Here is a 59,435-nt window from a genome sequence, read left to right on the forward strand (position 1 = left end):
ATTATAATTTTATAGCTTGGTAAGAAAATAAATATTAAGATTACAAATTTTTTCTGCTGCGGAGATCGGAACCCTATTCTATCATTGGCTGAAAATTGCCATAGTGCTACGTTCGTCATTATTAGTATAGAGAACCAAAGGATCAATATCACTTATACTACCATATGGTAGGAGTTGGCTTGGTCAATTATTCTGATCAGAAAAAACAAAGTTGTATGCAGGAATCCTATTGATAGATTTCTCATTAAAGCCAAGTGCTTCTAAACGGAAAGAGTTTTCTTTCGGGGGAACTTCTTTCAATCCAGTTTGGAAGAAATCTTTTTCCTTTTAGAAGCTTCTATATCTTAGTGCATGAGTTGTTAGGTAACTCAACATTAGTACAACATAACGAAATTATCTTTTCAATCTTCAAAACGCCTGAACCAGTCGCTTATGGTTCTGGAAAGCACTTTAGTCTCATTCAATGAAAGAGTTTTAAGCCCCTGAGCAATCGCATCAGCTGGAGTATACACATAACCGACTTCCCACTTTGGTTCCTGATCAGGGCCAAAATTAAAAAAAGAAGATTATAAGTAAAAAGGCAACGATAGATTAAAAAATTTACAAGGAAAGCTTTTCATCAAGAGAGAAAACATGGTGCAAATTCAGGGAATTGATGGATCAAATGATGTAATCAGAAAGTTATTCAAGTATAGATATGCAGAATGCTGTTAGATTGTTCAAGTATTGGAGTAACATGTACAGAAACAAGGACCAACTGTGAAATTTGAGAGACTCTAATAACTGCAAGTAATAGTGCAGAAATTTAAGGCAACTTGGACCTTTGTTGAACTGCTTGTGTTGAGACTTCATTATAATTCTGCTCTCTCTCAGAATGTGTTGCTTGAAAGAGCTTGTTTGGGAATGGTACTTGACAAAAATAAAAAATGAAAAACAATTGCGCACCAGTATATACCAAAAGGTTTGAAAAATTAGAATTTGCCCTTCTCTTCATGTTCATTTAGCTTGCCGAAGGTTTCAGACTTTGCAAATGAATAAAGCATCACTCAAAAATATGGATTCTTACAAAAAAATGCAAACACTTTAAAGAAGCAAGGACATTTTGTTTTCTTCAAAATTATACCTGTATGCATGGTGTGATATGGTTACCGCTCAATTGGACCTTTTCTAGTGTCCCACCAATGACGTCCACACGAGTCTTCAATGTCTCTTCAAGAAGATCCGTCTCGTCAATTGTGTCAGAGTTGAACTTCACCTAAAACACAATAATATATAAACCAGGGCAGAAGTTTACATCTATATGACATCAATTTCATCAAACTTCCAGAATAGAAGTGCACCATTCATACCAATAGGGTGTGTTGGACATTGTATGAGCTCTTAAAACAATCACGATTTTCAGATGGTGTCGGCTTGAACTCTGATGTCCCTTGAGTAACCTAACAGAACCATTCTACATTTTCAGATAGACTTAACAGAACTATGCTACAATTTTAAAACAGTGTAAATTACATTAAAGAAGCATCGAGAAAGAAAAATACAAACCCCCTCCCCTCAAGAAAAAGACCCACTACTCATGCCCATCAATTGCTTTCCAAACGCATGAATTGCCTATGATTACCTACGGATCAAATCTTGTGTGGACCTTATTGAAATTAAGATATAGGTTATGCGCATGTGGGACTGTGGGAGCCTCATCAACTGTTTCCGTTGTTGAGTTCCAGACAGGTTACCAAGGGAAGTACAGAAAGCGAAACCGCAGATTCATAATTGACTGCTTAGTGTGTTCTCTTAGAAGTATAAAAAAAAATATCGAAGTACCTGATTTAGCACTGATGGCAACTGATCAACAAAGTTGGTCATTGAAATTAGGGATTCCTGATCACCCTCTGCCATCATTGCTCCAGCCACATCAAGTAGCATCTTCCATGCATCTCCTAGACATAGGTAGTGGAAATGAATGAGCATTAGAGATAGATAATCATCACACACACACACAAATATAGCCCATATATGATACCAATGGATTTGAATGATAATAATACCAATTAGTGAATATATATCCAAGAAATGAGTAATGTCTTAGGCATCAATAACGAGTGCAGTATGACCTGAAGCCAGACTTTAGCAAAGGGGAAAGTAAGATGTAACACTCTTTAAGTTACCATATGTGAAATCCAAATACAAAAAGGGTGAAAACTAAGCGAGTTCAATGCCCACCTGAGGCACTCCTAGCCACTGAATAAACTGGAGATGCTTCTATAACTGGCATCATCTGACGAACTAGAGGACCCAACTGCAGGATAGCATTACAAACTTTTAGTGCAGAGAATTAATTAGACAAAACTAACTTGTTTTGTGGAAGTGGTTTTTCTCAAATAGAAATACCAATCCCAGACAATTACTATTTTTGCAAACAAAAACAAAAAATAAAAACCTTCTTGGTTTGGTTGGATCATGTAATATGGACTACAAAGAAATTATGGTATTTTTTTTTTTAAATAAAAAATAAATTAATTAATTAAAGGCATTCTTTTAGTTGGATCATGTATGTTAAGTAAATGGAATTTATTTGAATGATATTATATGTAAATAAGTACATAGAACAATATTTCTGAGAGCTGATGGCCTCAATATCAATTAGGTAATTGCTGGGTTCAAATTGTAATTACTAAAACTCACCCCCAGCTCTTCTGCATACCCAACCATCTAGAACACACCTGAAACACTTACCTTAGAGTTGCATACCTGGGTGGGGCTAAGAGAAACATGGCAGATCTAGGACTCTGACAAGCTGATCTGATTTTGATTTCTAGCTGAAGTGAGTAGCAGTTTCATTGTTCTGTTCATCTTATGATGAATTCCTTTGTTTGCAATCCTAAGTTTCACTAATGAATCATGCTATGTCTCGTTTCTATAGAGCTCTGGTGTTCCAAGGCATATTTTTCTATCAAGTCTCATGATGTATCAAACTACAAGTGCTTAGTACAGGTTCCTTTTCACGGCTGCAAACTTTACTGAGACCCTTGTTTCAGTTTAGCACTGACTGTGTTTTTGACGCCTTACGTAAGAGACTAACATGTTCATCTGGACTCATTAGTCAATTCTAATTGTAAATTATGATTTCAGCTTTAATCGCTAAGTTTATTCTGATATTGATGATTATCTCCATGTTTTATACCCTAGCTGAGTCCTAAATTTCTGGTTCATGTCTTTTTGGAACAATTCACCCTCAATGCATACGTAAGCTTTTTAGAGATGGGTTATAGTATTTTTGAGACACTAGGTTGTTCTAAACCTGAATTACATTGAGTTCTTTTGGCTCATTCCTAATTATTTGCATACATGTTTGTTGTTCTTGATCCTTTAAGTTTCCTAGTACTCACTTCCTGTTAATTAAGCACAATATTTCAGAATTGACCTCAATCTACCAAGCAGATTTGTTAACTTCTTTTTCCCTAGCTTTGGACCAATATTTGCTAACACACCTTACTTGCGTTGACAAAGAAAAGTTAGTAGAACTTCCTGAGCTCCATGATTGCTACTCTAAATGCAATCCATATGTTAGATTCCCTTATCTGATCTTTCGAACTTAAGCATCTAGGAAAATTGATTTGTTTCATTTGAATTACTCAATGAAACTTCTGACCCCATTTGTGATAGCCTCATCTTAACTTATGGTGCAGATTTGTTTGGACCTTTGGCCAATGGCATATTTGGACCGACTAGAAATTGAGTACGAATTCAGATGAACATGTTACAAGCATAAAGGGACCCGCCACAGCTTGAGACTAATCATCCCAGAGTCTCAGATCGTGACATAACCCCAATAATAACTTGTAAATATGCCATGACTGGATCCCGGGAGCTCTTAAATGACTGTAATTGCTCTGAGTCACATTAAAGACCAAAATGAAGCATTCTTCATTTTTAGAGACTCTAGTGAGATCTAAGGGCCAACATATAAGTGGGGAAAAGTTCTTTCCACTAGACCACGTCCAAAATAAGAAAATTGCTTGATTATATCAGCGAGTCATTGGTACGTTAACAACCAGTGCAGCATTATCATTTCTTAATTCAACTCCTCTAAGATATGAAACCAATCCACATTTCCCTAATGGAGGAGCCTAAAATCTACTGAAAGCTACCAAGTATAGTATGACTCTTGGGCACAGCTTTAATCACTCCCGTGCTGTACATTGAAAGTTCGAACTTATTCCTACCATGACATATCTTCGGTGCAGGAAAGTTCTTTTAAGGAAAGAATGCTTAAAATTATTCCCACCAGGAAGCAGGTGTGCAAGACATGTACCTAAAAATCAGCCCTGGTGTGACAGATTTTTTGAGTTTAGACCTTATTTTCTTGGTGAAAAAAGGCCAAGGACACCACAAATTAAGATATTGGAAAATGAAGCACTATGTATAGTGAAACAAGGCAGAACATAAGTTACCTGCTCAAAGTAAGGCACTGCCTCTGTTGCTGGCCTGTTGTTGAATGAGATTACGGCATTAGCCTTCCACAAGAGACAATATCCTTTGTCACACACTCCACAGATTGCTTGAGTTATACATTAAACTAAATGAAACTTCATTATAATCTGCATACATTCCACTCGGACAAACAAAAAACGTGTATAATAATAATCTATTTCTTAAAGTAAACCCATTTCAATCTCCCTCCACTCAAAAAATAAAAACAAAAATGGAATAGAAAAGCAAGGAAAAACCAAACCTTTGGTATCATGTCGGAGAAATTGCTTCCCATGAGTAATTGGAGAAGCGCGCCATTGCTAAAAAGATGTGGGTGCACGAGTTTAGCACAAATTAACATCAGTGAAGCATATATATACGAAGAAATTAACACACCTATGGCCGACAGAGAAAAGGGGAAGATCAACGAGCTGGGCAGATGTTAAATTGGCATGGGGCAATCCAGAGGAGACGATTGAACGGAAGCAGGTATTGAACCTCTCGTAAACCTGCGCAGCAGCCTGTGAATGTTCAAAAGTCACATTGTAAGGCACTGAAACAACAACAAACCCTTCATCCGCCAATCGCTCCATTAGGTACCCGTAGGTGACTTCAGGGACCGCTCCAATGAACGCACCGCCCAAGAATTCGATGATGGCGCGTGGCTTCACACCCTTGGGCGGAGCAATTACCAAACAGGAATCCTGCCTCCTGTAAGTGAATCTGAAGCTGCTGCCTCGCTCTCCAGAGACATGGCTGCTCGAAACCATCCTTGTCGCCGGAGAGAAGGGCCTCCCCGCCGCAGTGAATCCATTTCCCGACGCAGCCGGAGAGTATTTAAATCTATAATAATATCTACTCACGTTCTTCGAGGGGATGCTTCGGTATTTGATGCTCAAGACGGAGGAGGAGGAGGAGCAGCAGCTAGCCAATTCCATTTTCTGGAATAGAATAGTAATAGTACCACTATCCCGCTCACTACCACTCCGCCACTTGCTATTTCACAATTTCTAAAATTCCGGGGGTTATATATATATATATTTTTTTTAATGGAGGAAAACGTGAAAACCAACGTAGGGGAAGGGTTGCGCCACGATTTCCGGTTTCCAGTCACGTACGTGTCAAGAATATATTGGGCCGGCCCATTCCTGCCAAAAAATTGGGTGTTTGTGTCAAGACTATATTGGGTTGGGTCACTTATTGGGCCCATTTTTCTTTACTTTAAATTTGTAGGATTCTTCTAGTTGAATTTAAGTATATTGTTGGGCTGCCTTTTTTTGTGTTTTTTTAATCAAATAAGGAAAGGATTACGAGGATTAAAACACTGAACATGAGTGGGCTTCCAAACAAAAGACCCCAAAAAAAAAAAAAAAAAAAAAAAAATTTACAGCGCAAAAAATACAAGCAAAAAGTAGGAAATGAGTGATAAAATAACACGGTACTCTCAATAAGGGCCGAAAAAAATGGTTAGGGGTATAACCCTCGAAATATCCTTCGACCCTACCTAAGTAAGCTCTTGCAAGCTAAGAGCAACAACTATCGAAAGGAGGTTGCTGGAGAAAAATCATTGTAAAATCGTCAGGATCTGAAAAGAAAAGATCACTCTAGAATTCGGTATAAGAACCCAAGTAACAAAAAGTCACGAAAACATAAAAGCAACCAAAAATATATATATATATACAAAAGTCAGCACCTTTGGAGGACGATGGGGGCAAAGGAAGGTGACACGTGGATGTTAGGAGGTGAAAAGGCCCATGGCAACGGGAAGCTGGAACTGGTATGTGGTGGAGTGGCGCGTTAGAAGTTGGGCATGTTAGAGGAAAGAAGATTGAGCTTTAAAGAAATTCAATTTGAGAACCTTGACAAAACTGGCTACTGATGCGGAGGAGGAGGAGATCAACACAGTGGTGAAGCCTTGACGCTAAGGTTACGATTTTGGGTAGGATAAGTTGTACAAGATAATGGATAAAGCCTCTTAAAAGGTGAAAAAAATTAGAGAGTCCTCTAACCAGGCCGCCAACAAAAGAAAAAAGCTTTATAAAAAGAGGAGGAAGACATCCCTTCCCTCTTCCCGGGCAGAGAGACTAGTGGCAGCTATATTAGGAAGGCAGCGAGAAGGTAAAAAGAGATGAGGACAGCATAAAGGATGGTGTATTTTTTGTGTTTTTATTTGCTATAATCCTTCACCTTTCCTTTTCCTTGTAAAAAAAAAAAAAAAATCATGGCGATTTTTTATTTATTTTTTAAATAAATGCTGGGATATGTATTGTACTTTTGTATTATTTTTTTATTTGAATATAATACTTACCTTATAAAAAAAATTCGAGAATATGACAGCACCATCAATGATTGCAACTATTTGTGTTTATTTATTTGGCATATCTCACATGCCGTTATTACTACAAGTCGTTGTGCATCCTTCTTCATAGACAGCCAACAGAAGCCCATGAATGAAAAATTAGAATCATGGAACTCGATGAAAAGGGCTAGCTCGACTGCCAAATAATGCGCACCTCGACGATAATAAAGAATGTCATCAATGTTAGAAGTGTAATTGAACGTGCAATTCTTTCATTCATAAAACTATGCTACAGGGCCCTTAAAAGGGGATAACTCACGCCTTATAAAATAAAAGTTATTAATTCAAATTCTCGTCTTTATATGGACATAAAATAAAAAAATAAAAATAATTGCTCTGGGAGATACTTTAGGAGAGTGCTAGGGAGCCCGAGAATTTTTCCGAAAATTCTCTCCCGCCTAACGTGAAAAATGTGGGTGGCAGACATGAAGAAATTTTTTTTTTTTTTTTTTTTTCTTCTGAAGTGCTTTCCACGTCAAGCGGGAGAGAATTTTCAGGAAAATTCTCGGGCTCCCTAGAACTCCCCGATACGCTAAGCTTTTTGATCTGAGAAAATTTGGAATAGGGTTTCCAAATTGCAAATATATCCTTGTAGTACACCGATCAAGGCTGTTTGGATAGGCACAAGGCCTTATGTAACCTCACTTGTCTCCAATGCCTTTTTTTCTTAAAGGAGGTCGTGTGTGGTGTAGTAATGACGCATATTTAGTTTATGATGTCTTGCATCTCAGTAGGAGGTTCAGTGTGTCACCCTATCCCTTTTGTGTTTGTTAGAAGAGTTAGGGTTTGAGTCATTAGGGTTTTGGGGATATTTTAGTCTCTATGGTATTTCCCTAATCCTATATAATAGGATGCTTGTATTAGGTTAACATAAGTTGAATAATATAATAGCCTCCGTCTTTTGTGTCTAAACCGTTCATACAAACTATAACAGTGTTTAACACAAAAGGCAAAAAGTTTTCCCTTGATTTCCAGTGACAGCATCTGAAGAGATATACAGGCTGAGCCAAAAGCGAGTTTCATGGTAAGTTTCTTCCAATTACACAAAATAGGATAACGTCAGCTGATGAAAAATGAGTGTAAAGAGTAACATTACTCATTTTAAAAGAAAAAACCATATGCAATTTGAATGCAATTAACATCAGCCCAACAAAAGCACCACCATTATCATCTAAAAAATGACCCAACACCTGTCTTGGGAAGTCAATTCAACAGCTACCCTAGTAGCCTGCTGACTCCAGCACAACAAAGGAAGTCAATTCAATTTTTGCGCAGCTTCTAAGTGCTCAATAATCAACAAAGTCACATCTAGAAGTACAATAATCACACGTAATAGGTTACGAGGTCGACATGAATGAATCTTGTTTAAACATACATGTATTCACCACCACGAATAGCATTTGCAGCACCTTTCCTCTCTTCTTCAGCCTCCTTTTCCCGCTCCTTCCAGCTCTCATAGGCATGATCATCAGTTTGCAACTCATGGCGACAAATTGGACAAGAATTGTGCTCATCCTGCCACAACCAAAATAGAACTAAGTTGAACGGAGAGTCTATCTCATCTATTAATTATTCGTTCCATAGCCCTAAGTAATAGTTGATGACAAACAATTTTGAACAAATTTAGTGAAAGTAGAAACAACTATGAGTTTCCCAAAAATTCCTAGCAATCAGGTAAAGGTATATTACCAGCCATGGCTTTAGACAGGGAGGGTGGAACGTGTGCGTGCAGGGCAACTCTTGCATCTTGTCGCTAACAACCAAGTTCTCCCTGCATATTGCACACTGTACATCTTTTCCAAGCTTAGCCAAGATTTCCTCATCAAGAGTAATGACTGGAAGCTTTGCAACAACTTCCTTACTGGCAGGTGGCACTCTTCGGGGTACGGCATCATTTTCCGGGATCTTAACAACAGAGACATTGAAGAGAATTTTTTATATTAACTACTTACTACGGCACAAAATAATCTCTTTTTAACCAATATATCAACAGCTTAGCACACCATTCACATAAGGAGCCAAGAGAAAAAGCTTGTTATTTGTATCAATCAACTTGAAATTATATTTTTCGAGCAGCAGACTCTTTATAAGCCATATTTCCTTTTCTATATCTTTTCTGATGAGAAAAAGGACTGCAACAATAGATGCAACAAATTATAAAATTTGATGATAAATGCTACATGCACTTTCAAGTGCACACTCTTTGACATGATAATGAAATTACCATTGAATTTTGTATGGATCACCATTGGATTTTGGATTCAATGATGATTTTCACTGTTGTATTAGGGAGTATGCACTTGACAGTGTACGTAACATTTCTCAAATTTTTATATATGGGTTTCTTTTTCTACCTATATTTCCTGCAGAGGAAATACAAAAAGAGGAACATACAACAAGCATAAGAAGAGGGATTTGCAGAAGTACCAGAGGCAAAACATCATCTAGGCTGGTTATGAGCTCATGAAGTAGACTGACAGCATTTTCTGACGTGTTATTGTCTTCAGCTAGACCTTGAGAAGATTCGGCTTCAAAAAGTGTAGCAGCGGTACTCAAGAGGTTAGAGTGCACAAGCCACTGAGGCTGCGGTGGCTCTGGATCCACGGTGAGATGCCCCTCAAAAAGATATCCTAAATCAACACAAAAGGAAATCAAGCGAAACTTGCTTTAAAATGCCGATGATTTTGAAAAGTATATAGCAGGAATTGGAAAAGTTAGGCTCAAATCCATTTGGAATTGCGATTTCAAAACTTGCAATTTTAAAATGTGCCATTGAAAATATGATTTTTAGAAATTCAGTTAAGCATTTGGTAAAATCACAATTTAATATTTAATGTTTAAAATCGTGCATTTTAAAAAACATACCCGTGATTTAAAAACCAAAATTTTCTACATTTTTAAATTGCAAATTTTTAAAAACGCTATCCCAAACGATACATTTTCTACACTTTGGTTTAAAAAATCGTTCTTTTGGTATGCAAAATCGCAATCGAAATGAATGAAAAAGGGGATAATCTTGGGACCTCCATTGGATGTGTATGATGTGGATTCTGAAGGACTATGTAGTTGGCGCAAGTGTTCCCTAGCCTGCAGAATGCAAGCCTTCAAGTGCTCCTTCTCAGAAGCATCAGAAACAAGTTGTTCGGCCTGCTCAAAAAGCCCCAATCCGGCGAGCCAGAAACCGGGTGCCGTGTACCTCGTCTTCAAAATAGTTGCAACCCGGCATATAACAGAGTAGAACTGCCACCACCACCACCAAAATTTGGGTTAATTTCCACGCCATTTTGTATCAAAATCCAGTACGTAATGCATCTAAAATACTGAGAAATGCAGCTGATTAATCTGATGTTTCGTTTTTCAATTCGTTATGATTCAATCTCGTAATTAAAACCATTCATTATATGAGATTCAATTAACGAATATATATATATATATATATATATATATATATATATATATATATATATATATCAAACAAATATGGAACAAAAAGCAATCAATCAATCTCAACTAAATAAAATTAAAATTTGAACAAAACAAATGGAATTATAAATCAATAAACAAGAGAAAGAGGTACCGATTTACGGAGAGAGGGCGAGGCAGAGGGATAAATCTCTCGGAGCAGGTATTTGAGGGAAAAGACAGCATCCTCGAACTGTTGCTTCTTCCCAAGCTGTTTCTGCAATTCCTCCAATTCTTGTTTCACGCATTCCTCCACACGGGCCATTTTCTTTTCTTTTCTTTTCTTTTCTTTCCTTTGGGCTTCTCCTCTCTCTTGGCTTCGCTTGTTATATGATTGATTTTCTTGCCGAGGAGGTTACCCACACGGCACACCGAACTTGGAAGATATTACAGGTATTCACAATTGGTAAAGGCCTGTTACACGCGTTTTAAATGGTGAACATTCTTTGTCGTTTATAGTATTTAGTCGTCGTTTGGCGAAAAGCTGGTTGAAACATTTGTCCACGTTGTCGTCAATGGTCTTTTTTTTTAAAAAAAAAAAAAAAAAAAAAAAAAAAAAAAAAAAAAGATAAGCAAAGATACAACAACCAAACAAAGGTTTCAAGTAAGAATGCAATTAGAAAAATTAGGTTAAAGCGGCTCTTTTGGCTATAAGTTGTGAGTGCGTAACACTCGGCTGATCAACACTGAAATATAGTTAACATCTTAAGGATATTTAAGACTAATAATAAAGTTGCCAGAGTTTGAACCTACAACACAATTAGAGAAATGATCCATAATGGCAACATCAAAATTTAGTTTGATGACTTTTGAAGAATGGGTGACTAGTGAAGAGTTTTAACACGTGTTCATAAGTGGTGGAAATGACCGTCCTGACTATTTGGAGGGGCATCATGGCAAAAATTAATATTATTATAAACAACCTTATACCTAATGTGTCAAATGATAACAAGAGCAGTGGAGGCAAAGAATTGGAAATGGTGGAGGAAATCAAGGGTGATTTTAAGAAAGGAGGAAGGATAAATGATATTCTTGATCAAGCCAACAATTGTCAAACCCTCAAGTTTTAGAGAGTCCAATGGCCAAGGAGAGAGTCACCAAAGGAACCTAGTCAAATGGCAGGGTGGGGAAGGTACTCATAAGTGAAGGACACATTTGTTTCCACATTAACAACTTTAGAGCATGTTAGGGATTGCGTTTGAAGAGCCTAAAAGTACTTTTAACACTCAAAAAGTTTATTTGAAGAAAAAAATAATCTTTTGATAAAAAAAATTAAAAATGCTTTTAAGGGTCCAAAAAGCCTAAAAATGGTTAAAACACACTTCTGATAAAAACTTAAAAATGAAACTTTTGCCCAAAAGCTTTTTTTGACTTAAAAATTATATTGTTCAAACGCAATCACAAACAAACTCTTAATCTTTGGGGGATATTCAACTAAGAACGAAAAAAGGATTGTAAGGGCCTTTTTGAATTTGGGCACGAGTTGTCAATGGGTCAAGGAGTCAAGCCCAACACTCAGTGGCTAATGGCCATCTCCCTGTTTTTTATCTTTCGGTATTGTTTTGGGTCATTTGGTTAAGCTATTCGAACACTTGGTTTTCTCCATGTTCTTTTTGTATGGACAATTTTTTTTATTTATGTTTTCAAATAATGGTTATTTCTTTTTCTCTAAAACTCCTATCCCTTTCTGTTAAGATAACCTTGCCTTGTATAAGGGGCCTAACCCCTTGTTCAGCAAAGGTTCAAAGGAAACAAATTATGTTACCTCCCATTTTTGGGCAATGGTCTATGTAAAAGGGTAGGTGGAGAAAAGACGGGTTGCCCAAAAGTAATAACACTTATGGGCTAGTCTTTCTTCCTAAAATGTGTATCATCCCCGACGGGTACCTGGACATATCTGTCATTAATACTAAACACGAGTAAGAATTTACCCATAAACCCAATAATCAAATTTGTAGGAAGATATTAGATTCTTAATCAGACGGCCAATATTAGGAGACTTCCTTGATCAGCCTTATCACTAGAAGCCTTATTAAAGATTAAGTAGGAGTAAGAATTATCTTTGTCATGCTATTATCTCATTATGGTTTCTGTTATCTTATTTTATATTGTAAATCTATTTAAAGATTAAGTTTAGACTAATAAAGTTATGCATCAAATTATAAACCAGAATCATCTGAAACCCTACTATTAAATCATTTTTTGCTCTACCTTCTTGTTGAAATTACCCAAAATAAGAGGATCCATTAGCCCTTTCTGGTTTCTGCAAATACACCTGTTTTGTTTCTATCGTTTTATTTTGAGAAATGTTATTTTTTCGTCTCCCATTTATCTCTTTTTCACCTTCGGATCTGTATGGTGAATTTGAAAAAGAGATGGATGAGAGACGAAAGAATAGCAGGTCTCTTTTATTTCGGGGATTTTCACTGAAAGCAAGTAAATTAATCAAGAACCTGCTGATAAACTGGTACATCACTGAATTTATCAATAATATCTCAGGCTAAATAGTAGTACAGAAACAAAGCACCAATAAAGGAAATCTTATCCCAATATGTCATCAAAATAATCTGGCTGATTTCCATGATCAATCAAATCAAATAAATTTAATAAAAATGATTCTAAACACATGTTACAGAAAACAAAAAATGGAAATTAAAAGATGGCATTCCTCAATCCACACACCAAATCATTTTGTTCTCATACAGAAGCCTCAATCCTGGGCTCAAATGAGAAGGCAGACATGAATTCTATGGCTTCACCATTCATACAACATTTGGGCAATTCAACCCATTCATTAGTGACCAAATCACAAAGAACATAACTAAATAGCTCGCCGGAGTTTGAGCAAATCAATATCCGGTGACCGGCCCCAACACAGTTTATATCCACCTTCTTGCCAAACCACTCATGTGACATTGCTGGAGGCATTGCTGCAATCTGCTGCCATGACCGAATCTCCTCATCATACCTCCACACCCTGAGGCTTGCACTTTCAAGAAATTCTGATAGCAGAACAACTAGCATTTCCCCTCCACATTCTACCATATCAATGGAGTACTCAGAATATACAGGCAATAACCCGGGGTACTCAAAGAAGCGCTTCTGGGTCAGATTGCAAACGACAACCTTCCCTGAGGAGCTAAGGAAGTAGACAGTCTCCTCACCATTGTTATTAGTAATAACTGATGAGTATTGCTTAGATGGGCTTCTCTGCATGTTAGTTGCCACAACATTTCCAGCCTTATTAAGGAAATACACAGCATTGTCATCATTTAAGTCGAATCCCAGAGAATCGTCAACCTTTCGGCTTAATGCAATCTCCTCCTCCCAGCAACCAATGCTTGAGTTATAGACAATACAGGAGAGTTTTGGAAGTTCACCAGAGATTAACATAAGCTTATAAGAGCTGGGGTATTCTGAAGATGTGTTCATCACAATGGCATGAAGAGTTTGATTTCGTTGGGTTGGATCCAGTGGAGGGAGTTCTCTGCAAGATCCTGTCACAAGATTACATATAATGAAGTTACCGGTTACATTGCGGAAACAGACCAAGCCGCCAGAGGTTGCAACTGGCATGGAATTGTGGTTGGAGTGTTTCTTGAGGAGAGGTGGATGATGAAGTTTCTTCCAACTTCTATCAGCAGAGTCAAAGATTATTGACTGGTTGATATGGGGATTGACCATAAAAAACCATGGATCACGTGAAGGAACATGAGAGCAGGCTAGCTTGAAACCTGCAGAAGCTGCAACTGATTTCCATCTTTTGCACACTGAATTAAGGCGGAAAAATGTGGATGTTGGAAGCCATGAAAGGAGCCTTTCAAGAACGTCTTGATTGAGATCATCCATAGAGAAGCTCAAAATACCATCTTCCTCTTGTGACTTTCTCTTCCCAGTAATTCTTGAAGACTTGCAATCACCATACTCCATTGAATAGAAAGTTGTGAAAAATAAACTGCAACAATAAAAGGGGTGATGGTGTTACTAGTAAATTATTGGCTGAAAACCTCAAAAAGTAAACGAAGGCTATGGAATGAAATCAGCTATAATATATCAGACGAATGTGACAATCCACAGATTAACACATGCATATAAGAGTCACTTAACAAAGATACAGAAGAGTTACTCTCAGTTATCTTTGTTAAATTACCTCTTGTCTCAAAAGCGATAAGAATTGATGAATTTAGTCATTTAATTTATCTTCTTTCCCAATTTTCTCCTCTCTATCTCTGATACTTATGTGATTAAACGAAACAATTCACATGGGAAAAAAAATAGGGAAAAGAAGAAAGAAAAAATAACAATGTAGTGGGTAATGACCAAGAAGTTCTGTCTCCTGATTCTGTCTGAGGACAGTTGGAGAGAAGTAAAAGCAACCAAAGCCACAGGTTGATAGAGGTGAATGGGAAATAGGGCACAACAAGACAGGTAAATTATTCAAGACAGAGATGAAATTTTTTGTCTTGGAGAAAAGCACAGTACAGAGGGACAATAAATGAAATTTTTGTATTTGAGAGGATGAAATTAATGGGTTGAGGGCAATTGAATAGCAGCATCTCCACCCACCCCCATAAATGAATCTTGACATTGTAGCAACACTCTGGTCCTCCAAAATCAGAGAAAAAAAAAATGAAAAAATAATCGAAATATAATATCTAGGAGTAAATACAGCTAAAAGAATGTCGGGTTAGAAATAAATAAATAAAACAAAAGATTGATGAATCCAGCAAAAAAGTCACATTTACACAAACACAAAGCCAACACAAATATCCAAGAAAGGGAAAAACATTAAGTCGTCGGAGTGCCCAGAAAATAAAAATCACAAAACACAAACTGAAGAAGAAGAAGAAGAAGAAGAAGAAGAAGAAGATACCTGCTACGGCAACTGCAACTGCTAAGTGAATGGAAAGAAGAGGGAGAGTGAAAACAGATAAGAGGTTGGGTGGATCTTTGGGGTTTTTAAAGAAGCCCCAAAAAAAACAAAAGGGTAAAAGAGAAAGCGAGGCAAGGAGTAGGGAGGAAGAGAGGTAGGAAGTTTCCTGGGAAGGGCTTTTTGGTGGCGTTGGAGCGGCTTTCGTTGACACCACACAAAGATTACACGGCGCCACACGTGGGGGAACAATTCTACAAGAGACAACGGAAGTTGACTAATGTTTGATGTTTCTGCTTTGGTTTTGGTTTTGGCTTTGGATTCGGGATTAAAGTCCCGGGAAACACACAAATCTCGACATGAGAGAAAGAGAAAGTGCATGGTTTGTTGGGTATCTTTTCTTTTGTTTATTGTTCAAAGGGCAACGGTATCGTTTCATTATACGTTTGTTTTTTTGACATGTCAAAGGGTAGTTGTCGTTTGGTGGGTGTGGGTTGCTGACATTTTCAAAGCAAAAGTTAGCCTTCTGCGGCTTTTTTTGCATCCTCGTTGAGGAATCTCTCTGCCTCTGCGGCTCTCTTTTGTGGTCCGCAGTGTCTGTAAAATAATAAAAGTCAAAACGGCCTGGTTCTTGACTCAGAAGCCAACCATTTTAATATGAAAAAAAAATAATAAGATAAAATCAATAAGCCAAAGGGAAAAGCCATTAATTAAGAAGGATGCTCACTCGCTCACTCATGGCCCGATGCATAGATCTCGATGCCATACAAACCCAATAAGTCAAATTAAAGCCACTTTTGGGATGCACAGGGGATGATGGTTTATACCAATCACCTGTCTAACTAAATTGTTAGCAATTAGTTGGTTGCCTTCACTTCAGTTCTTGTGTATTCGAGCCCTTTTTTTTTAACTATTTTTTAAGTCTAATGAGGAAAAAGGATAAAGTATTAGCTTAGAAACTTGTTGAAAGGCCGAAAGCATAATACTAACCCAATGACTTTTTCTTTTTCTTTTTTTCCTCTCTAGATACAACTAGGGACGGGAAGGGGACCAAGATGGGTCATTCTCGCTCTTAATTCTTACCAATAAAAATAAATAAAAAAGAGGAAGAGAAGTGAGAATGCTTCCATAACAATTATGAGAAGCAGCTCATTTGACTAATAACCCAATAACTTATTTAATACTTAGGTCGTGCATGAGTCGAATTGATCAAAAATATTAGTGCTATAACCATGCTAATAAACCCTTGTTTGTAAAAAAAATTATAAATAAATAAAAAATCAAGGTTTGAATGGTAATGCCACATCAACAAGGGGGGAGGAAAGGGGGTAAGAGTGTAATATATAGTATTTCTCTATCTAAAAAAGAATTGATCCAAGTCACTTATCTTATAATAAGAAATGTTTAAAAACCTCACTTATACTAATTCAAGAAAAACCGATTAACACCGACTTATCGTTAAAGTGGAATAAAATAAAAGTGGGATAAAAGTGTGGTGGATAACCTTACCCTTTATAATTGTAGAAAATCGAGCCAAGTAGTAAGTAGTTCAGTTTGAAGCCGAATACTTGGAAACTACATCAAAAGTTTTCAGCCCATTTATGGAAGCTTAGTTAAAGCTTGTAACCTCCAAACTCCCACAACGGGGAGATTTGAGAGATAACATAAATGGATCACAGAAAGCTATCAACAAGTATTAATCACTTGAGACTAAGTATAGGGCAATGAGATTTTAACCAAAAGTCCACTAATATATTTAAGATTATCCAGTGTCTCTTATGTGATGAAGTAAAGAATTGACACCACCACCTCCACTTGAGGCTTGAGCCTATTGAGAGCAAATTAAATTTTAGCAGCATGGCATTTCCAAAATGCCTCCCAAGAGTTTGATACACGAATAGCAAAACGTTTATCTTTTTTATTTGGAAAATAAATAAATAAAAACTAGTCTCAGCACAGGCTCTATTGTACACAAACCAAACTTCTAATGAAACCTACAATGCAGAATGGTGTTGTATAACAAGATCTTTCAGCAACTGATTTCCTTTTTTATATTTCTCTCGTGGTGTTTTCTCTTCCTTGCTTGAGCGTTTTTCAGCAAGTCCAAGACGAACATCTCTTGAGTACTGGCTTCATCTGCTTGTCCTCTTCCAGGGAAATCATTCCCAGGTGTGATGGATCCTCTAGCAACATCTTTGCCACCAAATATCCTGCAATTGACCACGTCTGGTACTTTCTTGCCTGCTTCCCAATAAACCTCCCAAGTTTTCCATCATAATATTCTGGCCAGCTATCCTTGAGCAGACGGCTCTCAGCAAGCTCAATTGCTCGTCTTGCAATTTGCGGTCGTCCCGTTTTAATGCAAGCAGCTGTTAGCAGCCATAAAAGCACTGCATGCGAGATAAAGATTAAAAAAAATTGTAATAATAATGCCAAAGAAAAGATGGGTTAAGAACATCGAACACAGATTTGAAAAGAATCAAGTCAGATAACTGCATATATGATGCTTCTTGTTTCAACAGTTCAATTATAAATATGAAAAGAATAGCGTCAATAATTCCTTTATGCCAAAATAACTGATGTGCAGATTTGGAGTAGGTGGGGGAGAAGCAAAGAACTTGGCCTCTTAAAGCAATGTAACTATATGCATTGTGCTTTTATGTTTAGCTAACAAAATAAAAACACACAAATACATGTGAATTACGCTCAACAAAATGAGCAACTCCTAATATCACTCCTTATGTCAAATACATTATATTCAATGAATGGTAGCAACGTTGTGTGAGGCACGTTTCGGAGTGTGCGTGTTTTGAAGTGTGCCTCTCAAGGCAAGGCATCCTCAAAACATCTTGAAGGTTAAGAACAAAGCAGTGTCCCAGGCAGCATAAGCCTTCAACCACTAGACATTTCAAAATGCACGCTTCAAATTCTTCACTCAAACTCAAGAGTCGAAAGTGGGAAAACTAGATTACAGAAGATAAATTTAAAAGCATTGATTCCCTTCGCTCACTCTAGAATTTTTTTGATAAAAAGTTATCAAATTGTATAAAGAGAGAAAGGGCGTTACTCAAGTACACAGAAAGTATTCAAGAGAAACACCTAACCAAAAGAAAACGAAAGATCAAGAAAATCAGGAAAATTAAAAATATGTAAACTTGTATATCTTAAGGAACAATCCTGTTGTGACCGAAGAACCTGAGTGCTCAGAACCAGTGACTTCGGAATGGGTTCTGCCGAAAGCAATGGGTTTTTGTCATCAAGTGGGATTATCATGTTAAGGGTTTGAAGGGGAGCTTTTGGCATTGTTCACAGCCACTGAAGCAGGTCGGTATCAGAGGGAGTTGGCTTCCAATTCCAAATCAGTCAGTAGGTAAGAGAGAATTCAAAAGTTTGGCTTCCTCTATTAACAATGATTTTAAGGGTGAAAGTCCCCACTGTGGTAGAGCTAAGTTTCGGTTTTTTATGAAGCGTAAAATTCTTTCTTGAAATGTGAGGGGGTTGAATGAGGGAGATAAGTGCCTAAGGGTCCGCAATTTACTCACAAGATTGGAAGATGGATGTGGTCTGTTTTCAAGAAACTAAGTTGGAGCATTTATCTTGCATTCATGTGTGGAGTTTGTGGGATTGTCAAGAGTTTTGAAGGTGTTTAGTTCCATCACCGTCCTCTCGCAATCTTCGAAACTTCGGACATTTCTTTCTCTCCAGATACACCACAGTGGAATCATCTTCCACCCTTCTGCACTCTAAAAGCTGTCAAATTGTCCTCTCCGACTTGCATAGAGATCTACTACCTGACAAGACATATAACCCACTCTAACCCATAAAGACCAAGTACAGTATTCAATAAGGCCCTAACAACCTCACAGTGAAGTAAAAGGTGATCTACAGTTTCCCCCAATTTTCTTACATATGCAACACCAATCTACAACTAAGAGATCCCGCTTCTTTAAATTATCCAAAGAGAGGATCTTCTCTAAAGCGGCCAACCAGGTGAAGAAAGCCATTCTCAAATGAACCTTATTCTACCAAATACTCCTCTAGGAAAAGGGGGCACAGTTATGGGGAATAAGGGCATAATAAAATGATTTGACCTCAAACAACCCTCTCTTGGAAGGGGTCTTAAAAACCTTGTCTTCCACACCCCATCTCAGCCTAAAGGAATACAACAAATTGAAGAATGAGAAGAAGGAATCCACCTCCCAATCATGAGCCACTCTGATAAAACTAACACTCCACTGATGAGCGTCACTAGAAAGTTGTAAATGATCTGCCACAAAAGCATCCTTGAAGCAGGCTATATCAAATAACTATGGATAAACTACCTTAAGGGCCTGGTTCCACACCAAACATCATGCCAAAATCTAATCCTAGAACCATCCCCCATCGAAAACCTAGTGAATCTAGAAAACACCCCCCAGCCTCTCTCTCAAAAGCATAGCACAATAACCACTTCCCCAAGAGGACACGATTAAACAAAAGTAAATTTTGGACCCCCAACCCCCCTCAAGACTCAAAGAACAAACTATGTCCCAACCTACTAGATGAAATTTCAACTCTTCATTAATACCACCCCATAAGAAATCCCGCAAAAGCTTATCCATGCAACTAGGGATGCCTGAAGGGAGTAGAAAAAGTGACAAGTAGGCAAATTAGATAGTGTGATCTTAACCAATGTAATCCTGCCACCCTGAGACAAGTACAACCGCTTCTAGCTAGCAAATGACGCTCAATCTTCTCAATAATGGCAACCCAAATGGATTTTTCCCTACAAGAAGCTCCCAAAGGAAGACTAGATACTTCAAAGGCAAGGAAGACACCATGCAACCCAAGAAGCGCGCCAAATCTTCTACATTATTAACATTACCAACAAAGTCTAGCTCCAATTTAGCCAAGTAAATTTTCAAACCTGAAATTGCCTCAAAACATAAAAATAAGTAGCATAAATGCCGAAGGTGATTAGAGTTTACCCTGCAGAAAATCAAAGTGCCATCTGCAAAATAGAAAATGGGAAATGTTAAGCCCATCACCACCCCTAGACCCCACAGAAAAGCTAGATAAAAGATCCTCATTCATTGTAGGGGTGATCATTTTACTTGGCGCCTCCACAACTATGACAAACAACAAAGGTAACAAAGGATCTCCTTGTCTCAAGTCAAGAGAACTACTGAAAAAAGGGGACAGAAAGCCATTCAGAAAAGCATGCTGAAGAAATACAGTGATCTATCCAATTACACCATCCCTCCCAAAAACCACACATCCTCAATATATACAACAAAAAATTTCAGTTGATACAATCGTAAGCTTTTTCAATATCCAATTTGCATAGCACCCTTAGCTCCTCAGATTTGATCCTGCTATGAAGACATTCATTAATAATGTGAACGGAGTCTAGAATTTTTCTTCCCCTTATGAATGCATTTTAAGATTCTGAAATAATTTTCTCCAAAACAATTTTCAACCTTTTGGCAACAATTTTATAAATTCCACCCACTAGACTAATAAGTCGAAAAATCCCTAATATCAATACCCGTCTTTTTCGGAATGAGAGCTATGAAGGTTGCATCAACTTCTTTCAAACTTGCCTCTAGCATGGAAATCATGAAAAACCTTCATTATATCTTCTCTTAAAACTTTTCCATGCATGCAAAATCTAGTTAGTTTGCTGGGGACAATGCAAAAAATGCATTGTGCATTGCTGTTAGTCTTTTGGGTCAGATTGGTAGAGGTGCAGAAGCCGGTAAGTCAACATGTGACATGCCTTCTGGAGGGAAGTTCGAATCTATTCGGGCTGGGCTGGTATTGGGCCAGTTGGAAGATGGTTCGGGTGTTAACTCAATCTTAAGGGTTTCTAAAACCCAAAATGTAGACAACAAGGCTGGCAGCCCTCCAAGAAATCCAATGCAGCTTGGGCCACCCATGAGGCCTATTGCTGAAGAATCTTATGTAGGGAAATCAACAAGGCCACCTTGTCTTTAGGGTATTCGGTCTCTTGTATACTTTTCGTGTACATGAGCTTTGCCCTTTTCTTTCAATAATATTATTATTATTCATCAAAAAAAAAAAAAAAAAACAACTCAACAAGGCCAACTGAGGTACATGAAACCAGCAACAAGAAGAGGCCCCCACATGCAGAAACTGACTACAACTCTGCAAATGCTCCCAAGGTAGCTGGAACCAGCTATGCCAATGCCCTCACAAGACCACACCCCAGCTGATGAGAGAACTGTCAACCCACCAGGTAACTCAACTGCCCCTCTTATGGAATTATAGTATGCAAAACCGCTTAGAGAAGATGGAAGAATTAAGGTTAACCTGCCTAAGGAATTGGCGGAGGAGGGATATGGGGAATGGCTGTTCACCCACGTTGGATACTTTATAGGGCAGATATGGGGCATGGCAGTTCACCCTTGTCAGATACTTTATAGGGCAAAGGCTTCCATTTCCGGCAGCGAACTCAATTGCTCATAGGATTTGGGATAAGGCTGGCCTAATAGATGTTCTATCTTCAAACAGGGTTTTTATTTTTTTGATAAGTAATAGTCACGTTTTATTAATCTTCAGACAGCAGGTTTTCTTCTTCAAATTTGAGGATTTTTATCACATGTCTTCAGTATTGGATCAAGCCCCATGGCATATGGCTAAAAGGCCACTAGTGTTGCAATACTGACAGCTGACTTTAACTTTGTTAAAAGATGAGTTAAAGAGAGTTCTCCCTATGGGTTAAAATCCATCAAATTCCCTCAAGTATTGGATGCTGGAGGATCTGAGCTATGCTGCGAATGTAGTACGTAAACCTCTGTATGTGGACAAATTCACAGTTACAAAGAAACGTATTACCCATGTAAGGATTTATGTGGAGGTTGACACAGCCAGGTGCACCAACTGTAGAGTGTTTGGCCGCTCAGCCTCTTGTAGCAAAATGAGTATGTCTCCACAAGGAAGTTATGTGAATGACAGGGGAAAGCCAGCTATAACAGAGCAAGAAATGAAAAAGAAGGCTTTAACGACCAAAGTTTGGGTTGAGGTTCAAAGGCCAAGTAAAGGAAAGCATCAGAAGGCATGCATGCTGCCTAATCAGAAGTAAAGAAGAAAATGTGTGTAGTGATTTTAGTCATGCAGAGGAGAGATTCCTTAACTTGAAATCTTGAATTCAATAGCTAAAACTTGGCGATCAGAATTCTAAATTCTTTTTCAGGACCAGGAAGCACCGTCCCCAATAGGAGTAAAATTGTTGCGGTGAATCGTGAGGATGGCATGAAATTTAACAACCCCCTTGAGGTTAAAGAAGAGATCATCAGTTTTTTCAAAAATCTGCTTAGCCCAAGTGCTTTCAAAAGTCAGATGGATCACAGTATTTTTAGGAAGGCAAATTCCCAAAACTATATCCCCAAATCAATGTAAAGAACTTAGGAAAGAGGTAACCAATGAAGAGGGTTAAGCCAGTGCTACTTGTTTTCCAAAGAAAGTTGTATACTGGATCAAGGAGTATATCACAACCACCCATTTTCTATTAGTGTTAATGGCAAGTTGAACAGATCCTTTCCGGCTGATAGGAGCCTCCGCCAAGGACATCCCATGTCTCCATACCTTTTCGTGTTGATTATGGAAGTTATTTATGCCTTGTGAACAACATGATCGAGGATGGGAATTTAAAATTTAATTTGAAGTGTGACAAAGAGCGTAATGCCCATTTGTGCATTGCGGATGACCTGCTAATATTTTGCAAAGGTGAGCTAAATTGGATCACTAGAGTGATAGGTTGCCTCAAGCAATTTAAGGAGCTAGCAGATCTCATGCTGAATCTGGATAAGAGTAACATCTTCACCAGCATAGTTCCTATAGGCATAAAAGAACAGCTTCTTAGTATCCTAGAATACAATCAAATATCTAGGGGCTCCTCTCCTCCCTTCCATACACAGCTTTGGACTTTTTTTTCTATTCACGAAGCTTCGGATTGATTGTATCTGTCTAACTACCACCGGTGACTACGCCTTCAATTTCTTAATCTACAACAAAGAATATGCTCATAGAAGAGTATACTAGCACATTCTATAGTATGGTACTTCCTGCAATTATGCATGGGATGGAGATGTTATGATTGCAACGTAATGGAAGGATTTGAAACCAGAAATAGATTCTGGTTTAGCCACTTCCCAATTGAACACGACAGGGGATGCAATACAGGACGCTACCAAATGGAAGAAGAATTGCAAGGGAGTTATCATTTAAAGCAACTTTCAAGTCATTTACAAAAAGAAAAATCTTTTCTTGACTTCACTCAAGAAAAGGTCCATAGAAAAGCTTGGGAATGGCTCTAATTTTTCTGCAAATAAACCATCTCGTCCATCTAGTTCTTCCATTGTACAAAGTAACACAATGGAACCCAGTTGTATGCCTGTATCCTTGAAACATAATTCTTTAGTTGGGATTGTGTCCCTCTGTGCATGTCAGTTAGTGTTTGGAAGAGAGAAGAGTAAAGGGAATTAATCCGAGAGCTTGCCTCTAGAGGTAGCTCTCCAGCTCATTTTGACAACACGTTAGATTTTAGACAAAAGCATTGGCTTCAGGGGACAATATTAGTCATCATGCTAAAATCCCATGCTATCCAAACCTTCAATTGACTCTTCCATATGCATGTCACTTGCCAAAACAGTGGGGATATTCCCTCTCAGCTTCACAAATTTATGTGTTTTTTACAGAGTTCCAGCTTCCACCTCTAAAATTAAACATAATCTATAATCCCTCAAAAACATTGATCAAAAGATGTCCTTCCCAAAAATTATATTGAACTTCATTTGGCATAACTTAAAAGCATTAACTTAGAAAACTTGAAGAGAAGAAGAGAGGCAAACCTGGCCAAGATCCTCCATTATGGTAACTCCATCTGGTATTCTTGGGATCACAACCAGTTACAATTCTCCACTCATGACTTTCTATTGCAGGATAACATATTTTTAGAGGCATTTCTCCAACCAACTCTTCCCAGCGAGATTCAATAAGATCCATAATGGCCATTGATTGCTCAGGTGTTGCAAGAGAAGATAGAATCGCAACACAATTGCCTAAAGCAAACCATCGAAAATCCATCCTTGCAGGACTGACATTTCCAATAAAGTAACCACCACGTGTTGGCATAAAATCAAATACCCATTCAGGGATTGAATCAGGAATAACATTAAACTTGTTTACTGCAGTGTGTGAGTACTCCTCAGTCTTGTAACGGTAAACGTCATTAAGCTGTTGGAAGTCAAGCCAAAAGTAACTCCGCATGTGAAAACTCATTGCATGCAAGCGCTTCACGATTCGCTCTATAAATTCCTTTCCTTCTGTATCAGGTTTAAGCATCGCCAAAGCACATCTCAACGCCATAAAGAAAAGTGCCTGGATTTCAATTGGATAACCATATACACCCTGGAAAATAGTTCATGCAAAAATAAATAAATAAATAAAAAACCAAGTAAATAAGGGAAGACTTTCTCAATATTTTAGAAGAATAACTAACTCATGAGCATTATATTATCATATGAATAAACAGAACAATTTGGACAGAAAAAACAGAATACAATTACGTATAATTTCTATGGATCATATAGGATACACAAGCACCATATCAAAAACAGAAGAAAATCATAAAAAGAAGAAAAGTTTCATGGCAACATTAGTTGACAAGTTTTGAAGCTGAAAGCGCTAAACAGAAGTTTCTTGCATTTGTCTTTTTTGTTATGAATGATGGAAAAGAAAGCAAACGTTTGGATCAATGCTCCTCTTCAAATTTCTTGACAAAAAGATAAAAAGAGTATATTTCAAGGACCAATTACCAAAAGACACATTTCTTAGAATAAGCAGTCAGCTAAAGGTAGAAAACAAAGATAATTAATTGGTTAACATGGAATTGATGCAAACATGAAGAGTACTTCAAAACCAAAAAGAGAAAAAGAAGAAAAAAAATAGTTTAGCACACTGACAATCGAGAAAGAAACAAAAGTATCCTTATAACAAAATTACAAATTCATTGATGATATATTTATCTGAGCCAACCATACTTCAGGAAACATGCAATAAGTATGAAAGGTGAGACTAGCAGCTGTGGATATTGCCTTTTGTTTGTTGCACACGTTCAAAATTGACTTGGTTGCATGCAGCTATAAGGTGAATGAAAAAACATGATCAAAGCACTCCACGCGTTCTTATATGAAGGGGTCTCAGATACTAATGAACTTTAAAACATATTCAATAGTTACGCTAACATCCACAACATTTTTAACAGAACTGTTAAATTTAAGGTAAGACAATTTCACTAATGATGTTGATTTGGGTGGAATGGTAAAGACAACTACAAAATCTAGAAGAAGGTTAGGACCAAGACACACACATAAGTCTAAAATTTAGGTAGAATATATTTACTAGCGAAAAAGAAATTATCAAGATTGATGGACAAGAGAAACTCATAACACATCGATTTTGTTATCGGTACTGAGGAAAGGTAGGAAGATGCACTACAAAATAAAATTGAAGTAAAAGCATGCAAGTTAAGGGTTGCCTCTAGAAGGTCTTATAAATAAACCTTAGTCATCAAATCATGGGTCACTTTCAAAGATAACTGCAAAAATCTGTGTGCTTTACAAAAGAAAATTGTAGATACTCAAGTTGACAAGGAAAACAATTAAAAAGTTCAAAGGATTTCAACATTCAGGGGGGAAATGATTAGGAACTCCAAAATAAAGAGTCTCACAAGATTATCCTTTCGGGAAAGATCTGACATGACCAAGTATGGAAAATTTAAATATAAGACGAGATGCTGTCCAATCAGGACGGCTTGCTGCTGTAAAATCAATTTTTTAAAACACTTAAAAGAACTGCTAATTCTAATCCTTCACAAACTTGCTTCAATCTAGTTCTAGCTATAATCAAGAAGAAGAACCCAAGTCCAGTTTGCATAAAGCATTGAGATGCAAATCAAAGAGAGCGTGCATCATAAACAACTTTCATTTTCAACCTGAGCAATCATCTCTTTTTGTTTGAACTTTTTGAATTGAGACTTGGACAATGAATCATATACTCCCTTCATTCCGTAATGTATGTTTAAGTCACCATATGCACACATGTAAAGAAAAGACAATTACTACTCAATAATCTCAATTTCTAATTCACCCTTTCAAAAAATTTCCTTTTCTTTTGTTTTATACTTAATCTATTATATGGTAAAGGGCATTGTACAAAAGAAAAGAAACTTTGTACTTAGGTTTCCCAAACTGGACATACATTATGGAACAAGCAAAGCAGTAAATTTAGACATGCATTAAGGGACAGAGAGAGTATATGTTTCAGGATTAGAAACCTAACATAAAATAAAATAAAAAACTCTAAGCTTAGCACAACTATCTAGGCTCAGCTAAATGACTCTTGTTTCTCCATTTTACGAAATCTAGAGTCAAATCTGTCGAACCATAGGCCATAAGGTTCTTCTAACAGTAAGCACTTGAAAACAACAGCTAAATAACTTATAACCTTGCACAACCAGTCAATGAAGTCCACCAAACAAATCCAAAAAAGTTGTCTTCTATTACTGAAAACATACAAATTGAGCAAGCTCAAGCACCCAAATTCCACAAGGACGGAAACTCAAATATAACATGGACAAAGATGAAAGTTAGGATTTGTAAGAATAACCAGGGAAAAAAATTCAGTTAACTACTACACAAAAAGCCTCTGACAAAAAACGAATTTGAGAGGTACTTGACTTTTTCTTTTTGGGGTTGGTGGGGATGGGGGCCAAGGTACTGAAGAAGCATTTATACAGATTTGCAACTAACGTTTGATGCATAAAAATATGACCAACAAAGAACGAAATGTAATACAAGAAAGGCAGGTCAAACATCGAACAGCCTTAAACGGCAGCAGCTAGATCCAAAGAATAAAGTTTGCATTCTCTATAAACATAAGAATGTAAGATCTATCCATGGATGCTGAAAAAAGTAAGGAAGAAACCTTCCCACTATCTATAGAAAGGTCCCATTCCAGAGGGAATACTAAAGAGAAAGTCTTAAAAGTGGTATGCTGCTGCGTATATACCATACATATCAATGCTCACTTAAGTATCAAATTTTCAGTAAGTTGATAGACTCTCGGTGTCCTAACTGTAGTTCTAAGCCATGCTGGTCTTTTTGGCATAGTGAATATAGTCATGCAATACCAAACAAATTAGCCTCCCATCATGAGTTAGATGGTATTAGTTTAAACTCCACAACTTGACTATAAAATGGAGAGAGTGCAATGCAGAAATTACTTGGCCTGTGTATCATTGTCGAACCTCCAACATCACTAGCCACTAATGAAAGATGAAAGAATGATTGTCGTTGTTGTTGGGGGTGGGGGTGGGAAGGAATGCTTGATTTCATTGTATTGTTCAAGTAATAAATTTTATATAACTTTGCGACTTGTCTTGCTCGTAAGTAATAGGTGACAAATCACATCTCGTGAAAACCTCTATTATAAACAAGTATATATTGTAGAGAACACTATTGGAAAGAGAGAATTTAGACCGGTTGTGTGAGTTAGTTTTACAAGGAAAACAGAATGAAAAACCAGCTTTGTCATGGAAACAGAATTTAGATGAGGGGTTGACCCATAGAGACCATGAAAAGGAAGATGGCAAAATGGTAATAAAATCATTGGCATTCATTCTAATGGGTAATACTGGAAACATCCTTTAGAGACTTAAGAAAGCCAACAAATCAATAATAAATAAAGCATTTGAATCTTCATGTAACATCCTTTCCATATCTGACACAAGCACACCAAAAGAAGAGGGAAATACCCAGGGAACAAGAGAATGGGTAACCCATCCATACAAGGCCTTCTGATTAAGAATTTCATCCTGGTCTACAGGTTTCTACAAACAAATAATAATTTTCGGTCACCACGCCTAGAACTAATTATGCAAGTTTATGCTTAATAGATTATTCTAAAACTCCTTATGTTTGTTTTGCAGTATGCTCAAACTCAAGTCAAAACCGATAAACGTGAAGAGATGATAGAAGAAAACAATTAACACCATTACTACCAACTAATGCTCATGAAAAAAAAGGGTATATTACCTACAGGGAAACAAAATAATTCCAGGAGGCCACTATATTTAGAGCTGAATTCCACATCAAATGACAAAATAGTTGAAATAAAAGGTCGCACTAATACAGCTACCAGTTTGCTGGCTCAATTATTCTGGCTCTGTAAATAAAATTGGGCGGGAATATCAAGGCCAACTAATTAGGTGGCCTTGCCTCCCATAGAAACTTCATTCCATGAGAGGAAATCAAGTGATATTTCATGAGAAGCACCAAACAGATTTGTATAGGAGCAGCTAAGCAACATCCAAGTATATATGACTAAAAATTATTATAAAGACAGCTTACCATTCTTCGATCAATCATACTGCAACCATCTGCACAAAGCAGAGTTGGGAATGTGTCGAACCCCTCTGACAGACATAGAGCTAAAATAAGCCTCATCCCCTTTTGACAATCTGGTGTTTCTGCAAGCGATAAATCCCCTGTAGACTTTGTATAAGCTCTGAGCAGAATAATCCACCAAAACCCAGAGTCAACAGGAGCAACTCTCCCAATTGCACTTTCCCCAAAATCTGCAATAAGAGTATCCGTTTTTCGAATAGGGTCGTGAAGAACTTTGAAGCTGGCCGGCATTGCACCTTCCCCAAGTTTAAACCGGTCTATTCTTTTCTCCCACCCTTGAAGGTGCAGAGTCTTCAAGAGAAAGTTCTTAACTATGTCAGGCTCGCCGTTCATCAGGAAAGCCAGAGCACTGGGTACAAAATCCCGTACAAAAACCTAAAGAGAACCAAAAATCAAATCAAATTCATAAAACATATGTACTTAATTCATTATAAATTAATATCCCAGGTTCACATTGCTTCTCGTTTAATTCAAAAGTTCACTTGATCACCTTCGAAAGATCCCTCCACTGGGACCGAGTTTACAATTTTATACAATGAACAGGCCTTGTTAATGGTTTTCAATTTATACCGTAATTTTCACCTCCCTCTTGGGTTTTAAGCAAATATGCATTCTTCAATACCATTAATACCTTAAATTCAATAGATTTTCCTTCAGACTCGGATCGAAGTTTTCAATTTTAAACATTTCTCAAAATTAACGTTCCCCCAACCATAGCTAATTGCATATTGAGCTGATACAGATTTCAAAAATCAGCATACCCAAACTGTAATTGGTGTTCCATTATTTAGTTAAAAAAAACAATTTACCTGATCATAGTTAAGAACTTCCTCCGAAGCGTGGTCATAGGCAGCAATCGTCCCAACGGGTTGACCCCGGAAATGCACTAAAGAACGCCGGAGAGCTTCCCAGGCATCAGCAACCATCGGATGGGGCTCAAATGAGTTCCGAGCCGACGAAGCCGGGGTGTCGAAACCGGACCTGCCTCCGGGCGAGCACGTGATGTCAAAGTTATCCAGGCCTCCTCTGGCGAACCCGATCGAGAGCTCGCTGAGCGACCTCTCGTCGAACGATCGCTGCCTCTCGATGTTCAGCCTCGGCTTGTCGAGAAGGCGCGAGAGATCGTAGTCGTCCATTTCCGAGATGGAGCAATGCGAGCTCACATTCCGGAGTCCCATCCCATCCATCTCCTCAAAATCAAATTCTCCACTGCTCAGCCTCAAATCACTAACACAGACCTACGCTGTACGGAGCAAGCACATACACTTGAACAAAACAGTTTCCAATTCACTGGGAGAAAGATTACACGACAGATGAAAACTTTTACGTCTGTAATCATCCAAGCAGACAAAACAGCATTATTATCACAGAAAACATCTCAATAACGAATTCATCTAATCTGTCCAAAAATTATCCAAAAATTTAAACATGTGCATTTAAGATGAGATGAATATTTTAGATCAGGAAAATTTTTGAACAATATAAAAAGTATAAACAAATAATTAAACCAGGAGAGCACTGCGTTTGAAAAGCAAAAACAGAACCAAGAATATTACAATGGCAGATCAAGATCAACCAAAAGCAATATACATTGAATCACACACGACGCACATTATTCCACAAAAATAATGAAATCAGGAACTCTGATTTTTGAACTTCGAGGAAGAATATGAAGCAAATTGACCAACCGAACCTAAAGAGCCAGATCTGAAGCTTCACGAGAAAAAGAAAAAAACAACAAATGAGGCGAGAGAGAGAGTAGAGGGGCTCTAGAGCGAACCTCAAATGGCGAAGAAGGAGGACCAGGAGATTATACGGCGTCAATCGCCGGCGGACGCCGGGAATCGGTCGTCGGTGAGGAAAGAGGGAAGAAAAAGAAGAGGAAGAGAAAAGAAAAAAAAGAGACTGTAGCCAACAGATGCTATTTATAGCTGGAGATTATTATTATTGGAAAGGCAACGGACGGTCACCCAATCGTTTTTTCCTTCTCTTTCTAATCCGAACTCCAAAACTAACAAGGACATCCCCAATGCACTGTCAAGATTACGGGAGTTTTTACCGGGAATAGCCGGTTGGTGCGCACGAGGGAAATTGCCGGGGTGTCTCACGTGGCCTAAACGACACAGTTTCCGACGCCTCTGCGGCTCTGCCTTTGGATTATTGGATTTTCCCCTCGCCAACTTCTTTTATACTACTTACCCTAAAAAAAAAAAAAAAAAATTTAAATTTGTTTTATGATTAATTTAAATACGGATTAATTTAATGTTAATAGTGGTTAGGTGGGGTAAGATGAACATAATTTAATAGGATTGACGGCTTTGGTACCTGTCCAAATTGTCGGCTTAATTACACCCTTTGCCTCCGCGAGCGGTTAGGTCCGCATCCTTTTCCTTTGACTTTGGATTTCTTACCACTTCTGAATCAGTTCTGATAGCCCCGACACCTAAAAGTTCGCTTTAATGTCTTGTTTCAGTGTTTTGAATAACTTATACGGGGAGGTCGGACAAAAGGTGAGTTTTGTGCAATCAATTATAATGTAATATTTAAGTTAAACTTATTAAACCTAAGTTTAAAAAAAAAAAATGGATTTAACTACACCAGATTATATTACATATGAAATAAAAAATTAATTGTTTATATAAAAAAAATAAATAAATAAAAAAAGAGAATTGAAAGTGTGGCCAACCACCCCTCCCCCACTTGGGGTGCCCGACAGCCACCCCTAGTCTTAGGGGTGGCGGCTTTTTTTTTTAATAAATTAATTTTTTATTTTATCTAGAGTATAATCTAGTGTGGTTGAGTTTTTATTTTAAGTATAAGTCTAATGAAATTAGCTGATGTGTCAGCTTTTTATTGGTGGCACAAAATATGACTTTTGTACAACAGGTGCACCCAAATCACTCTCATTTGTATAACTTTTCATTGATTTTTATTTAATTTTTTTGTCTCTAAGTAAATATAAGGAAAGTCAATAAATACTATAATCTTTGGATTTCCAATCAAGAATTTGAGATTCAATTCAACCCCTTACAAGATTCCGAAAAATTTGCCTTGCCCTAAAATTTCCTAGCAAGGCAGCATATTATTTTTATTTGGTTCTTTTTCATTTTGATGTTATTATTTTAGGGTTCATATCTGATATGACCTGTATGTTTTTTGAAGAGGTCATACATGATTTTTTTTTTTTTAAAAAAAAAAAAATCTTTTTATAATGGCTAGTCACAAAGTAGTTATAATATTAAAGTATGTTGACATAATAGCGGTAAAAATTAATGATTTTAATAGCTTAGTATCAAAGTGAATTTTGCATCGATTTGGAGATGCTATATATTATTCTTTAAGGGGATATATTCAAAGCAGGTCGTTAAAGCTATTACTGCCATAGAATCCACGTGGTGCTAATATGGACAAATTGTGAAAGACATAAAAGGTGTGCTACAGTTGGGATGTCAAACACATAAAAATATGACACGTGTCATAATTTTATTGGCTCTAACGTTTCATGCTATTAAAATTTGTTAAGTCACTAGACAAAATTTGGCTAAAATGACTTCTTTTTTTTTTTTTTTTTTGGCATACCTCAAGAATTTTTAAGTTCATTTTGATACTACAATGGGCTAATACAAATTAGATAAGCACATTGACTAATTTTACATTTTTCAAAAAAAAAAAACATAGAATACAATCTAATAGAACTAGGGGTGTATATTGGTCAATTTATTATTGAAGGTGATTCTCATGTTGTTATCCTGACTCTTCAAGTATATCTCTTATGTTATCTCTGATACTCTCGACCTTATTTCAGCATCTTTATTTTAGAAAGTTAGAAAGGTTAATAAAGGTACAAACTTCTGTACTTATTATGCAGTAAAATAGGCCACAACTTTCTGACTGTATTTTCTTATACCTCTCCCCTCCTCTCCTATCTCAGTTCCTATTACCAATGAGAAGGATCCTCCTGTTTTATTGTGGTTTCTCAGTAATTTCTTTGTATTCTTTTCTGTTGTTTGTTTGCTTTATTTGTTGTACCCACCAAAAAAAAAAAAAAAAAAAAAGTTGCATATATATTTGCACACCGAACACGCACGCAAATGAAGACTAGAATAAAACCTTTTAGCCCAGCCGTCAACCGCGTCACCAATCTCACAAATTTACGCCAAATAATCGGCCGATTTGCCAACTGGACATTAGCAATAATCTAAAAGTAAGAGAGGTTTTGTTGACCCGATTTCTAAAACCATATTTCATATATATATATATATATATATATGGAAAATCCCTCAAAGCTAGGACTTGAGCAAGTGCGACAAGCATTATCCAAAATGGATTTTTGGGTCTACGAATTGACTCCGACAAAGCCTCCACGTATGTCCCTTGTGGTCAATCGAGCTTTGGGCGAAGGATTTGGACAACTTAATCTGCCAACTCAGCATTGGTGTTTTTCTTAAACACGTGTGTTGGACGTCACAATCGATGCTACATGGTTGTTGTTGTTGTTTAACCTCTCACTCACCAACTCTTTTACTCTTTCCACCAAACTACATAAAAAGTAGGTGGTGAATCTTTCCATGATGCCACCTTGTTTTGTTGTTTTTGTTTTCAATCCAAAAATAGATATACCCCCAAAATACATTAATAAACATTTATATTATGTAGGTTTTTTTTTTTTTTTTTTCAAATTCTAACCATTATTTTCAAATTAAATGGTTAGGATTTTATCATATTAGCATTAACAATTTTAAAATACAATAAAGGTTGATATCACAACATACCAACTATTTAGTTTCTTTTTCTTTTTTTTTTTAAGGGGAAAATGTATTTTACCCCCTTAAAGTTTCACCTCATTTGCAATTTGGCATTCAGTATTTAAAAATTGACAATACACTCCAACAAATTAAAAATTCACAATGTGACGCATCCGTCAATAATTTCCGTTTTCTCTAACAGAAATTATTGAAAAAGACTTAATTGCCCTTATATTTTAAAAAATAATAATTAAAAAAAATGGGGTGGCCCTTTGGCCATTTATTTTTAATTTGATTTTTTTAATTGGAAGTATTTTTGGAATTCCGTCAAAAAATATGGGGCGATTTTGAAAAGTAGAGACAAAAAATGCACATGCGTGACACGTATGAAATTTTTTGTCAAATTATACGGAAATGAGGAACGTGAGCCCACAATCCATTTCCCATATGTAGTCTTATAGTCCAGCAACTAGCGAGGCTAAATCCTCAAAAGTCAGCATTGGCTTCATGCTCCCTTTTACTAAGGTCTAAAGGCCCTCTTAGGATCCGAATTTGAAATGAAAGATATGGGTATAAAAATGTCTAGATATAAAAATTCAGAATTATTGTATTTGGATTAGGACAACTATTTGGATAAGGTGCTAAGAGGTACAACTATAATTGTAAAGTTTTGAGCACACTTGTCTACAAATGGCGGAGTCTAGTAAAACTATGTGCCTGAGAAATGATAAGGAGTTAAAAGAAATTAAAAATGTCCCACATGTTTAGGTTGTGGGTACCCTCATGTATGCTATGATATGTACTAGGCTCAATATTTTTCATGCAATTAGATTGGTAAGGACAAAGTTTTCCTCCAAACAGGGTTGGAGGAATTTCCTTCAACCTAATCTATAAAAGTGACATGTGTCCCATGAACATGTGAGATGCACATGTTTTTTTAATAGCAGAGACAAAGTTTTAATAAATTTTATTAAAAAAACATGTGCATCTCACATGTTATTAAAAAAATGGACACATGTCACTTTTATAGATTAGGTTGAAGAAAATTCCTCCAACTCAGTTTGGAGGAAAACTTTGTCCGATTGGTAGGACAATAGGTTTCAATCCAGTCCAAGTAAAGGATATTAACAACCAATGAAGCAAATATTGAGATATTTACAAGACACTAAGAAATGAAATTATGTATTGGGTTAAGTGATATTGACTTGATTGGTTGTAGTTATGCAGGGTTTATAGGTAATGTAGATTGTTGTGGTGCACAACATAGATAATAGAAAATTCACAAGAGGATGCATATTTCTATTTGGAAGAACAAGTCTTTCTTAGTTGTGTAAGTATAGTTGTGCTACAAAGTTTACAATAGATACCGAGTACATTGTGTGCAGCTAAATGATAAGTAATTTGTTATGAATTTAACATTCTGTCAACAATTTAAATTTAGATATACCTAACAAACCGGTCAATTTAAATTTAAATTTAGGAAGTGAGAAAAGCATGATCACGTGAGGCAATGACATGATCATTGTCAGATCTATAGGTTTTATACATGAGAGTTGGTATATGACAATTTTGGTACCAAGGTAAATTGTGTCCAACTGGAAATCCTATCGACCACTATTATAGTGTGCTCAAGTAAGAGATAAAAGAATGTGATGGGTGATCACACCATAATAGTGTGTACCTTCACATACCATTACCTCCTATGGTAATAAGTTTCCTATGGGAGATATGTTCACCGTGGACATCACATCCATTTTTAATTAAAGCTAGCAATTTTTGATACGATCCGTGAATTTGACACGAAATTACAGGGTTAGGTTTGAGGAGTTTGACTTGTTTAATTAAATGGGTCAGATTAGGGTTGACTTATATAGTCTTATACGGTTTATATACATGCTTCAACATGACCCAAACCCAACATACGATATAACTGCAACCAATTTTTAACATTACTCGCGAACTCGACATGAACCCAATACAAAATTAGAGGGTTATGGACCTTATGTTTGATGAATTAATTTGACTCGTTTAATTAAATGAGTCAAGTTATGGTTGACCTGTATAGTCTTATACCCATACCATGACGTGACCAAAACCCGACATGCAAACACGAATTACCGCCCCTACTCGTAATAATTTTATTTGTTTAACATATGTAACTCTTGAATAAATTGCACCCATTGTGAAGAGATGACATTGCATCTATAAAAGAATGCAATAGTCGTAAGTTTGGTACACTTTTTCTCCTTCAATAGGTTGTCTCCTATGAGATTAACTCCCTCATTGAAGATATCACCATCTTCAAGACCCAAGGACAAACACAATTTCTCTTCTTAGAACCCGAGGGAATTAGGTAGGGGAAAACCTCTTAAAAATGTCAAAATGAATCTCATCCAAGTGACTAACCAACACCATTGTCTCAAAAGTCTATACCATCTTCCTTATGTCATATTGGCTTTTGAGCTTCTGATATACCCATAATTTTTTTTTGAGTATATTCTCACACGCATGCGATTCTTCTCAACCCATCTTAATTTCTTATATACGTTAAATTGTCTTTTGAGTATCTTCTCATAACACATGTGATTCCTCCATTCCACGCCTACAAAAATAAAAAATAATTAAATAATTAAAAAAAATGTTAAAAAGTAGAAAAAGAAATGTAAATGGAGAGGAAGTCATCACCATCATCAAACACTTTCATGCGCTTTTACTTTAATTATTCTGAAATTCAGAAAGCGTGCGCCATGTGGGTTAACTTTATCACCGACTCAAAATGTCAAATGTATTTATTTACCTTTTAGACTTTAGTGATAGGTGATAAGCCATTTGCAATTTATCATATGAGATGGACACCTATTTATTATATACGACAATCTTCCTCTAATCACCTATGATGTCTTTTTTGAGGTCCATTGACAAAATATCTCCAGCTGATTTAATAGCGACAAAGTGTATCCATGTTATATGGACACAAATTTCTTACAAATCAATTCTTAAAAAGCAACACCTAATCTGGCACTTTTAGAGGTTCATTTATAAGAAATTTATGTCCTATACTCTACGGTCTACACAGTATCTCTTATATTAAATGATCTTTTTCGAGGTCCATTGACAAAATATCTCCAGCTGATTTAATAGTGACAAAATGTATGCATGCTATATGGACACAAATTTCTTACAAATCAATTCTTAAAAAGAAAACGTAATCTGTCACTTTTAGAAGTTGATTTGTAAGAAATTTATGTCCTATACTCTACGGTCTACACAGTACCTCTTGTATTAAAGGATATCGATCTTCTACGAATTGTGACGTTGGAATTTTTTTCAACCAAAAGTTTTTAAAAGTGTTGTGTTATTGAGAGCATATGAGAAACACCATGATTTTTTATTAATTTTTTAAAGGGAAAATTACAGTTTACCCCCTCAAAGTTGACAGCGTTTTTAAATTCGAACACCAAAGTTTCAAATTTTTGCAATTTGACCAATTTTATCTAAAACTTCCCATATTGCCCCTAATTTTTTTTTTTAAAAAAAAAAAAAATTTTAAATAATTCGGGGTGGCCGTAGACACCCCTTTGGTCATCTAGTCATTTTTGCACCCCAAATTTGTTTTTGTTTTCATAAAAAAAAAAAAAAAAAAAAAAGGGCACTATGGGAATTTTGGGTTGATATTTGTTGAATTGAAAAAAAAAAAATGGAACTTTGTGGGGGTGGATTGCAAAAATTGAAACTTTGATGTTCGAATTGAAAAATGCTGTCAACTTTGGGGGGGTAAGCTGTAATTTTTCCTTTTTTTTAACACGGGCCTCTAAAAAAACATGTAAGAAGCACATGTTAAATTAAAAGGACACACAATATTTTTAGAGACGGAATATGAGAAATTTTATTTCAACCTAATTTGTAGAAAGTTTATGTCATCTATTAAATGGACAAAAATTACTTTTATTTTAAAATGAAATTAATAGTGTTTATTTTATGGTCATGATTTAAAGTTGTTGAATAAAAAAGTATACATTATTTTATATATATATATTTTTTTAAATAATTGCACATATATACATGAATAAAGTTTTTATCCAAACTAGGTTGGAGGAATTTCCTTCAACCTAATCTATAAAAATGATATGTGTCCATGAATATGTGAGATGCACATATTTTTTTAAGGGCAAAGTTTTCCTCCAAACTGGATTGGAAGAATTTTCTTCAACCTAGTTTATAAAAGTGACATGTGTCAATTTTATTAATAACATGTGAGATGCACATGAATTTTTAATAAAATTTATTCCAACTTTGTTTATGCTATTACAAAAACATGTGCATCTTACATGTTTATGGAACACATGTCACTTTTATAAACTAGGTTGAAGGAAATTCCTTCAACCTAGTTTGGAGGAAAATTTTGTTTTTTTTTTTTAATATAGGGGACAAAGTTTTCCTCCAAACTATGTTTGAGAAATTTCCTTTAACCTAGTCTATAAAAATGACATGTGTCAACTTTTTTAATAACATATGAGATGCATATGAGTTTTTAATAAAATTTATTCCAATTTTGTCTATGATATTAAAAAATCATATGCATCTCATATGTTCATGGACATATATCACTTTTATAGACTAACTTGAAAGAAATTATTCCAAAAAGAAAAAAACTTTGTCTTATAAACACTATAAAATAAAGTAATAAACCAACTTCAAATCAAAATCAGGGATCCTATCCATATTAAATGGTCATTGCCCTTTTTGCATCACCAGTTCCCGGAGTCAATGAATTGCGCCTAAATCTACTACTGTACACATGGGAATCAGTCAAAGATAACGAAATATATTTTGGGCTGAAGTTCAATGTCGATGATTAGTTCCAAAAAAAAAAAAAAAAAGGTGATGAGAATGGTAGCAAATGACGGTGATGAATGTTTTTTTAGTGTATAATGCTTGGGAGAGTCTTTGGTTTTGAGGTTGAAAGTTTAAAAAATAATTGACATAAAATAATTTTGTTTAATAATAATAATTAATAGGTTATTCGGGGCCATAAGATATTAGGAAGAGGTTGAATACAGACAGAAATTTGTTATAAACTAGTTTTATATAAATTAATCTAATAAAGTGACATGCGTTTCTTAGTTATTAAAAAAACATGTGAGAAGCATATGCTATTATTAAAAAAATATGTGATTCTCACATGCTAAGGGACACATGTTACTTTATTAGATTAGTTTGTATTAACTCATGAGAGTATTTCTAAAAGAATAGTCAAATCTGACTATTATGTATGTTTTTTTTTGTCTCTAGTTGAAGGCACGATCGGGCACTTGTGGTGGCTGCCAACCTAATTTTTTTTTTAAAAAAATTAATTAATTTTTGAATTTTTTTTCCTCAAACCTGGTATAATCCAGTGCAGCAAGGTTTATAATTTTTTTTTAAACTTAAGTCTGCTCAAATTGGCTTAGGTGTCACCTTCTGATTGGTGGCACAAAAGCCACCTTTTGTGCAACAGGTGCACCCAAGACACTCTCTACTTGAAATTGATTCAATATTTTTCAATATAATATTTGGCAAGAATAATTTAATGACTTTAATGTCAACCTATACTTAAAAAAAGAATATAACATTTAAATGCAAGGATATAATGTCAATTTAATGATTTTAATTAAGTAGTGGCAATGATATAATAAAAAAAAGAATGAGAAATAATATATATATATATATATATATATATATATTTTTTTTTTTTTTTTTTTTGAGCTATGAGAAATAATATTTAAATGCAAGTATCGAAAGAAATAGATAATCTGTTGAAGAGAATAGAGAAAAAGTAGTAGCTAAAGTAGATAGTTTTACTTTTTCAGTATCTATTCTGACTATTATTGCTGGAGATGCTCTTATGAACTAGTTTATAGCAAATTTTTGTCCGGTTGAGTACCCAGAGATCGAGCAAATTAATGACAAGTTTTTGGTATCATTTGGGAGATCAAATGCACATTTTGTAGGGATTGTTCTCGAGATCATGATCACATATTCGTCTTGATCATGTAGGTTTTCATAACAAATTTGGTGTTCTCTCTCTAACAAAGTAATGCTAGTCTTCTCACTAAGTTTTAAGTTAAATGTAACGTGTTTTAAATGATTTTTTATGTTAATTATTATTAAAATAAAATAAAAATATTAAGCACTTAAAACACGCCAAGAAATCAAGATAATTAAGGTCACGTAATCGCATTCATTCGTTAATTCACGGCAAGAAATCATAATCATATATAACCAGGTGAGCCGGATGCTTCACGGCAAGATATTAAAGATACAGTGACGTAATAAGTAATAACATTCATTGCTTAATTCTTTGGCCATTGCAAATATCTGCTACGTTGTTTCTACCCACTTCCAAAGTTCAAGTGCCAATTATTTTTCGTGATAATGATCTCCATTAAATTGTGCCTTTATTATTTTCTTTTTTTAAAATATAAGCAAAGCAAAGCCCATGCCTCCCTCCCTTTGTGCCCAAAATCTGGGTGGAGATTTTCAATAGATTCTGATATACGATATCTAATATTTTTGAATAATCAGCATGAAAAAGACGAAAACGTGAGGAAGCATGTTTACTTATATATATATATATATATATATATATATATATATATATATTATTATTATTATTATTTTTTAAAAAAAGAGATCTTTTCACCCACTATGGCATTCGGATTTACAGAAATTATTTATTTAAATTATTAGTGTGAGAGATTTAAAACCATCTGCTTGTTTAAATTATTTAGAGCATGATTGTGGTTGCATTTGAGAAATAAAATTTGTAAGTTAAAAAAACGTTTTTTTAGCAAAAGTTTCATTTTATAGCCTGTTTGGGATTGTGTTTGAGTGGCCTAAAAGTGCTTTTAACACTAAAAAAATCCGTTTGAAAAAAAAATACTCGTTTAGTAAAAAAATTAAAAGCGCTTTTAAGGATAAAAAAGCCAAAAAATGACCAAGACGCATTTTTGGCAAAAGTTTAAAATAAAGCATTTTTTCAAAAGCTCTTTTTGACTTAAAAACTCTATTGCTCAAACGCAATCCCAAATATGCGCATTTTGGCAACTTTTTTGGCTTTTCAGACTCTTAAAAGCGTTTTCATATATATTTTTTTTTTACCAAATGGGTACTTTCTTCTTCAAATGAACTTTTTGAATATTAAACGAACTTTTAAACTCCTCAAACGCATACCCACACAGACTCAAACAATTACAACAAATAATTGTTGTGAATTTTTATCAGCGGCTATTCCCCTTTCATTATTTAGAGGCCCACCTTGCTTGTATTGCCAAGACATTTGTTGGCAACACGCATTCCCGGTGGTTGTATTAATATTTTTAATGAGCCTGGTTGTTGTTGTATTATTGCATGTGAAGCATATGCTTTCTTCTATTAATTCTATCCAGAAAATGAATCCCATTTTGGAGTTTAAAGCTTTTGCTTAGAAATCACCATCATTTCTGGCTTGCCTTCATCATGGGGAAACCAGACGGGTTAGGTAGGTAACACTAACGTGCATAGGATTCGCCGCACGACCAGCTACCGACCTACGCAACACTTCACGCGGTTTCCTTCGGCTTTGCGTAATAGGCTAAGCATTTATAGCAACAACGACGACTTTTTGTTTTTCTGAACGTCAGAGCTAGAAGATGGTGAAAGCTTCTTCAGCGTTTGAAAACGACAAGAATTTAATTAACGGCTATCCGAACGTCCAAAAGGAAATAGTATATAACATTTGTCAAGGCTTTTTTAAATAACTATAAATAATGCACACTTGGGCCTTTGAAATAAAGGCTTTAAACAAAAAACGGTCAATATTTACTGACGTGTCTAACTTTACCACATCAATAAATATTAAAATATTAAGTTATTTAAATAAAATATTTTAAAATTAAATTGAATTTAAATTTACTAATTTAACACGTAAGTAAATCCTAACGTGTTAGATTCAACACGTCAATAAATATTGTGGGACGCCAAAAAAAAAATTGTTGACGTGCCACTTTTGGCACTTCAATAATTACTAACGTAGCAAAATTTTGTTACTGTTTGGCACGTCAGAAAATATCAGGTTTTTTTTATTAAGCTTTCTAAACAAAAAGATAAATTTGAAGAGAAAACTTACTGTTTCTAAATCGGAGAATCGATCCCTTTTTAAAATGAAATAAACATCAAACTATTTACACATTTTTCTATTTTAGTTAATTTTTTTTAAAAAAATTCTTTCTTTGCTATTGGTAAATGAAAAAGAGATATGGTAGAGAGAGCATTCATAGTAGACTCACCAAATTTACTAGCAAAAATAGCTAAAAAACCACTTTTATCTATTTTAACTATCAACTTTTTCAAAGTACTCTCACCGGCCTCAATATTTTAGCTATATCTACTTTAACTATTCTATCATATAATCTTTGGTTATAACACACTTTTTTGGATTACATGGGTCTCATAATTATATCAACATGCCGGAAAAGATCTTTTCTATTTGCTAAACTTGCTCAATGACATGCTTCTCGAGTCAATTACTCTATTAATGGTCATGACTACATGATGAGATATTACCTCGCCAATGGTATATATCCAGAATAGTCAACTTTTGTAAAAACAATCTCAGCCCTACTCAGAGCCAAGAACAAACATTTTATTACACCACAAGAGTTCACAAGGAAGGATATACAACGTGCATTCAAAGTGTTGCAAGCACAATTTGCAATTATGCACCAACCTGCACGAATGCTCAAAGTCTCTGAGCTTAAAAAAATTATGAAAACATGCATAATTCTCCATAACATGGTCACTAAAGATGAACGAGACGAGCAAGACACGTTGGACTTCGATTATGAATAACTCGATGAAAATCCTCCTGAACTAGTGTCACACTATCAAACATATATGCTTGCGGAGTTCATTTGTAACCATATACATATTAGAGACCGAGAAACTCATTCTCAACTCCAATCGGATCTCACCGAGCACTTATGGCAACTAGATGGCCAATCGTAAGAACTTCGGATGAATACTTAGTTTGAGATGCATTATAGTCTTTATTTATATTAATTTAGTCTTGGTTGTTGTATTTGTCTTCTGTAAAACAGATGTAGAGGCCATCTTTTTTCTTTTCCTTTTTCTATTTCCTTCCTTTAAGGCCACTTAAGTTATGAGTATGTTGCAGAATTAAGTTATTTTGGTTCTTCCGACTGCCTCAGTTCATTTAAAAATTAATTTATATGATATGTTTGTTTCTAAGAAATATAGCATCATCTAGATTTCATGGGGAACTTTTTTCATTAGCGATCACTCTTAATATGATTCAAGTACTAAACCACTAAATTAAATATAAAATCTAGCAAGACTAATTCTGAGCCTTCTAAAGAAACTAAGATTGTCAATTACGAGCTGCAAAAATGAACCATCCAAATAGGGATAATGCTTGACACTTTAAATCATGACTTCTACAAATTTTGTATAAAACATTAAAGTGAAAAACTAGAGTTAATAAGGGTGAAGATAAATAGCACGACGGCAATTTTTTTTTTTTTTTTTTAAATATTAAAAAAAAGATTTTGCTGTCTGGCGTGCTTAGCATGCAGTGTGCTCTGAATCATGGCTCGAGTTAATAAACAACGAAAAGAGTACAATAACAATAATGATTATTTTCTTGATTCTTGACTTCCAAGGATTTCATTTTGGCGTGCCTTCCAATATTATTGTTGTACTTGGAACATCATACTTGTATCAATAATCATTAGGGAAATATATCAAAACATCTTGGGTAAGCATGTCAAATTTTTTATCTCCCTAAGTTTTTTTTTTTTTTTTTTCGACAATTTAGTCCCTAGGTCAATCGAAATGCTAAGAAAATTCTTACCGTCAAATTTTTTTAATTGCCGTTAGATTGGTTGAAACACACCATTTTGTCACGTTAGCATAATAATTTTTTATTAATTTAAAAAATTAATATTTTTTTTTAAAAAAAATAAAAATAAAATAGAAGGGGTGGCCTCAAGGGTGGGCAAACCACCCCTGGGGTGGCTTCTGGTCACCCCCAGGGGCTTAGAGTGGCCCGCAAGCCATCTCTAAACTCTAGCAGCCATAGGGTTTAGGAGGCCACCTAAAACCACCCCGGGGGTGGCTCGCAACCACCCTTTGGGTGGTTTGGGGTGGCCTGCAGCCATCCCTTGGGTTTAGGGGTGGCCCCTAACCACCTTTGGGGTGGCTGGCGGGTTTAGGGGTGGCCCCCAAGCCACCCCAAAGAACACCCCTAACCACCCAAGGGGTGGTTTTGGGTGGCCTCCTAACTGCCGTTGGGGTGGCTGCGGGCCACCCCTTGGGTTTAGGGGTGGCCCGCACCCATGGGGTGGCTCGCAAGCCACCCCTAGGTGGCACTACAAAAAAACTATCAATTTTTGACGTGGTTATAGTAAAAGAATTTGTGTCACGTCAATAAATATTTTTCTAATGTGGCAAAGTTGGCGGGTCAATATTTGTGACCTGGCAATATCCACACGTCAATAAATTCTAACCTGTTAGACATTGCCACGTCAATAATTTTTTTTGTATTTAAAAACTTTAAAAATTATATATTTTATTGACGTGTTAAATTTCAACACGTCAATAAATATTGACGTGTAAAATTACCACGTCAGAAACTGTTTACGTGGCAATTTTACATGTCAATAATTACTGACGTGTTTAACTGCCGTGTTAATAATTTCTGACGTGGTAGTTTAACACGTCAGTAATTATTGATGTGTGAAATCGCCATGTCAGAAATTTGCTGACGTGGTACTTTCACACGTCAATAATTATTGACATGTTAAACTACCAGTCAGAAATTATTGATGTGGCAATTTCACAGGTCAGGATTTCTTGACGTGTGAAATTGCCACGTTAGGAAATTATTAACCTGCCAGTTTCACACGTGACACGTTAATATTTTATGACGAGTGAAATTTCATAGGTCAATAAATAATGAGAGGTGAATAATTTTATTTAATAATTAATTAAATTTTATACAAACAATATAGCAATTCATAATTTATGAATTTAAGTTAAATTTTGTGCAAACTAATTAATTAATTAATTAGGTATATATATATACCAATTGGAATATTTGGCATGCTCATTAGAATTAAATATATTGCATGTGCATGCTATAAGCTATATAATTAATAAAGTTAAGTTAATTATAAATGATCATGATGCATGCATGCAATATGCTTCCCTCCATTAATTAATTCTATTTCAAATAACTAATTATATAATTATTAAGTATACATATATATACAAACCTAGCTAGAGATCCTTTTGAAAATAACTATGGACTTGAAGAAATAATCATAAACATATATGACATATTTAATCGATCACTTCGTTCTGCAAATTAATTTAGTATATTCATCACTCATCACTATATGGGAATTGTTAAAAGATGGCTAGAAAATTGATTTTTAATTTATCAATTCTTTCTTTCTTAGTTATTTTAATTTTACTTTGAATGTCATTCTCCTACGTATATTAAAGCAGTCTAATTGCTAGCTGTGCGTAGCCTGCGTGATGAGAGAGACATGCACTTATCTTATCAATTAACGTCATAAACATCTTTTGGCAATGCCATGCCATCTTATGAATTTGATAATATAAATACATTAGAGAGAAAATCATACAATTTTATGAACCCTGAGTACTGCATGCCAGGCAATTTCCTAACTATATTATCATAGTTTTATTTAAAAGACAGTTCAAATATTAATAAAATTTGATTTATTTATTCAAAGTTATATCAACCTTTTGTGTGTTAGAACCCTACAAGCTAGTTAAGTATCCACAATTAATTAAATCAAAAGAATTAGATTTCTTAATTTTCTCTAAGCCTCTACTTTTCTTACTATATATATTACTTTAATTTCTTAGTATATATATATATATATATATATATATATATATATATATATATATATATATATTACATTATAAAATATCAAAAAATTAAATTTAGTTATAACAAAATTTTAATTTATTTATTTTAATGTAATGTATTGTATTTAATTATTTATATATTTATAAAGTAAAGATTTAAAATAAATATTTAAATATATTAAATTTGTTTTAAAATTTATTGATGTGCCATATGTGGCACGTCAGAATAGGGCTGATATGCCACATTTGGCACGTCAGTAACCTCCTCGAGCCAACCCCCGTGCACGTCCCATCTCCCCCCTGCAGCGCGCCATGCCTCATTAATATTTGAGGTGCAGCGCACTTGATTTTTTTTTTTCTTTTCTTTCCCGCCCTCTTTGACCCAGAGCGCTCCTTCATCTTTTCTTTTTTCTCCTTTCTTTCTCTGGAAGCTTCCACCATTCTCAAGCTAGCTAAAGCTCGATTCCACCTTCTTTTTTTTTCCTCTTCTCACCCGGCCTGTATATATACTCTCTCTCAAGCTGCACTAGCTTTCTCTCTCACGACGTCTCCTCCCTCCGCAGCGCTGCGTCCTTCTCTTCGCCGGCCGTACGTCCTTCTCTCCGCCATCTCTGGCCGTCATCCTCTCTCCCCCCGCTTCTAGCTCCTACAAGAGCTCCTCACAGGTGTATATATATTAGCTGATTTTTTGTGTTAATTATTTAAATTTTAGCTTTGTTTGAGATAGTTAATTATTGTTAATTTGTTAATTAATTAGGTGATTCGTGCTATATGTTAATTATATATAATATAAGGAATGTTGGGACAATGGATTCTTCCATCTTTTGACCATTAAAAAGAAATTGTGTTTGATTAAGTCTAATTTGGTTAAAACCTTAATCAATATTTCTATAGTGCAACTAAGACTTATAGCCATATAGCTAGGGACCACTAATTTTCTTCTCCTGGTTAATTAATTTATTCGAGCCATCTTGCACCTAATTAAGGGGGGATTTTTAAACAAATAAATACAAGTCGATCTTCTAAAGTAAATTAAATATTTTCAGTGATAGTTAATCATGTTTTTCTACTAACAAGAACCTTAATTAGAGTAGTTGGTGGGCGAATGTGGTTCAAGCCCTTCTTGGATTTAAATAATTAGGCAAGTTACCTTCTTCAAAACATAATAATTCATCTCTTTATTTTAATGTTTTTTTTATGGATGAATGAGTTTGGCTCCAACGGGAGGGATTAATATTACACACACACACATATATATATATATATATATATATATATATATATATATATATATATCTGTGTGTGTGTGTGTTCCGGTTGTCTCTGTGCAATATAATTGACTGACAGAGTATCACAAGGCTATTTAAAATTAGGCCAATCACATCTAACATTATATTTGTGAGTGCCATGTTAATCTGGCTACTTGTTTTAGTAATTAATTAGCAATTAGTAAATTAAAATAAAGATTCCAAATCGAGTGCTCTAATTACATTACAGGAGAGCATGCAAAGAAGACAATGAAATATCATTTGTATACTCGATCTTAGTCTAAGAGGCCTCTTTTTTTTTTTTTTTTTTTGAGATGTCCGCACAAGAGGGGGGAGGGGGGATTCGAACTAGTGACCTCTGCTTCATTAGGCGTGGAGTCTAAGAGGCCTCTTAGACTAGGATCGAGAACAACCATGTAGTTTTGATTGTTATATTTTAAAATAAATAAATCTAAGTTAATTACTAGTTTTTACAACTAGTAATTAACTTAGATTTATTTATTTTATTTGTTTAGTGATATATAATAATAAATGCATTTAAATTTGGACTTATATATTGTTTAGGTTTTGTCCTATTAAATTTTATAAATGCCATATGACCAAAAATTTTGACAAAAGGAAAAAAAAATAAAAAATAAAAAAATAAAAAAATTGACTACGTACCCTAGCTAGATTTATTTTATTTAACTAGGGTCCCCAATATCTAACAAATGCATATGAATATTTGGGAAAAAAAAAAAGTGAATGTGAAAAAAGAATGTAAACGTTAAACAACATCAAATAATGTAAATGTGAAAAAAAAAAAAAAAAAACAAAATTTTAAAAAATGCGTGAAGTAAACCCTAAACCCTACTAAAAAAGATACGAAAACAACTAGCCTAAATAGATTTTTTTTTTTTTTTTGTTGACATGTTTGCACAAGAGGGGGGAGGGAGATTCGAACTAGTGACTTCCTTTTCATTAGGCGTGGTCCCAACCGATTGATCTATCTCTTGGGGACAACTAGCCTAGATGGATGATAATTATTGATGGTCCACATTTGGAATAGTTGTTATTTTGTTTAAGTTTAGGAAATTTTCATGAGTGAAAAATAAATAAATTACCAACAACCTTAGCTAGTAATTAAGTTTGCATTTTAATTCCATTAAATATGTATGTGTTTATTGATTACTTTTAAGCGACATATATTTGTCTCTAATATCCGTTGACAACAATGGACAAAAGTTGGATGACAAAGCCTAGGGGTACAAAGGAATACAGAGATGGTTGTAGATTGTTTGTGGACTTCGTAGTTAGGAACTGTATAGTACCTGATGGTAAGATTTACTGTCCGTGTAAGGTGTGTTGCCTTAACCGGCGCTATTCGCTAGGCGTTGTTCTCTCCCACTTGACAGGGGAAAAGACATACTTCCTACATATAAGGACTGGATGTTTCATGGTGAGAAGCCTGTACAGGGTCATGTTGAACCGTCTCCTTCGAATCGTCCGGCCACAGATGCAGCAAGTGGAAGCAGTGATCAGGGTAGAAATATGCACGTTATATTGCGTGATGTGTTCGGCATACACGATGTCAAGGAAGACAACTGTGAGCCTCAGGTCGTTGTGCATTGTGATGAAGAAATTGTAGTTGAAGAAGCGAATGAAGTTGACGTTTGGAAGTACCACGAGTTGCTTAAGGAGGCAAAGACACCGCTATATGATAGGACCAAACATAGCAAGCTGAGTGCAACTGTTCATTTGTACAACTTGAAGTGTGTTGGTGGAATTAGTAACAAGAAATTCTCATCTCTCCTTGAGTTCATCAATCAATTGTTGCCTGCGGATGATGGAGCTTTGCCAATTAATACCTATGAGGCAAAAAAATATCTAAGGGACATGGGACTCGGGTATGAGAAGATTTCGGCTTGTCGTAATGACTACATGTTATTCTGGAAGGGCAACAAGGAGTTAGATTCATATATAGTTTGTGAAAAATCTAAGTGGAAAGATGAAATTCATTTAGACGATGATGGTCAACCCATATCGTCAAGTAAAAAACTCCCGGTGAAAGTGTTGCGGTGGTTTCCACTCATACCAAGACTACAAAGGTTGTTTATGTCACAGTATACATCGCCCTATATGAAGTAGCATGCAGACAACCGCACAAAGGACGGAGAAGCATGGAAGTCATTTGATCATTTATATTCAGAATTTGCAGCGAACAGCAGGAATGTAAGGTTTGGACTAACCTCAGATGGATTTAATCATTTTGGGAATCTTAGTACATCCCACAGCACTTGGCCTGTAATGCTTGTGCTATACAACTTGCCTCCTTGAATGTGCATGAAACAAACGTCTTTCATATTATCTCTTATTATCCCAGGCCTGAGCTCACCTGGAATGGATATAGACATTTACCTTCAATCCTTAATTAAGGAATTGAAAGAATTATGAAATGTATGAGTACGCACATTTGATGTCTCCACTAAAAAACATTTTATGTTGCGAGTGCAATTGATGTGGACAATTAATGACTTCCCAGCATACGCAGATCTGTTAAGATGGCCTACTAGGGGAGCAAAGGCATGTCCTTGTTGTATGCATTCAACAAGGTTTAGATGGCTAAAACACGGCCACAAATGGTGTTTTGACAGTAACCAGGAACTACAATGTGCACCCGATGTGCTAAGTAGAGATGAAATCCTAAGATAGTTAGAAGGGATGTGATTTTGGGATGAGGATGCTGGTAAGTCAAAGCTAGAAAGTGGTAAGAAGCAGGAAGAGAACCGGAAGAAGAGTACTCTCAACACCAAACCACAAGGGACTAATCATGTAGTGTGGAAGAAAAATAGTATTTTCTTTAGGTTACTATATTGGAAGGATAATTTACTGCGGCACAACCTTGATTTGATGCACATAGAGAAAAATGTGATGGATAACATTTTTGGCACAATATTCAATATAAAAGGAAAAACAAAAGACAACTACGATGCTCGCAAAGACTTGCAAAAGATGGGTTTGAGACGTATACTTCATCCATTTATGAAGAATAAAAAAATCTATATGCCCCCAGCTTGCCACACAATGTCCAATGAAGATAAAACCAGTTTTTTGAAAGTGCTTCGGGATGTGAGGGTGCCTGATGGTTATGCCTCGAATATTTTCAGATGTGTACAACTTAAAGAACGTATGATAACGGGTTTGAAGAGTCATGATAATCACATATTGATGCAACAGCTTCTAACTATTGCTTTACGTGGATCATTGCCAGGTAACATGGTCAGACCTTTCGTTGAGATGCGTACATTCTTCCGAGGCATATGTTCAACTACGTTGACACTAGATGATTTGGACCGACTCTAGAGTGAAGTCTGTGTCACTTTGTGCAAGATGGAATAGGTATTCTCCCCAATTTTTTTCACTAGCATGGCTTATGCTGCCGTGCATTTTGTTCGTGAATGCCTACTGGATGGACCAGTATAGTATAGGTGGATGTATCCGGAAGAAAGGTAAATTTTGATCATCAATTTTTTTTTTTTTTTTTGCCCACCACTAAAAGACAATGAATAACTGCAATTGATTGATTGATTTCCATATATAGGAGCCTAAGGAGGTTCAAATCTAATGTGCGCAATAAAGCGGCTCTTGAGGGATGCATTGCGGAGGGTTACATAGCAACTGAGTTGGTGACATTCTGTTCGATGTATTTGGATGACGCACTGACGTTTCATAATTGTAAGACCCGAGAAAATAATTAAGCTTAATACTAGTAAACTCATAGTAATTTAAATTAATTAGTAGAATAAATAATGCATGGAATAATTTAGAATAATAAATATAATAATAAAAATGAATTTATCATAATTGAGATATATATGAGATTGATTAATAATAATAATATTTGTGTGATAATAATATAATAACAATATTATTTAATGATGATATACTTATGTAATATAAGTTTTAAGTGATAAATAGTTTAACTAATAATGATGTTAGTGTGACAATCGATTAATAAATAAAATAGGTTAATGGTATTAGAAGAATAAAGTTTAATAATAAGTTATAGTGTGGTAAATGATTAATGGTAATGATATATAAGTTGTGGTTAGAATAAATAAAAGTAGTGTGGGGAATTAATGAGAACAAAAAAGATAGAATTAATATGAGGTGGGGTAATATAGCAAATTATGAAAGATGAGGCTTTAAAATAAAAAATGAGATCTAACTAATGCCACATGTCGGGCTACCATTGGCTATGTGGGATATCCCTTATCCCCTTATTCCGTTTTTTTCTCCCTTCTCCCATCTCACATGCACTCTCCCCCCCTCTTCTTTCTTTTCTTTCTCTTCTCTCTTTCCCTTCTTCTCACGTACGCACATCACATCGACAGGGAGAGAGAGAGAATGAGCTAGAGAGAGAAAGAGCTGCAGATTGAGAGAGAGAGAGAGAGAGAGAGAGAGAGGTGCTGCTGGCCGTGAGAAAGAAAGAAGAAGAAGAAGGAGAAGAAGAAAAGAGAAAGTGAGGAAATTTAAGTGGGTTTCGGCCATGGGTGCTTGTGAGGTAAAAGCTTTAATCTTTTCTTGTAATTTTCGTTATGCTTGTGAGATTATAAGCTAGAAATTGTGTGGATTTGTGGGGCTTTGATTTGGATACAAAAATTAGGGTTCTTGAAAGGGGTTTTGGGGATTTTGTTATATGATTGAATCTCTAGTTTCTCTTTAAGGTTTGAGGAAACTTCACTGAAGACTCATGAACTTTCACCCGATTTGATAAACCCCTCCTAAACTTCAAAATCTCTCAATTTAGTCCTTTAAACTTTCAATTGCTCTTAATTTGGACCTCTGTTAGATTTTAAACGTTACATGACGTTTATACCCCTGACTTTTGTATAAAATTCCAACTTTCAAAAAAAAATTTTATTTAAAAAATAAAAAAATAAAAATTAGGGATATTTTGGTCTTTTTTTTTTGTATTTTTAACGGTTAAAATTGACGGAGGGATCCAAATTGAGAGCAATTGAAAGTTCAGGGGACTAAATTGAAAGATTTTAAAGTTTAGGGGGTATTTCAAAACGGGTGGAAGTTCGGGGGTCTTCAATGAAGTTTCCCCTTAATGTTTTATTCTACCCATTGAATATCAAGCTTGAAATCATAATAATTTGGAAAATTTCTAATTAGGTCCAAAATTGGGAAATTTTAATTAGAAGCTTAATTCCTAAAAATTAATGTCGGGCTTTTATGCGTATTAAATTGTTATGCATTATACAAGTTTCGGGTTATGGAATTAATGGGTTGAAACTTTAATTTTACCTATCGATACAGTATGAACATAAACCCTAATTGGTATAATATGAATTAAATTGGTGCTTTGGGTATGTGAACACTAGGAATGTTGTTTGAATGAGTTAATTACATTTAAAGTGTTAATTAACCCTAGGCTTTCATGGGTTTAATAGAAATTGATGAATATGAGTTTAGGTTCTAATGTTATATTAGAATCATAGTAATTATCGTAAGTGTTTATGAGTATTATAAATTGGGGTAAATGACAATGAGAATGAATATTTACATGTTACATATGATAAGGGAGTGAATGAGTATTTAATGTAATGAGTAGTAAATAGATAAGTATATGGGTATAATGGTAAACATGTTGATAAACATAGAGTATGATAAGGTTATGTAATAAAATGATTTAAGATGAGATGATTGTATATTATTGGTTGCCCAAATATAACCTTAAAGCATTAGAGTATTATATGTATAAATTGGATATGTTGTAAAAATGCATAACTAGACTTTGGATTCACTTAGTATTGCAATTAAATATATATGTACAATAAAAGTGACATAAGCGCGTTATTGAAATTAGATTAACTTAATATGCATTTAAATTATATAAGTACAAAATGTAAGTACCATGCATAACAGAAACGAAATTTAACTCTGATAGTGATGATAAGTCTCCTCCCGTCGAGCTGGCCCATGTATAACGAGAAACGGAGTGACTGCTCTTGGTGGTGATGACAAGTCTCCTACCGCAGGATTGGCCTCATATGTAAAAGAAAAACGGGGTGACGGTTCTCGGTAGTGATGACAAGTCTCCTACCGCAGGGCTGGCCTCCTCATATGCAAAAGAGAAATGGGGTGACGACTCCCGGTAGTGATGAAAAGTCTCCTACCGCAAGGTTGGCCTTATATGTATAAGTAAAATGGGTTGACGGCTTCCGGTAGTGATGACAAGTCTCTTACCATAGAGTTAGCCTCACAATGGAACCAGCACAAAATGATAAGCATGAGCATAAGCATGCATAGCATATGATTGTATGATGATGATGATTGGTTTTGTATGATTTTTATACTAGACGTATCAATATGCATATATGACTGATATGGGCGGAACATATATGTATATTGTTATGGCTAGACATTGCATGATGACTTCTCTATGTTTTATTATTAAGCTCATTAAATTGTAAGTATGTTTACAAATGATGACTCTTTTAGATAGCTTAGTGAGTTCTATACTGCTGAATGTCTCTATTTAATGGAGACGGCGGGCTCATAAAATCCGCCTGTATCATGGGTGGTGGTGATTCCCATGGTGCAGACGATATTGTGGGTGCAGGTACAGAGACGGTAGATGAGGATCCTGTTGCCATGTATTTGGGCCACGATGCTTGAGGCCTAGATGCGTCATGGGTTGATTCTGTTAGACTAGTTATTAGTCCTTTTTGTTAGAGCATTTATATATATGCTTAGATGTTGGTATTTTGTATATGGCTCGTGTCGCATGAAACACTTTGCTTAGTCATTCTTTTGTATGTAAAACATTATTCACATAGATGTATTGTCAGTTCAAATGTGTTAAGTTATGTCTATGTTATTTATTTTCTGCTGCAAAGATATGAACTCTGATTAATCAAGGATGGTGCATATAGCTCTGTGAGACTTATGATATTGTCAATATGGTTAATGCATGGGTTCGTGGCATACTGCGGTATTGCCATGCCACTATGACAATCCACTTTGTTGTGGGTTATTGGTTTTTTTAAAAGAAAAATTTTTAATCATGGTTTTATCAAGCGGGTCGTCACAGTAATAGGGCCCAAAAGAAACCTTGATGGTTGTAAGTGTGCGGAAACACTAGTCATCCTTAACCGTATCACACTAGCACAAATTTATCGATATATATTGTTTAACTCCAACGAGTTCCTACCGCTACGGACGTGAGTCATGTTACTAGCACGTGCCCTGCCATTCCTTGTACAACCTTAATTTGTAATGCACTATAAGAAATCTAATTTCTAATTGTAAGATGCACATAGAAATGCTTAAAGGGCGAATGGCAGATGATCAATTGGAAAGCCAACATTTCGAACAATTTGTTGATTGGTATAGTGACTACGTAAGACTAATGTCTTCTTACCTATTAAATGACGAGTATATCTATTTCACATTCAAATTTCCTCACCAATTTGACTTCTCGTCCTCCATTGTACGTAATATACTCACAGGTCAATGGATTGAACGATAGACGCAGAAAAGAAATGGATGAGAAACTGGTAATGCACTAAAGAGGGCCAAAGGAAACATCAATCAAGTATAACAGATATGTGGTTAATGAGAAGTTGTTTCGCACTCTTGCAGTTGATATTGGAAAAAGAACTCAGAACAACGGCGCGTGTGTGCCGACTACTAATGGCAAAACGTATTACAGGAAGTTAACCCAAATAATTGAGGTTGAGTACTATGATAGGACTGAGTATATTATGTTGAAGTATGATTGAGCGAACAACACAAGGGACAGGGGGTACAAGGTTGACGAATATGGCATAACGCTTGTTAATTTAAAAAACCTTATCCACACCGGAAAGAGGACTACGAATGAGCCGTTTGTGCAAACTTCACAAGTTGACCAAGTATTTTACGTCGAAGATGAAAGAAACCCAGATTGGATTTGCGATGTAAGGACTAAACCTAGAAACGTGTACGATGTTGGTCATGGTCAAGGGCTTGATGATTCTAGTGTCAACTATCACGAGATTGATCCCCTCCTCTTGAGTAGCAATCATGATCATGTTAACTCACCTGATGATCTCGATTACGTCCGACCCGATTTAGTACCAATCGAAGCGTATGTCGTTAATGAAATTGGAGTAGACCCTTATCTTTGAGTTTTTTTTTTTTTTTTTTTTAAAAGGATATATCTACATTAATTTGTAATTGTTTTTTATGTTAACTATGAAATTTATATGTACAATGAGTAAATGATATATAATTAATTGAGTAACTAGTATAGGTTTAAAATTTTAAATGTGTGATTAGTTTATATATGTTTGTACATATTTACTTATTTTAAATACTAATTTGGTCCGTAATATATTTTGCAGGGAGATATGAGTTGCAGGGGAAAGAGGGGAAAGAGAAAAGTATATAGGCAACTCACCGTGCGGTTGGCATTGGGCGCCTAAGTGTTGGGCTCATCCCTCCAAGCTGATAGGAAGCCGAAAGGGTATCGACCAGTACTTCCACATCATGTGGAAGGACAGACCAATGCGGGTTAGGACTTCGGCTTTTGTGGTGACGTTCATGGAGATTCTCTGCATACTCCGCCTGAGCCCGGCACATCCATACCTTTCACACTCGACTTCACGACGTTGAGCGATCTAGGGACCATTTCACATGGCCATTTTGATCGGCCCCCGTACACCACCAGGCCTCAAGTGGATGATAGTGATGAGACACAACCCCCTAATAGTAATGTGGGTGATGAGAATGGTGCCACGTAGGACATGCATCCCAATGATGCTGCTACACGCCCGTTGGTGCTCGACGAGATTCGGACGATAAGTAAGTATATGTGCTAAAAATTGTAATATGTTTTTTTATTTTATTATGTAGTTAATTTTAATTTGTAACTAACTTGTTTGAATCATTAATGTATTAGGTATAAATGAAAATGACACCACCTGTTATTATGTTTTGAGTCTCAAGGCAGGGGCACAAGTTGTGGGAGATCCTAATGGGTAGAGGATCATGTGTGAGTATAATCCCGCGTGGCAGCCTGTGGGATAAAGCGCTTCGAAATTTAGACGGATGATTGGATTGTTCATCAGGAGCAGCAATCATGTACGGATTAGCGACAAGTGGAAGAATGTACTAGAGCGTAGGAAGAATGATATATGGGATGCCTTGATGGTATGTTTTAATTAAATATTATTGTATTCATGATAGGTATGTGTATGTGATTTTGTCAAGTATATGCCTTATTGTTAATATAAATATTTTAATTTATGTAGTAGCACTTTTATGTCCCGCCTGAATTTGATATCGTGTCGATAAAACAGGACACGTTCCAAGATATGAGAAACAAGCTTAAGATTTGGAAGTATGAATTTAAGCATAGTCTTCGCATTCTGTCGTGCGATACTTTGGTGATAGTGAAGGCTAGGGTAGGAAAACTTATGTTATCCATGTACAATAGCACGGACGTAGATATATTATTGGAGAAATGGTGTAGTGAAAAGAATCAAGTAAGTCACATATTTTATTGGGTTTTGTTTAGTTTTATTAAAACGAATGTGTTAGGCTAAAATATTAACAATGTTAATTATGTAGGAATATGCTGCGTATATGAAGCTAATGCAGTCCAAGAACCAAACGCCTCATTGCACCGGGTCGAAGAGTTTTGCTAGGGCTACACATGAAGAAGTATGTGTGTTATTTAACACACACACACACACACACACACATATATATATATATATATATAAAATTTATGCTGAGTTGATAAATTATGTACTTTTTAATACTTATTCGAAGATTATGTTTATGTTTTATTTGTTTATACAGGTCATGAATACGGGGACTCCGTCTACACGAGCGCAGTCTTACATCAATACACACATGAATAAAGATGGCAGATATCCAAATGACTTGGTTAGGAAAAGATGTGTATGCTACTAATAACCGATATGTCTTGGTTAATATATATTTCTTTTTATTTTAATTTAATATTTCTGATTGATTTTTTTTAATTGTTTATCACATTGCAAATTTAATGTGTACCCTACAGGAGAGGATGAAGGAGCTACTACCCACTGACCCCGCTGCTATAAGATCTATAACCGATGGCACCATACGGTGGGCACCCGACAATGCATACTCACAGGGGATCGGCAATAAGCCTGAGTACGCCGATTGGGTTCGTTAGGTTAGGCCAAATATTTTACCTGTGCGCGGCAGCATACACTCCTATTATAAACCAATCACACCACGGTCACAAAATCTCAGGAGCTCGTGGCTTTCACAAATGATAAAAGTTGCACTTCAAGCTGAAAGGGAGAAGCACATGACGGAGATAGATGCACTGTTAGCAACATAGCGAGAGCAGGCAGCTGCGCAGCAAGCTAAAAGGGAGAAGCAGAGGGTGGAGATAGATGAGCTATTAGATGCACAATGACAGCAGTTTGCTGCACAACTATCTGAGAAAGAGGATAATAATAATTTGATGCATGAGGCCCATTTTCGTTAGTTTGAGTCCATGATGCAATCGAGGCCCGCGTCCGAGATGACTCGAGTTAAGGATATGCCAGACAAAGAGTCCCCAACCCATTTGGTGGTCAAATCGTCGGTAGAGAGTGGATCAGGTAATGCAATTTTTTTTTTTTTTTTTTGGGTTTTCTTAAATATATGTCCTATACATACGAATTGGTATATATATATATATATATATATTTTGCAACTCTTGTTGCAATTTGTTTTTTCTTCGTTGGTTTGGTGATACATTTGATTGCTTTAAGTATTGTTTTTGATGTTCTAATTATTGATGATGATGATGATGATGATGTTTGTTATTATGGCTATTAGTAAACTTTAGTATTGTTTTTGCGTCTAATGTTGTTTAATATATTATTTTACGATGGACTTTGTAAGAGATACATATTGCATTGATGATGTTTGTTATTATTTCTAGTTAGTGCATTTTTTGTTGTATTATAGTAATGTCATTTTGGTTAGTATATATGTTAAAGTTGTTATGGTGCCCTTTTTTGTGTTTGTAGTTGGTAAACTTATAAATATTTTGCTCTTGTTTTGTTGATGTTTAACGTTACATGTAATCATTTCTATATTCGTGGTAACATATATAGTTTGGTTGTCTGTGATTAACGTAGAAATTGCATGTTTGTGATTAATGTGAGAGTTCATATCATGAATAATAAATATTTTTTATGGATGATTAATGAATACTTCGTTTAAGGTTGAATATGGTAGTTCATTACATCAAATATATTTTTGGTGGATGATTAACGTGGTAGTTCATTCCATCAAGTATCGTTTCATGAATATATAGTTCGTTAAATGTGTATTAGGTCAACTCTGAAATTCTGCAATAAAAAATATTGTTTTTGATGTTCTAACTATTGATGATGATGAGATTTGTTATTATTTTTATTATTGAACTTTAGTATTGTTTTTACCTCTAGTTTTGTTTTGTTATTATTTTCCTATACACTTTGTAAGAGATAAATATTGTATTGATGATGTTTGTTATTATTTTTAGTGGAATCATTTTTTGTTTTATTATAGTAATTAATGTCATTTTGGTTAGTATATATGTTAAAGTTGTTACAGTGCCCTTTTTTGTGTTTGGCGTAGGATCTTGATAGGAAGGGTACGTATTGGGTGCTGATTGTTTGTTTTATCATTTTCAAGTAATGCGTAGTGGTCATACACAATGAGGAAGCTATTGACCTGGAATGAGTTTTGTCTGTCAGTTTGTAGTTGGTAAACTTATAAATATTTTTTTCTTGTTTTGTTGATGTTTACCATTACATGTAATTATGTCTAGATTCGGGGTAACAGATATAGTTTGATTGTTTATGATTTTTGTTCAAATTGCATGTTTGTGATTAATGTGGAGGTTCATTTCATGAATAGTAAGTATTTTTTTTATGAATGATTAATGAAAAATTCGTTTAGGGTTTAATGTGGTAGTTCGTGACATCAAGTATATTTTTGATGGATGATTAACGTCATTTCATGAATATATAGTTCGTTACATGTGTATTAGGTTAACTCTGAAATTCTGCAATAAAAAATAAATTCAAAATTGGCCTTTCAAAAAATGAATCAGTAAATTGAACCCTAAATGAATGAAACAAATAAATGAAAAAAAAAAACCCCTGATGATTTAATTTGCTGATCTGTTAAAAGTGCCACATCAAAAACTTTACTGACGTGGTAAAAGTACCATGTTAGTAAATTTTCTGATGTGGCAAACAATGCCATGTCAGTAAATTTACTGATGTGGCAAATAGCACCACGTCATAAAATTTACTGACGCGGTAATTTTAATAGGTCAGCAAATTTATTGACGTGGTAAAGAATGCCACGTCAATAAATTTTTTGACATGACATTGTTTGGTATGTCAATAAATTTTATTGATGTGGTAAACAGTAGCACGTCAGCAAATTTTGACGTGCTAAACAGTGACACGTCAATAAAAAAAAAATTACTAACCCTACGTTCCTAACCTTCAACACACGTCAGAAAAGTTTTCTGACGTGTCAGACATCACAACACGTCAGAAAACGCGAGTGAAGAAAAAATAGTTATTTTGTAGTATGGTTTGGGGTGGTCCTCTGGCTACCCCGAGCCCCCTAGAGGTGGTCTGCGGTGGCTTCCGGCCACCCCTTCTATTTTTTTTAAAAAAATTTATTTAATTTTTAAATTAAATTAATAAAAAATTATTATGCTGATGTGGTAAAACAGTGTGTTTCAACTAATCTAACGGCAGTTAAAAAAAATTTGACGGTATGGATTTTCTTTTCATTTCAATTGACCCAAGGAGTAAATTGTTAAAA

At 35.5% G+C, this 59,435-nt stretch overlaps 4 protein-coding genes across 11 annotated transcripts; all 4 read right to left on the minus strand.

Moving 5' to 3' along the window:
• Nucleotides 1-208: 208 nt before the first annotated feature.
• On the minus strand, nt 209-5,814 carry LOC132184305 (initiation factor 4F subunit (DUF1350)). Its single transcript, XM_059597885.2, has 8 exons — nt 4,867-5,814; nt 4,733-4,790; nt 4,452-4,514; nt 2,221-2,296; nt 1,822-1,937; nt 1,350-1,439; nt 1,124-1,255; nt 209-536 (listed from the first exon to the last, which is right to left on the minus strand). The coding sequence occupies exons 1-8, from the start codon at nt 5,406-5,408 to the stop codon at nt 402-404; spliced, it is 1,212 nt and encodes a 403-aa protein (XP_059453868.2). The 5' UTR covers nt 5,409-5,814; the 3' UTR covers nt 209-401.
• A 2,158-nt stretch (nt 5,815-7,972) lies between these two features.
• Nucleotides 7,973-10,669, minus strand: AIP2 (RING/U-box superfamily protein). The gene is made up of 5 exons (XM_059597977.2): nt 10,407-10,669; nt 9,853-10,069; nt 9,257-9,459; nt 8,519-8,734; nt 7,973-8,344 (listed from the first exon to the last, which is right to left on the minus strand). The coding sequence occupies exons 1-5, from the start codon at nt 10,554-10,556 to the stop codon at nt 8,195-8,197; spliced, it is 936 nt and encodes a 311-aa protein (XP_059453960.2). The 5' UTR covers nt 10,557-10,669; the 3' UTR covers nt 7,973-8,194.
• Nucleotides 10,670-12,877: 2,208 nt separating this feature from the next.
• LOC132184180 (F-box family protein) lies at nt 12,878-15,780 on the minus strand. 3 transcript variants are annotated; one of them, XM_059597706.2, is made up of 2 exons: nt 15,165-15,780; nt 12,878-14,246 (listed from the first exon to the last, which is right to left on the minus strand). In XM_059597706.2, exon 2 carries the CDS (start codon nt 14,219-14,221, stop codon nt 12,989-12,991), a length of 1,233 nt encoding a protein of 410 aa, XP_059453689.1. In that variant the 5' UTR covers nt 14,222-14,246; nt 15,165-15,780; the 3' UTR covers nt 12,878-12,988. The 3 variants fall into 3 exon arrangements, with proteins under 3 accessions (XP_059453689.1, XP_059453692.1, XP_059453690.1); XM_059597709.2 differs by having other exon boundaries at nt 14,612-15,780; XM_059597707.2 differs by having other exon boundaries at nt 14,442-15,780.
• A 1,212-nt stretch (nt 15,781-16,992) lies between these two features.
• Nucleotides 16,993-30,520, minus strand: LOC132183743 (putative alkaline/neutral invertase D). Of its 6 annotated transcripts, none has more exons than XM_059597154.2 (5): nt 30,411-30,520; nt 29,440-29,868; nt 28,574-29,005; nt 24,014-24,572; nt 16,993-17,551 (listed from the first exon to the last, which is right to left on the minus strand). In XM_059597154.2, exons 2-5 carry the CDS (start codon nt 29,815-29,817, stop codon nt 17,256-17,258), a joined length of 1,665 nt encoding a protein of 554 aa, XP_059453137.2. In that variant the 5' UTR covers nt 29,818-29,868; nt 30,411-30,520; the 3' UTR covers nt 16,993-17,255. The 6 variants fall into 6 exon arrangements, with proteins under 6 accessions (XP_059453137.2, XP_088374161.1, XP_059453135.2 ...); XM_088518035.1 differs by having other exon boundaries at nt 29,440-29,873; XM_059597152.2 differs by having other exon boundaries at nt 29,440-29,959.
• Nucleotides 30,521-59,435: the final 28,915 nt, after the last annotated feature.

This window comes from Corylus avellana, chromosome 7 (assembly GCF_965113065.1).
Source record: "Corylus avellana chromosome 7, dhCorAvel1.hap1.2, whole genome shotgun sequence".
In the NCBI taxonomy this organism is placed as follows: domain Eukaryota; kingdom Viridiplantae; phylum Streptophyta; class Magnoliopsida; order Fagales; family Betulaceae; genus Corylus; species Corylus avellana.

What these genes read in the sequence shown, in the direction of transcription:
- LOC132183743 (XM_059597154.2), bottom strand. Translation starts at nt 29,817, where the DNA reads ATGGATGGGATGGGACTCCGGAATGTGAGCTCGCATTGCTCCATCTCG. An exon ending in AAGTTCTTAACTATGATCAG is followed by an intron (nt 29,006 to 29,439) that starts GTAAATTGTTTT and finishes GGTTCTCTTTAG; the next exon opens with GTTTTTGTACGGGATTTTGT. An exon ending in TAATGGAGGATCTTGGCCAG is followed by an intron (nt 17,552 to 24,013) that starts GTTTGCCTCTCT and finishes TCTCGCATGCAG; the next exon opens with TGCTTTTATGGCTGCTAACA.
- LOC132184180 (XM_059597706.2), bottom strand. Translation starts at nt 14,221, where the DNA reads ATGGAGTATGGTGATTGCAAGTCTTCAAGAATTACTGGGAAGAGAAAG.
- AIP2 (XM_059597977.2), bottom strand. Translation starts at nt 10,556, where the DNA reads ATGGCCCGTGTGGAGGAATGCGTGAAACAAGAATTGGAGGAATTGCAG. An exon ending in ATCATACACATCCAATGGAG is followed by an intron (nt 9,460 to 9,852) that starts GTCCCAAGATTA and finishes GTGTTGATTTAG; the next exon opens with GATATCTTTTTGAGGGGCAT. An exon ending in CCTGTCTAAAGCCATGGCTG is followed by an intron (nt 8,345 to 8,518) that starts GTAATATACCTT and finishes TGGTTGTGGCAG; the next exon opens with GATGAGCACAATTCTTGTCC.
- LOC132184305 (XM_059597885.2), bottom strand. Translation starts at nt 5,408, where the DNA reads ATGGAATTGGCTAGCTGCTGCTCCTCCTCCTCCTCCGTCTTGAGCATC. An exon ending in TCTCCGACATGATACCAAAG is followed by an intron (nt 4,515 to 4,732) that starts GTTTGGTTTTTC and finishes CTCTTGTGGAAG; the next exon opens with GCTAATGCCGTAATCTCATT. An exon ending in ATGTCCAACACACCCTATTG is followed by an intron (nt 1,256 to 1,349) that starts GTATGAATGGTG and finishes ATTGTGTTTTAG; the next exon opens with GTGAAGTTCAACTCTGACAC.